This window comes from Poecilia reticulata, linkage group LG22 (genome assembly GCF_000633615.1).
Source record: "Poecilia reticulata strain Guanapo linkage group LG22, Guppy_female_1.0+MT, whole genome shotgun sequence".
Classification (NCBI taxonomy): domain Eukaryota; kingdom Metazoa; phylum Chordata; class Actinopteri; order Cyprinodontiformes; family Poeciliidae; genus Poecilia; species Poecilia reticulata.
This window is the reverse complement of record NC_024352.1, coordinates 6,436,793-6,495,616: the sequence shown is the minus strand read 5'-3', so window position 1 is coordinate 6,495,616 and position 58,824 is coordinate 6,436,793. Positions and strand designations below refer to the sequence as shown.

Below are 58,824 nucleotides of genomic sequence, written 5' to 3'. Positions count from 1 at the left end.
CTTCCTTCCTTCCTTCCTTCCTTCCTTCCTTCCTTCCTTCCTTCCTTCCTTCCTTCCTTCCTTCCTTCCTTCCTTCCTTCCGCTGTATAGGCAGATCGAAACGCCTCTTTGTGCCTCTCAAAGCAACTGCACTGTCTTGTTTTAGGTGATTCAGTTCTCGCGGCTCTGCCTCGAAGAGGAGATAATATATTTCAAGAGACTTCTTGGATAAGGTTGAATGGAAAATAAATCAATAAAACTCAAATGGGAATTAAGTGGCTGGCTTTTATCCTTGACAGTGCTGCAGTTTCTGTTTTTTCCTGCCCTGTTTCTCGTAATATGAGCAGCGCTGAGGCAAATGCCTCCGCAGCCACGTTACAAACTAGAGTCAGATTCAATAGAAAACAGTTGTTTTTAATTACAATCATTAAAAAGGCATAACTTATTGGGTATGCGTTGTCAGTTATGGGTTTGGACCCTTTCTTTCCCCTTTTTTTTTGCCTATATTAAAACTGTCCCAGTTCTTCATGGTACAGATTCAACACGGTGTCAGAAATATTCCTCAGGGATGTTGGCCCACACTGACATGATGGCATCAGACTGTTTCTGCAGATTTGGCAGCCGCACATCCTGTTGGTGCTCCGTTGGACTGAGATGTGTTGACAGTGGGGGCTCAGTGAGCTCATTGTTAGATTGAATAAGCCAGTTTTAAACATGACACGGACCACATAACCTGCTGGAAGCAGCCGTAATAAAATGGGTATGTTGTGATTAAGAGACCTAAAGGGTTCCAGTGAAATATCCCAAAATAAGCTGAGCTGTTGATACAAGACAGGATGAAGCCGTACTTTCATGATTGTTGCATGTTCTTTCACGTTCAAGCATATTTTACACACCTTGGTTGTGTCAGACTGTCATCTGAGCTGCTGCCATTTCTCATCTTGAACCAGCCAGGCCATTGCTCTGTGACCTTTGACATTAACATGGCGATTTTGTCCACAAAACCACTGCAGATCTCGCCCTGTAAACCAGTGACTGTGATGTTTGGTCTAGTTGTCAGAAAGTTGTCTGCAGCCCGATTCACACTCATGCCGTTTGTGGAAAATCGCAGAAATCGTCTCCGTCGTTAATCCTGTTGGAATCGGCCGTGTCAGTGAATTGTGAAGTAAAAATTTGAGGTCTTGTGAAGATACCAATCCAATGTGAATAGAAACCTGTCCGTGACCTGAGCAGAAACCGATGGGTTTCCTAAGCCAGTTTTGCTTTCCTGACACATTTTTATTAGCTTTTGGCTAACGACTCAAGCCGCAGCATTGGAGTGCGTTGAAAACCTTTTGGGTCCCGGGTTAGCAAAAATCTTATCGACCCATAAAGTACGCCATCAAAAAAACAAAACAAAACGAAAGAACAGAAGGACCAAAATCAGATGGAGTAGGGGGGAAACCACGGGTTAATCCATTCACTGTGTGAACCAGAAAGGTGTACCTAATAAAATGGCCAGTGAATGTATCATCACAATGAGAAAAAAACAAAACAACAAAAACGGAGGAAGTGCCCCGCACGCTGCCGTTGTTGTTGCTGCTATTATCTGTTGAGTAGAAGAACTGCAAACATTGTCAGTTCTGCCCTCAGGCTCAGGGCAGAAAATGGATTTTAATGAGGACCTCTGGCAGCCAGAACTTTATTTATTTCTTTTTCTAATGATGTCATTTATTCAGTCCCTTTGTGCCTCGAGGTGTCGAACTCATCGCACGTATGAAGGGGGACCGCCACACACACAACCCCTCCCCGTCCTCCAAAAGCACAGATCCCAGGAGCAGAGACGTGTGCGCCGTCATACCGGGCGAAGACGCCTGCTCGCTCGCGTTCGGGCAAAGCAATAGGCGCAGCACAACTTCTGCGATTTGGTCCGGTGCCAGCTCACCGAGACGCCTCCTGGCTCTCCAGCTGGCTGCGCGGTTGTTTGTGCTGCAGGAATGACCACGAGGATCCTGTTGGCCGAGCAACAAGCTCTCGGTCTCTTCCCAAACCGTGGGCTCCCAACGCGCCCACTGAGCCGCTTTAAATCATGGCCTCTGAGACTGGAGAGGTATCGGGGAATATAGTAACAGATTGACGCTGAGGCAGGCAGACAACGACAGAGGGAGGCAGATGGACACACACACACACACACTCGGATATTCACATAAATGCAGACGCACACTGAGAGTGCCCACGCTACTGTGACTGTGAGGGAAAGCGTGACTCTTTTGGTTGTGCTGTGGGGTTATCAGTGACCAACAGAGCATGCCCAGATCCACTCAAACACAAAACACACACACATGCACATTCCTAAGGTCTCCCCATTCAGTGTTGCATGCAGTAAGAGCCTGACGGGGCGCCGACCGTCTTTTTCTCGCCCGCCGTCAACTTCCCCACAGCATCTTTTATTCACCGACTCAAACCTCTTTGCCTCCCGCTTTTCCACACATCTGCCTTCTTATCTCACGCCTCCTCCACCTGCCAGCCATCATCCACCTCCAAACCCACCCCACCTTCTGAAACACCCAAGTCATTCTTCCATCATCTACGACTGTATTGCTGAGGTCACACACACACACACACCGGCACGCAGTCGGCGATGTATAGGTGCCCACACAGACGCTAGCAAGGCAAATGTCATCTTCTGAGAGATCATACTGCATGAGCAGGAGTGTCTGTCAGGCTGCCTCTATTAGATTTTTCTCTCTCACTCTCTCTGCCTGCAATAACAGTTTCACACTCCCTTCCCCTCTCCACTGGGAGACAAACATTAAAGGGCTTTCTCATAATGAGGGAAACTACAGAGAAAAGACTTGACTGCACACACACACACGCACAAACACGTGCGCGGGGCATGTTGAAATCCATGCACAGGTCCCTGGTTACGTAAAGGTTACGTAAAAAGGCATGAATATTAAAAGGAATGCTAATGATTAGCTGTCATTAAAAGTGTACATCTGCTGGTGTTTGTGTGCGTGGAGCCGCATGTGTTCGTGGATGCGATCGTCATCAAGTTGCCTAATATATTATAAAGGAGTTGGATGAAGGAGATCCCAGAGCTGTGAAATCGGAGCTGAAGAAGCGGGGATGGGAACTCCTCCTCAGCTGGTAAAGTTGCAGGGAGCGCCGTGACCGACTCTGATGCGCTCGGTAACGCTCCAGCAGAAACTGTTCTCCAAAAGTTTTATTCAAACATTATAAACTCGTATAATTCATTCATTTCTGCTCTTTTACGCCACTGTCCTCACCATACATATCTACTATTTGTGCATCTTCTGAATTTTAAACCACTAAAATGTCAGTTATGGTGAGTTTAAGTTTTCAACACGGGTGAATGAAAAAATGAATGGTTAGGGGAGCAATGTTTTCTTCTTTCTGTTTTAGTTTAGTGTTTTTTTTTTCAAATGTTTGTTAGCATGTGGCTGTGTCCTCTGTGGCAGCCATCTTGGAGGCCCGCGTCCAACCCAGGTCTTTAACGGGAAGTGAGGTGATAAGAGCTGGCGTTTGATTGGTTGAGAGTTAGAAGAAAGTTCAAGTGATTGAAATAATAAAATGACTTGTAAACTGTGCCAGAAAATGTTTGCTTGATGTTTCCTTTTGATAGATAATTGTCAATGTTTTTATTATTCATGTGAATTTTTCTTTTTCCGTTCTGTGATTGACCGATTTGAATTGAGAAGGCGGGGTCTGAAGTGGCCGGATGTAGCAAGAGACTGACGGTAGGGCGGCCATTTTGAAATCTGCTATGATTCCAGGAAATAAAGCAGCTTTGTAACTAAAGCCATAGAAAAAGGAAAGAGAAGAAAAAACACAAATCAGTGGACCCATGATGGTTTATAAATATCATTTTAAAAATAACTTTTAAATGATTAAAAAAAAAAACCTTGGTTGTACTTGAGGTTCAAGAGCAAACAACTGCAACAAATAGATGTAAATTGCACCACTTGAGCTGAATTCCTCCTACATGCATTTAGTGCAAACTGCTTTGTAAATCTACTGCAAAAAAAAAAGTATCAGGAGAAAAACCTTTTTTTTTTTTTTTTAAAGGGAGACTACTCTGCTTCACAAATACAGGTTTTTAATTACCCGAGTTTCCCTTTTTGAATAAACACCGAAATTAATTAATCTCTCAATGAGATTCAAATTCATCCGAGATGCATCTGCGATTTACCTAACCGAACAAAAGTGTTTATGTGGCTGTTTACTGAAGAATCAACAGCTCAGGTACACACAAACGCTCATCATCCTGCATTTACATCGAGTGACTGCGAGCTCATTGAATAGATGAAACATCCTGCAGCAGCAGCAGCGTCTGCATGCTGTTGATGTCAGACGCTGTGAAAAAAAGCACCTCAGTGGTTGTCAAACAAGACAAACGAGGGCAAACACAGGATCTCAGCTTGACTTTGGCTGTTCCGTTTTCTGTGTGGGTTGCTGCCTTTTGCGACAACCTGACAACTTGTGGGACAACACAAGCAGACACGGGGAGTGATGCTGATTCTTTTTGTTCTCGGGGTTTATTGTCCAGCAATGGCTGCCATTGTTGCAGTTACAGCGTGCCTACGGTGCCTTCGAGCTGCATTAGTTGGAGACCTAGTGGAGACACGAAAGTTGTAAAAAAAAAATGAAAAAAATCTCCTGTTTCAGTTGGCAGCTTGAGCTAAAATGCTTGGAATGACTCATAGTATTTTCCCCATTTATGCCACGTAAAAAAGAAAAAGGATAGCTTCACTCTTAAACTATCTGGTGCAGAATATACCCTCATCTAGGTGTGAGGAGTATGTTAATGCTGGAGTTATAATCATTTATTTCAATGTTTCCTTTTTAAGGGTTGGACTAACAAAACAACTTCAGTGATTAAAAAAAAAGATGCAACATTACATTTATAGACGTTAAGATTCCACATTTACAAATATATTGTTTTTTATAAATGACTCTCAGCAAATCGAAGAGAAGCAACACTGATTTGTTGCCATCAACAATCAGTTTGACAGAATACTTGACCTCTTCCTGGAACAATTCGTGGAACAGTTACTCAGATTGGCAGGTATTCTACCAAGAAACCAGATTTTCAGCAAAGTGCATGAATTTTTTATACGGCCGAGCTCTGAACCATTCCAGAAACATTTGAATCGTTTCCACTGAGCAGTGGGTCGATGCAGTGTTTTATGGTCTGGCACGTTCAGGAGAACATTTCCACTGCCAGCTGGCATCTTACTGGGAAGGCAGGATTAAACCCCCCCCATCCCCACATGCCAAACGCTGCGTCATGCTAGTGAGACGACAAAACCGATGCACCAGTGCCGTGTTTGTGTCGAGTCGTGACGTTTTTCTGTTCCCTAATCAACGAGATATTTTGCGTGACGCCAGATGCGTAAAGTTGTCCTGAAGATGAGGAGGGGTTTGGGGGGCAAGGATTGGTGCGGTTGTGCGAGCCGCTTCTACAACGGAAACAGACAAAGTAGCGTAGTGAATCGCAGCCACCCAGGCCTTACCGCTCAGTGGAAACGAGGCATCAGTCTAAGCCGTGTCCCTTTCCACAGTATTGTGAGTTTTATACCAGCTTGAACTGACAGTGTGTCAACCAAGAATGAAGCTTCTGCACTAAAATGGACCCTTTAAAGCTCACAGTGACAAGAAGCACGTTTGGTAGTTTGTTTTATGAAGATTTGGCAACTCCAATCCTTCGTTTGTATTGTCAAATGAAGGATTTTAGTTAATTAAAAGCAGTTAATATTTTGTGTTATACATTTCTGTCACTTTTGTTCATTTCTATCCTTGGTGGGGTTTTTTTTTTCTTGATCCATGTCTCTACTTGTAGCCAATATTTTCTTGAGTCTGCCTCCCATTTGCTTCAGCCTCTAATATTCCCCCTTAAGCCGGTGCGACAGTCGAGCTGAGTTGTATTTTTTATATATTTTTTTCTAAATCATGCAGTGCATGAAGGTTTCCGTCTCTGTCTCCTTTCCCTCTTCCTCCTCTCGCTGGTTTTTCCAGCAGACTCTAATAATGAGCACATAAACATCCACAACCTGCTGTCCATTTATTGATGGACCGATATGCCGGTTGGATCCGTCCGAGATAATTGCGCCGCAACAAATCGTGCTTTCTGGCATCATCATCCATCATCGCAGTGTGACATGTTCAAGTCCCGTACGATATTTGAAATTGCAAGCTGTAATTAGTTCTGCCCGGTTCCATAAAACAGTAATCCCTCCCCGCAGTATTTACACTATTTGTTTTTATTAGCTCCCTAAAAATGTCTCCATAGGCTCCACGTTTTCATCGTTTTTAATGCTTGATTCCTGTTAACTGCTGCTGTGTACGTTTTATGCTCTTACTTTCTTAATGGACTTCTTATTACCTGGATTATGCTTCCTGTCTCCAGTGAGGTTCTTTATGACTTCCACTCGTATAGATAAACTCTTAAAACCTAACAATACTTAGGTTCTGTTGGAAATATTAGTTTTATTAGGCTAGTTTTAATGCTAGCTTTAGCGCATGTTGAAATATTAGACTGATCCTGATTGTTTTGAGTAGGCCTCGATTTAGATTCATAGTTTAATCAATATATAACTTAATCACTAGAACATTTTTCTTAGGTATAATGATCCCGATTTGATTAAAATTAGTCTAATCAGTATTTTTTTTATATTAGATCACATTCTTAAGAGTCTATAAGTCATATATTCATCTGAAAAATGTTTTAGTTTGTTAAACCAAAGAAGTTGAAAACTAATCAGAAAATATTGAGAGTAACAGATGTTTTGGTATTGAAACTGCTCATGTCTGTTTTATAAGAGTTTGAAGATATTATATGAAAGGTGCTAATTTTTATAATCAAAATCTGCTGTTGGATGCACTGGGTCAGAGGAGAGGTCAGGAGAGCCAGTTTGAGGCAGTTTGAAATGAGAAACACAGATAGCGGATAAACTTTGGTCCCACTTTCTTGAGTAAAATGTTTCTGTATGAAAATTAACACATCCATTGTTCGTACCCTGGGAAAGTACGCAAGGAGGATAGCTTAGACCAGGGGTCCCCAAACGTTTTCCTGTGAGGGCCACATAACTTTTCCCTTCTCTGGTGAGGGGCCAGAGTCAGTTTGTAACAGAAAAAGTGTAACGATTGCAGGAGTGCCTAAATGTAAAAATTTATTGTTTTCCAGAAAGCACAATCAAATAACCCTCTCTGGGTTTTTCACAGAACAAGTCAGGAAATAAATAATAACACTATTAATGAAATAAATAATAACCAAACAACCTTCTCTGGGTTCTTCACAGAAAAAATCCAGGAAGGATTATAGTCCGTATTTTCCGAACTATAAGCCACACCGGACAATAAGCCTCAACCCCAAAGTTTTTTTTTTTTTTTTTTTTTTTTTAAACCAGTAAACATGCACATATAAGCCACAGATATCTCTGCCGCTCCAGGTTTTCCACAACGATGCAGCAGCAGCAGAGGGGGGCGGACACCTAAAATTTGAGTAATAAAAGGTCATTTGAACATCACAATTATTACGAATGAAAAAGAAAAAGTTGCCAAGTTTAAATTTAACTGAACTGATTACGGTAGTTTCCGAACAATAACTGCAACAGTAAAAGTGCTGATCGTTCGTGTTGCTACTAGCATGTGCTAAWTGAAAATAGGCGCCTTCTTCTTCTTCTTTAGATTTCAACGGCAGCTTGCATCCATTATTGTTGCACTACTGCCATCTACTGGATCCTAATATCTATACCTCAAATTCTCATAATGATCCCAGTATTTCCCCTCAATAGCATTGAGGGGAAAAACCTTCTTTTTCCCCTCAATGCTATTTAACTGATCAACAACATTCTCAAATTTCAATTCCGTTTTAATGGGTGCTTTCTTCTTTTATTTCCAATTTTAACTTCCAAGGATTCACTTCCTGCTAAAGAGCCCCCTGGTGGTTGAAGAAAAATCCACATATAAGCGGCTTATAGTCCGGAAAATACGGTATATGAAAAAAAAATAATCTGAATGCTCTCTGGTATTGTTCAGGGGGCCGGACCAAATGTGGAGGCGGGTTGGATCCGGCCCGCGGGCCATAGTTTGGGGACCACTGGGTTAGACAGTGGATAGATTCATCCTTTGACCTTGGTAACACCTGCATGGTCTCTGGCATGCAAACAGCAACACGTCATTACGGGCTGTTTGAGACCACCTCTAAACAATACGTTAGAACGCATCTGACAGTAGAAACACACCTTGATATAAAAGTAACTGAGCTAAAACATCTGGTCAGATCACTGGGGTGGAACTGTCTTAAGGCACATCTTTGTATTTTTGTATTTGTTCACAGGTAATTAATGTTTCTTTTCCGGCTTGGTATTTGATGGTCATGTTGAGCTGTTGGTGTGATTTTATGCACTTGATTGTTTGAATAAATTCTGGTTGATTGTGAAGTTGAACAGTAACTGTTGTCTTTATGGTTTTTACACACGACATTAACGGACCTGGGCAGACAAGACAACAATGAGCAACATTTAGAAAATATCTTGTTTCTCAGCAGTGCCTAAGTACCTGAGGTAGTGAAACAAATGCTGAATATTTGTTTCGCTACCAGTGGTTCTGATGGCTTCGTCAAACTGGACTAATGGAGTATTAATAGATGAAGCTCCACATTCTTCCACTTCTCCTCAAACCAACACCTCTGAAGAGGAAACTTGTACATAGCCGGCTGCTTCAATAGGTCAATAACCCTGAACACAAGTCACATCTGATTCCTCATAATTCAGGCTAGAAATTCAGTTTCCCTGAATCCTGTTGAAGATTTATGGACTTTGCTTAAAGGTCAGGTTTTGTGCCAGGAAAGCGACCGTCCGTTTCTAATAACTCAGTGTTTGGTTGGGGTTCATTTTGCATCAATTACTGCATCAATGTGTGAATTTTTCCTCCACTTTAGAGTTTGTTGTGCTGTATTTATGTGTAAGCCTGACACTTTAATAGAATGCTTTACATTATTTTAAATTAATTTGCTAGGTTGCATATTACTATTTCAGTCCATGCGTTAATGAAGTAACGGTTCAAATAAATTATGAAAAGCTAAAAATAAATTTGAAATTCAATCCCAAGCTACTTCTGACTGTAATAATAAAGAGTTTGGGATGAATTTTTATTTTTATTTTCATTTATTGGAGCAAACAAGCTGAAAACTGAATGTCAAGAGGTAAAACAAAACAAACAAATTCCCTTTGGTTCAGTAAAAAGACACTCCGGATTTTTTATTTTTATTTTTTTTAAAAGTACATGGATGAGTTACAGAAAAATAAAGCCGGGGTTTTTCAAATTACTCCTACCTCATTTCGGTGTTTACGATTACATGAATTTCCACCAGATGCCGTTATGAGGATCAGCTTCGTGCGAGCTGCAAGCGCCTTGTGTTTTCAATAAAACATAAGCTCATAGTGTTCTGAAAGGTATTATAATAAATTTCCAGTTATTACAGTGGTTGCTGCTCTGTTTGGCTCTGCAGAGAGAAGTCACAGGACAGGCCTGCCTTTGCCTTGTGGGAGCTTCGCCCTGTCACTGTAACACAAGCAGACACTCTTGCTGCAACACCGACATCAGCTAATGTTGGCCTTTGCCATTCACAGTGCCTTGCAGACGTATTTGCTCTCACGTTGACTTATGTTGGAGACTTTGTAGTTAGTTTGCTTGGATTTTGTGTTGCAGATCGCCGCACAGCGGCGCATAATTCTGAAGCGGAAGAGAAATTACGCACAGATCTCTCGACTGTTTTAATGAATGCAAATCTGAAACGTGTGGCATGTCTCCACATCTGAAAGTTTTGACAATTATTCTTTACAGAATTGATAAAGTTCAATCAGGTCGGACGGAGAGCATCTGAAACTTGACTTAAGTTCTTTTTTGGACGTAGGTCTGAACTTTGACTAAGCCGTTTTGGCATTTTGACACATTTATTATCACCCATTATTCTGTTTACTCACCATGTTTCTCAGTGGACATGTCGATCTTGACTCTTACAAGAGTCGCTGTCTTTGGTGAAGAAAAGCCTCCCCGCAGTATAACTCTGCCGCCACCATGCTTTACAATTGAAGGGGTGTGTTCAGGATGATTTGCAGCATTGGTTTTTTACAAAAGATCCCAAAAAATTACATTCCAATTCATCATGTTACCATGACAAAATAAGGAAAACAAGTTGAATGAGTATGAATACTTTTAACACTGAACATACATAGAGTTACTTGTCTGTTTTTCTTCTTTCTGCTCCAGTTCGGTCTCAGCAACAGTTCAAACCGGCCTGCGAAACAAAAGACCGAGCACTCAGTCCTATAAAAAAAAAGCTCTCAGAGCTCCAAAAGTTACTGAACAGATCGACTGTGGGGCGCAACCTCCTACGGTAGCAGCGGTTGCTTTTAGCCTTCATCTTCTGGTCATTTCTTTATGGACCTTGAATCTCCCTGCAGTCAAATTTAGCAGAGTGCATACTGGCATGAGGCGCACAGTTCACCAGAGGCTATTAAAAACATTATTTTTTCCTCTTTTGAGTTAGCAGCAAGGATAGAGATGGGCGTAGCGTTTCCTAACATTGATGGCAAAGGTTAGCCGCCTCCTGCAGGCTCGTCTCTCTACTATCGGTCCAGTTGATCCGGTTCGATAGGGATCGTGTCTCCACGGAAGAACAACAAACCTGCACAAACAGTAAGTCTGCCATCACATCATATATTTGCATGACTAAAAATAAAACTCTTAGATGTTACAACCAGTCAAATGTGAAACATTACAACACGTGCAATAAAAAAAAAAAATGCGTTGCTCGACTGTCAGATTGAGGAAAAATCTTTACTGAAAAGATGAGATCTAGATCCTCTCATTAGAGGCTTCTTCAAGTAAGTCTAATTGCGGCCTTTTGTTCACGTCTATAAATACAACCTTAATGCCACTTTCAAGGGGAAACAAATTTGCACGCCAATAATCGGAAACATGGCATCAGAGCTAAGAGAAGTCAACCGCTAAAGCGAGCAGGCGAGAAAAGGACTTTTGAAGAGTCAAGTGATGGAGCGGCAAGGCCTTGTGAAACAGTGGGAATCGGATCGGTTTCATTAAAAGTCAAATCAGGCAGACTAGCGATGATGACACCATCAAAGGATCAATACGCGCGGCTTTGCTCACAGGGATTTGAAAGAAAAACTTTATCACAGAGGCATTATTTGCTAAATAAAGAACACAAGGATCCAATCAGCAAAACTCCCATCAAAAGAAAGCTGCCTCACATCGCTCTCAGGGGGACGGGCAGCGTCTTTAATCTGTTTCCCACGAGGGGAGACGGAGCCAAGCGCCTGGGAAACAAAGTTCCAAAGAAACAATAACTTCAGCATAAAGAATCATAGGAACAACAAAAGAGTTTGTGGAAAGAAAAAAAAGGGGAGAGATTCGGTGTTCTAAAACCACAGTGAAACCGCAGATTGGAGGTATTTTTTGCTTTTCTGAAACTGGACATCAGGCCCAAATTACCCCGGCACCTTGACCAAGAGGGCAAACACTCCCTTTTCTCATGACATGATCCACCCTCTGGGTTCCCTTACAGCAGGATAACGAGCTCTCGCTCGCCTCAGAGTTGTGGGAAAATGCCTTAAAGACGGAAGAAGACCAAGAAGCTCAGATCGCCTCGGCGACGGACTCACTCAGTTCAAAAAGGTAATGAGGCTACTTGAGAAACCCAGGAAGCAAATGTACAGAATTAAACGCTAAAACGCAACGGTAACACCAAAATTTAGTCTTAGTTTTTTTTTTTTTTTTACATTTTTTTGTATCTGGTAAAACTTCAATGCAAAAAAAGTGACTGAAAAACGTGGATGGAAATGCTAATTTCCATCCACGTTTCGCCAGAGCAGCCAAATAGTTGCCAAACATCATCCACTTCCTTTTTTTCTCTCCATTTAATTAGCTCATTTTTAACAGAAGCCTGCCAAATAGGAGTTTTGCTTCCAAAAATATATATATTTTTAATTTGTTGCTTCTCGGAGCTTGGACTGATCAAATCTACCTTAGTTAGAAAGAAATTTATTGTAATATATTCTTTCAGGATCTAAAAAGTAGAACAAAAGTCAAAACTGTGGTATTTGTGCTCAAGGTTACCGGCCATGAGAATCTCACATCGCTTCATATTTTGTTATGTTGAGTATAAGAGAGAGAGAAAAAAAAAAAAAAAGGTTGAAACTTTGAAAGATTTTAAAATACCGCATCTACGGGTAAAACTATTGAGGAAAAAAATGTTATTTGTTTCTCCCACATTCTGAACATAGACATAGGTCTACGAGTCAAATGTCTTTCTGCACGTCTGTCCTGTTATGAACGAGGAAATATACTTGAGTCCTTTACAGGAAATACTACCAGAGTAAATTTGGCACGTTCAAAGACCAGCGGTCTTTATGCAGATGGCACAGAATAAAAAAAATACCGTCCACTGAAATCAGAGGTAATTTTAGGTAAAGAAAAAGAGTGAAACACGACACGCAGCAATGCTAGCTTTACAAAATGGTGGAGTTCTTCCTTTCATCTAGTGAGGACTGAGCGAGTGAGTGAGTGAGTGAGTGAGTGAGTGAGTGGGTGAATTAAGAGTTAATAGTGTGTTCACTAATGCAGCTTTATTTTTTGTTTTTTAAATATTGCAACAAATGGCTCCCATGCAGGCGTTAGGTGACTGCAGCCCCTCCAGGTTTGTTGCACTGATGATGAAACAAGAGACTCGAAGCGTTGGCGGGCTGCTATAAACTTTCTCCTACTTTGCTCCTCCGTTTTTAACATAATCACTGTGCTGGTATTTATCGCGATGTACTTTGCAAATCTATTGCAGCAGTAAAGCTAACAGAAGCTGCAAAGCAGTTACAAAATAGGGAGGAAATTGCAGTGGTGCATGAATCCTCCCACAACCCCCTCCTGAACCAAGATTCACTGAATTTACCTCGCTGTGCAAACATCCTCTGCAGATATTCCTTGCCTTGGGTTGTGTGTGGTGTGGTTTGCCGTTATTCACACAGATGAAATCCTCCTTCGCTCGCGTTGCACACAGTTGAACTGAGCCAAACAGAATCGTCTGGGGAGGAGCATCTGCATTCTGCAGGTGTTTCGGTCAAAAGCACTTAAATGGGCCAATTGGAGAATAGTGTGATAGTTGCTCAAAAAAAGAAATAGAAAACATTTTTTGATGTTTGCAAAAGTCATTAGTGGGTAATAAAAAAAATATGTGCGCAGCATTAAATCTATGGTTGGGGGGGGGGGACTTCCAGTGCTGAGGTCTTTCATTTAAAAAGATAAAATGTCAAAGCTGCAGCTCGAGGAGGAAGATGAATGAAGGCGGGGTGAAACGGGGAACTGAAGAAAAAAAAACTGCCTACTTGGCTCGTCCAATATGGAAGGTCATAATTCATCAATATTTCGTTTTCTTTATAAAAGTACTAACAAGCAAAAAAAGGATCTACCAAACAAACTGTTGTTCCCAAAGTTTTCTTTGAGGACTCGTCTTCGAGACGCATCTGCTGTCCGAAACGTTCCTTAAAAGTAAAAGAATCCAAACTTTCAACACGATACGTGGAAAATGTCAAATCTTTTTACTGTAACACAGTTTCTTGCCAGGCTCCCAAACTGCTATGATGTTTTTATTTTATTTTTTTATGTTTACTTGCCACCAATTAAGTTTGCCAAGTTTAGCTTTAACTGATCAAAGTGTTGCAAAGTTGTGATTTCTCATCATCTCTGCCATCTACCAGTTTCAGCTGAGATTGGCTGTGAAAGAGAAGCTTCACACAAATTAAAAAAAGAAGAAAAAAGAAGGACAATCCATACCAATGATTTTTGTGGCTGTGGAAATAAAGTTTAAGGAATTAAATATTTCACAGAGTCCTTTGATTTTGCTTCTTTCAGAGAGCAGGACCTCGTTTGTGAAATCAGGGTTTCTATGGATTTATCTCCCACAATCATCACCACAATTACCGAGTCTTGTCTCAGGAATATTCCAGCAGCCAGAAAAGAAAGAAAAGCTCTGATGTAGTGAAGCGTCGCAGAGCTTCACTGTGTTTCCCCCCCCCACCCCCCCAAAAGCAAATCTTCCCCCTTCTCCTCCTCCTCTCCTCCACCCTGTTTGAAAATATTAAGTTTATTAAATTTCGTTTAAGCTGAATTTGTTCCAGTTGTGGCTCCAATATAAGTGATTGTTAGTAGCTCATTTGTTTTCCACAAGGGATTTTCTACTCTAATTACCGCAAGGCCTGAACCACAGTGGGGGGGAGAAAGAGAGAGAGGATGGGGGGGGGGTAAAATACATTTCATATTTAACCGAATCATATTCACCCTCAAGAAAAAGAAGGGAAAAAAAAGGGTAAAGTCAGAAAATGTCAAACTTGTATGCGTTTTATTCATTGCTTTCCTCTGCAGTGAATGTATGCTTTTTGTTTGTTTGTCGGCTTGTTGCTGAATTGTGCGGCAGTGTTGGTGGTGGATGGACCCAAAATATACGTTCACAGCATTTGTAGTTTAAATCAAAACATATTCAAGTTTCATCAGACTCAGAGCCCCTAATTGCACAAAGCAGCTGGAGACGTGAAAAGACCCGCAGCAGTAAAGTGCCTTTAATGCACATGTCTCTTCTCGCAATTATTGCACTACTTTGTGTCGGCTTTACGCACGAAATCCAAATAAAACGCGCTTGTAGTAGCCCGGACCAAAATAAAACTCGACGCAACTGAACGAGAGAAGCGCGTCTAAAAATATATCCAAGTGCTTTGACCGCTATCACCGCAGGTGGGGGGGAAAAAAAAGAAGATGAGTCCAGTCCAATCCAGTGAAGCGTTCGCCCTCAGATAAACTGTAAACAGCGTCCAATTCAGCCTCTCTGATCCTCTGCTTGACTGTGAGTGAAAGAAAGTAAGAGAAAGAGTCTGAAAGAAAAACATTGTGAAATAGACTGAGGCAGATGGGGGTGGGGGAGAAAAAAGGAAAAGGTGAGTGCGCACGCTTCAGTGTTTCTATGAGGCTGAAATGAGAGAGAGAAAAAAAAGGAAGAGAGCTCGAAGGCAGTGAGGTGTATTAAAGTAATAAGGACTGAAAAGAATACTTGTTGAAAGGATGGAGCTGGGAGTAAAAAAAATAAAATAAAAAATGGAGCTTCCATTCAGACCAACTCTTGCACGACAACTGGTAAATCTCTGTGTGTGTGTGTGCAGGTGTGTGTGTGTGTGTGTGTGTGTGTGTGTGTGTGTGTGTGTGTGTGTGTGTGTGTGTGTGTGTGCGTGTGTGTGCGTGTGTGTGTGTGAGTTGGTCTTCAACAAAACCATTATTTGGGTAGCAGAAGGCGAAGACTTGGAGCTGTAGATGTGATAATGCTGCATTTATATTGCAATATTTAAAAACCTTTTTTGGTTTGCTGCTTTTTTTTTTTGCTGGGTGTTTATTTAATTCAGCATTTTACTATCTGCGGCATCCTACTCTAATCTGACCAAAATCTGCAGTTTGTAATGTTAAAAAAAAAACAAAAGAAAAGCAAAGCTGAAAATAGACCTGTGCATAATTTGGTTTGTCTGTTGGTGGCCTAATGTGGTCTGAAATGATTTGCAGCAGCGTCCTCTCAGCAGCTGCTGCAGCCGGCGACAGCTACGCCCCGGTCTCCCATCGGCTCTCATCATTGCCCGGGAATGAGTGAAATTTCTTCTGCCATCCACTGTCCACATGTGGCTGGAGCACACAAGAGCCGCCTCGACAAAGGCGCACGCGGCGAGGGGGGGAGAGAGGCAGAGGAAGAACGTCCTGCGGAGTGACAGAATGAAAGAGAGGGAGCAACAAACGAAGGCAAACAGCAGACTCCAAAAAAAGCATTTTTCAAACAAAGGATTCACACCTCCGAAAAGAGCCTACGGCAACACGCAAAATCCTCTTTTCTCATCAGAACAGCTCCGACTTTAAGAACTGCATAATTCGTTGCAGGTGTTGCAAATTCAATGGTGTTGAAACATCAAGATAGATAGATAGATAGATAGATAGATAGATAGATAGATAGATAGATAGATAGATAGATAGATAGATAGATAGATAGATAGATAGATAGATAGANATAGATAGATAGATAGATAGATAGATAGATAGATAGATAGATAGATAGATAGATAGATAGATAGATAGATAGATAGATAGATAGATAGATAGATATGACCTCATAAAACTCACCTAGAGACACAAAAATATTATTTTGTGAATATGTGATACATAAAATGTTTTGTTACAAAAGCTAGAAAAATTTAACCAAAATTTATTTCTATTTTTTGATTTGTGAACAAAATGAATACCCAGGAAACTCCCCCCAAAACACAAAAGCCAAAAGAATTGAATGAGGTGAACCTTTTCTATAAAAACGTGAAATGAAAACCGTTTCATTTTTTTTAGAGCTGTGGTGAGCCCAATGCAGACCTCCACCCTAAATAAAAAACCCAGCGGATCCCAAAAGCCTTTGGAGGTGGTCTGATTGACAAATTACCTGCAAACGTTTCACCGTACGCTTTGAAACACGGCGGTGGCAGAATCATGCCACGGGAATGCTTTCTTTTGACAGAAAGTCGGTGAATAGAGAGGAAACTACGAATCATTTCCCACAAGCTTCACAGTTGTGCGCCACATTGTGTCGCACAACTCGTTTCTTGAGGTTGTGTAAATAAATAGATGCAATCTTCTCCCTCTGCAACAGAGAGAGAGAGAGAGAGAGAAAGAGAGAGAGAGAGAGAAGGCGGGTTTTTCTCCAGCTCGTCTCTGTGGCTTTGCAGAACAAAGTGTTGCACAGTTTCCACTACAACAGACAACTTAAAATCTTCTGTGGGGATTTGATTTCTTTTTTTCTTTTACAAAAAGATTGCTTTTTGTAAACAAAACAAAACAGAAAAACAGGCAAACAACTGCTGTCCCCATAACAATCGTTAACCTTGTGATGTTTTGTACACCTGGCAGATGATAAACTATATTTAGAGGGAGCAATAACTACTTAATTCAGCAAGTTTTTTTTTTTTTGTTTTTTTTTTCTGGGGTCACTTCACATTTTCAGCCAATCTTTGTTGGCTGGATCGGCTTTTTAAATGGGAAGAAGTGCAAATAGAAGTTGACTTGTGTTGGCAGTAATAAACAGAAAGCAAAGAAAATGTATATTAATCCCCGGAGGATCGAATGATTTTTGTGCTTCATCCTTTCAAGACAACTAAATGCTGCCGCAGAGATTGCTAGTAAAAGACGACGTTTTTGACAAACACCTGAATTGAATTTAAATCTCACCACTCAACGTAATGATAAAGTTATGACTTACTCGCTGCTAGCCTCTGTTATTGTCTTTATCCTGGAGGTTCATCATTTTCAAGCCTGTAAGAGTCAAATATGGGTGAACATTGATTATGTTTTTGTTCATTATTATCTTATGTCTAAGGTTATGTTATGTGGAAACATTATGCAACAATCTATGTTGCTGTTATGAACTCCTTGCCTTACATGATGCATTTTGTGTAAATCCTCAATTTAGTTTAATTTTCTTGTTTGTTTTCTGAAAAAAGTGTTTGTTTTTTCCCCATCTCATATTAACAAAATTGACTTTACTTGTTTTGTTTTTTTTTGCTCAAAGTTGGTTAATGTGTGCATACATTTTTTATTTATTTTTTTTAAATGAAGCACAATTACAGTGGCAGGCTAACACATCAAATCAATTCAGCGCTGAATTATGAACACTGAATTATTTTTGCATAAACATACTCTCTCCCAAGGGCGACTTAGAGTGGTAAAGTGTATATTTTTGGGACATGGCGAGGAAGCCAGAATGATCCAGAAGAAAAGTTAAGACCCCACACCGAAAAGTCCAACTGCGCCACTTTTACAGCCCCGAGAAGCGAAATGAGTATCTGGTTCCGCATTTTATCGCCTCGTTTACGAGGATCATGTGGAGGCAAAATGGCCACATCCAAGTAGATGAGCAATTAATGTAATAAACACATAAATAAACACGCTGCGGTTTTACAAACCGGGGCTTTTCTGACGAGGACGTCTGCATGGCGGCATATGTTGCCACCAAACTTAACACACATATTGTTGAACAGCAACGGAGCCTCCGCAGATGTCTAAGTCACCGACGCCATATGCACGACTGCAGCCGCACCGTGACAGATGCTGGTTCTTAAATTTAGTGAGCATACAGTAACAAGCCATATGGCGCCTCTCCTTCTTAACCTGAAGGACGCGGCAGAGTCCATGACTTTGAAAACAAATTTAGATTTTGATGCTGTCTGACCACAGGGGCGCTCGTCCATTTCACCTCAGAGCTCCGGAAATGAGCTCGGACCGTCAGAAGGAAGCGACGTTTCTCAGTCTGCTTTTCCTTGTTTTTATCCTCTGTTTTTTTTGGGGGGGGTTGGGGGGTTTTGTATCTCTTTCTCTCTCCCTCTCAAGTTTTAACTTGTATTTGTGGACTGTGTTCGCTAACAATGGTTTTCAGAATTGATCCAGAACCCATGCGGGGATTTTCACCATCGAATCGTCTCTGTTTTGGAAAATTACAGCCATTCAGAGTTGGTTTGCAGCTTTGTTCTGCACCATGCAGTTATTTCTTTGGGCTCTCTATGCGTATATTTGGACACTTTGTACTGAGGACAACAAAGTCATTGGAATAGCTTTATTCATCCATGACTGCACCGTTTATCTACACACAAAGAGCAGCATATATCTCCTCTTTACTTGGAATGTTTTTATCTGGGTTTTTTTTTTTTTTTGCTGTTATGTCCAAAATTTGCATTATTTTACCTAATTTTCAGAAGCACTTCCAACTCTGAATGTCTCCAGTATCGGGGGGGACTTTTTATTTTTATTAATGGTGAGCCACTTCACTGTGACATATGAATCATTCAGGCACAAAAAGGCTTCTAAGCCTGAGAGAAGAACACGGATTGGTGCTCTGTCCACACACTACTAAGCAAATACACGATCTCAGACATGATCCCCCCCACCCCCCATCTCTTTTTTTGGACATGAAAAATTCCAGAGTTAATGGAGTTTCACAAATAAAACGACGTTTTAACGCGCAAGTGATTTCTAAAGCGTTGTTGGTTGGCAGACGAGGAATGACGCATCACTCAGGTGCTATATTAGGCCATTGCTGGAGGTTTTTTTTTTTTTTTCCAAAAGAAATGACTCAAAACTGTTCAGCTGAAGTTTTTTTAGGCCTTACATTTGTTCATGGGTTTTATGGTTATGATCAAATTTGACCAGCTTAGAAAACTGGACAGAAAAAGACTTTTAAGAGCCGTAAAAAACCACTTTCAGAAATAAAAGTCTGGAAAGAGTCGCACTGATTTGTATTTATCCCCTTCTATTCTGATGCCTCAAAGTAAATCCAGTGCAACCAACCAGCCTAAGATGTCACCTAAGGAGTGATTGGTCAGTTTTAATGTGATTTAATCTCAATACAAACACAGATTAGTGATCAAACTGCATGAAGTAACACAACGGGAAGATCAGGAATTAAGTGATGGAGGTGTTTAACTCAGGGTTATGTTATAAAACCTTTAAAGAGAACCCAACCCAACAGAAAATCTGGTCATTATGGAGGAGTGACAAAAAGCGCGCTGTCACTTTAAGGCAGCATGCTACTATCCAGGGTTTCCTCCAGTGTATTATAAGCCTGGTGGGCCACCAGGTTTAGCATTGCTTATTTATTTTAGTTTTCTTTTTTAATGTTTGCATTTTTTAAAAAGATTATAGTCAATATTCAAGCATTAATCTTCCAATAACACAAAATTATCAGGAGATATTTTCAAATTTCCTGTCAACTTTAAAACTTTTTAACTAAAAACACGACAGGCTGCTGGATGAATGACTGCCTTAGCGCCCCGACCACAAGGCTTAGCAAGCTTTCTGGGGGAAAGCCTGGATATGCCTTGATGCAGTGCAGGACAACATCTATTTATCCCAGAAAATGTGATGTAGATTATATATACCGGTACCTGCATGCTCCAAAAGATGTCTGAGTTAGACAGATTATTACCATCAAACTAAAACAAAACAAAAACCCACTTCAGGGGGATGTTAAATATGTCTGTTTAGAGCTTTATTTTGATTGATTTTTAAAAGCGCTGTACCTTGTGTAATTATTATTATCTGTTATTATTATTCTACCTTTAGCATAATGACTTCATCTGTCTTTAATGGCATTCCACTCTCAGACACTCTTCATGATGACAGCAGCAGCAGCACATGCAGGATCCTCATTAAACAAGAGGGCGGTCTGCTCCACTTCTGCAGACGCAATCAACTTCAAGAACAACTAACTGCGCGTGCAATTTGTTGTTTCTTTCCCTTTTCTCTTAAGCAATTAATTGGAATATGTAAATCTGGCCCTTTGTGTGTGTGGAAAATCTACGTCATCCCACATCAACTCCATTGTGAAACATGGTGGTGGCAGAAGCATGCTGTGGGAAGTGAGTCAGAGTAGAAAAACTTGAGTTATTTTTCAGGAAATAATGGGAAATAATGCCAATATAGACATTTGGCAAATAACAATTGAAGCAGAGCACTTCTACAAAAACAACAACAACAAAAAACAGATTTACACTGAATTAAATTAAGGAATCAAGGTAAAGGGGGGTGAAAATAAAAGACATGCTACTTTTCAAAGTTTTATTGTGGACAAAAAGTTTTGAAATTTTCCTTATTCTTCACAATTATGCATCATCTTATGTTACCCTGTTCCATAAAACGTGACAAAATCTCATGACGTTCAGGGGCACGGAAACGTTCGCCAGGCTTCGGCTAAAGACGTAACCTTTGACTTGAGACTTTTGCACACAGCCGCATGCACGACGCATTAAAACGCACAAAAAAGTCTTCAATTTCAGTAAAATCCTTTCTGTAGGAGGACTCAAAGGGAGTTAAGGAGAATTGCTTTCTCTTAGCCCTCAGAGAAAGCATTAAATAGATTTCACTGAACACTATAATTGGAAAAATAATTATCCTGACAAACAATGCTTGATTATTAAAAAAAGAAAAAGAAAAACTGTCTGACAAACACAACATTTAATGTCAGGGTTAAAAAAAAAAAAATCCTGGTGTAATGAAGTTATCAAATTAAATCAATGATGTTTGCGAGTTAATCGTCGGGGAAGCCTTATGGTAGCCCGAGGAGGAGAAGTGTCCCACCACAGCGGCGGCGGCGACGGCGAGTCGCATAACAACCGCCTGGTGAACTGTGAACACTCCCAGCCGCTGGGTTGTGTTTGCTGTTGCGGCCCCCTCTGATCCCACTGTCCCGGCGTTGTTAATGATAATGTCAGCAGTGATGGCAGCGCGCGGTGCGCTGTTTGCACAGCGCCGCGGCTCCTGTGTGTGTCTAAAGCTCGGAGCGGCCTCGGCGTGAGCGCGACCCACAGGTGACCCCTGCGGTGTCCCTACTGGTCCGGAGCGGGGATAACACCCACCGCAGGCAATGCTCATTAATCATCCCATTCAAACACACAAAACGCAATCCATCCTCCCATCTTCTCCTCCTCCCGCTCCTCCTTCTCTCGCCTCCTCTTTCTTCGCCGCTCGGCAGCACCGGCACCCTGTAATGGGGTCAGCACACCCATTTAACAGAGACAGACAGAGTAGAGAGAAAGGAAAAATGCGCGAGGGGATGGAGAGAGGATATATACGTGGAGGTAGCGGCGCGGTGGGCGAGGGTGGAGGGTTGGCAAAAAAAATGAAGATTAAATAAGAAGCAACAAAGGGGGGAGGACAGCGAAGGTGGAGAATATAATAAAACGAAGCGGAAGCTGGGGAAGGAAATAATTACACAGGGAGGTGTTTGAAAGTGTGAGCGATTATCAGAGGAGAGGGAGATGTAATAGCATCAGGGCGAGAGAGTAAAGATATGGTGGTGGGGGGGGGGCGGCGGGGCTCCTACATGATGTGCTGGAAAGTTGAAAATTTTAAAGCGTGCTCTTTGAAAACGTGGACAAGAATCAGTGGAAAATGTCGTTAATTACGTGACTCCGAGTGTGTGATTCACTCTGATGCTGCGGGACAAGCGCGTGTGTACGTAAGCTGTCACACACACAGAGAGAGGGAGAGAGAGAGAGGCCCCAAAAAGCTGGCAGCGACACTCAGCCGCTCTCAGACACGCACAGGCTGTGGCGAGCAATGCCAGGGGGACGGCGGCAGAACCGGGTTCCTCCTCCTGCTGCATTATTCTCTTTGGAATGTTGTTTTTATTTCCTGGTTTCAAACTGTGCCGCACCACCCCCACCGCCACCCCCGCTGGTTATCCAGCGATGCGCAATACACACACACATGCACACACACACACACACACACACACACACACGAGCTGCAGCACTCATCGTTGTCCCACTACCACTTTCGAGAAAACAGTCTGTGACAAGATGCCCTATAACCCAAATCAGACGAAGAAGAAGAAAAATCTGACAAAAAGTGTTGCTTTTATTGGCTTTGCGTGTCGATGAAATGTGTTGTGTTGTTGGAGGATGAACGCCTCTGGAAGAGCTGAACTTGAAATACATTTTTGACTGTTGGGGGGAAAAACGGTTTGCTGCTTTGTGCTCCAAATGCAAAGCATCGAGCGATGCGGCAGCAAACAAACAGCATCGTGACGTTGAGTCGGGAGGAGCTGCAGAGATTAAGGTGGAGAATCAGTGGACGGGAAAACGACTGGTTCACAAATCCAAAAGGCCACCTTTTTCAAATCGGACAAAATTGGTGTTAAATGTTTGTGCAGAGAACATTTTCATACGTGCTGCTCAGAAATGTTTCCTAAGGTCATGAAAGGTCATAAACCTCCATCCCCCTCATCTTCTTCTGAGATAAAAATTGGTGACAATCAACTCGACTATGTTTGTGCTGCAAAATGTTTTGTTTGTGCTGCTTCGGCTTTAAGGATATTAATGAAAGTTTAAAGGTCAAAAGGTCAACCAGCCCCCAACACACACACACACACACACACGCACACACACACTTTTACTAAATAAAGCAACCTTTAAACTTTCATTAATATCTTCAAAGCCAAGGCAGAACAAACAAAACATTGCTGCACAAAGAAAGTCAAGTTGATTGACACCAATTTTATCTGACTTGAAATAGGTTGGGAGAGGCTGGAGGGGGTGGTTGACCTTTCATGACCTCTGGAAACATTTCTCAACATCTTTAAAATGAGAGCAGCACAAAAGGAAATTTTGTAGCACAAACGCTTGACAAAGAATATTCGTTTGTTGGAATGACACAACAAACTTTTCTGAAGCAAAACTTGGAAACTGATGTCCACAGAAAAGTCACTGCTTTTTCTACATTGTCGAGTGGAAGAAGAAGAAGAGGAAGAAGAAAAAACTGGTTCTTCTTGCTTCAGACTTTGCTTAATCTGCCTAGCAACTCCTCCTAAAACTCAACACCTGAACCTGCGATTCTTTGTGAGCTTCGGTGAAGCACTGGAGAAAGTGAAGAGAGAGAGAGAGAGAGAGAGAGAGAGAGAGAGAAATGGAGATGCGAGATGCGGCGTGAGGTGGAAGGGACAGATGCATGTCGGTGCACTGATAACAGTTTGAAATTATTATGGCTTGGCCTGCTGATTTGGCCTGCTTATCGACACAGAGAGCAGCTGGAGCGGAAGCAGAGGCTGTGACACACAGCTCACAGCAGCAACAGAAGTAGCCTATTTTAAAACCTTTTGCGCAGCACCTGCTTTACAAGGTTTTATCAGTGGAACCTGCTTTCACAGGGTTGCACTGTACATCAGTCCCATATTTGATATCCCTCCACCCAGATTAAATACCACCTTTTTGTTGCAAAAAAAAAATAAAAAAAAACTACATACAGCCAAATCTGAATATGATAGATTCCACCCCTCATTGTGAACGTCTGGGGAAAAAAAGAATAGAGCTTAAAAAAGTTACATGTAAACAACTTTAAAGACTTTATATATACACTTGGATAAACTTGTAGCAAATTAGCTCTATCTTTTTATGTTGAATCACCTGTTTTCTTCTTTTTCTGCAGCGGCCTTTGGGCCAAAGACTGATTATCACCGTCACCATGGATGTTCATGCATTTCGTCAAGTCAGAATAACTGAAACTCAGACATGTGAACGTTTCTGTCGGCGCCCGTGGCGTAGACGTCTTAAAGAGCCCATAAATAAAAGTACTTTTTACTGCCGTAGTTTCATGACAAAGTGAGACATGTAGAAAATGAAACCTTTAGAAAACCTCTAGGTTAGGAAATAATTGTTCACTACAGGCGAGACTGGAGCGAAGCGGAGAATGAAATGTGTGGGAGAGCGCCTCGTCCTGTACCTGCGTAATCTGCTGGACTCCACCAGAAACCCATGTTTCAACAGAGTGATTATTCAAAACACACACAAAATTGGTTCAGCAGACAGTAAATCAGTCTTCTATGACCGTTTCAGCTCTCATGTCTAAATCCTGTAGAGTCTCATGAGGCGAGTTCAAAGGAAGAGAGAATAAGAGATGACCAGCAACTCTGGAAGATCTAGATCTAGACAGGTTATCTTCTCTGTATGCACCAAGTCTACGTGCTGTCTCGTTGGCACAAGTCGTGCAGAGAATAAACCGTATTTATCATGTTTCATTGGGGCAACACTGACCCACCATTGGAGGTCCACTAAGTTGTCTGTGTTTTTGTCTTAAAGGAAGAAAAGTCTCCTCATAAAATCCACATTAAGACGAACACAAAGGTACGCGAAGCATAAAAATGGAGTGATGTTTTCACCGTCTCTTTCTCAATAAAAACTTGTTCTAGTTTCGAAGGAGAAAGGAGTGAATTGTTTTCCGTTTCTTGCTTGTTATATTGTTTGCTTCATAACTGTCAGCTGCAGTTTAACATAACGCCCGCTCCGCTCACAGAGCCTCGCTGTTGTAGTTTGGATAAAATGTTTTTTTTTAAATATAAAATACAAAGGATTTTTAATCGTCACTCGATGAGACCGGCATTAGAAGATTTAAGTTGATTTCTTTGATGCTGACGCGTCTTTTCCCCTACACACAGAAGAAGTTTCTGCACATCAACAATCAGTTTCAGCCTTACGGTGGCGAAGCGCCCCATCAGGATTGTTTTCAGTTCATTATCAGCACTAAAGCGTGATGCTCAGGTTGTTTTCTGTGCATCCTGTCTTAGATCCTCACCTCCTCCTCCTCCTCAGGATCATGAAATACAGCGACAGGGTGATAGCTACATCCCATAACTTTATTCCGTGTTTGCTGTTTCACCCCTGTAAATGTTCATCTTATCTGACCACGGCGCTGAAATCATCGGCATGGAGCTTGTGGATATCTCCTTTCAGTCGCTTGATGAGATCCTTGATTGCCATCAAAGCCCTGTTGAGACATCCAGACTCCCTGGTTCCCAACATATCGACACCATCATAATAAAACACCACTATCCCATTACCAAAGTCTTTCTCGGCGCGTGGGGAGCTCTTGCAGTTAAAAGCAAACGATGATGATGACGATGACGATGCCTGAGTTCCTGATGCACCCCAGAGGATCTCTTCAAGGCCTTGCATTGATCAGCCAGGTCCTGGTTGATTTTTCAATGCTTCGGTGTGAAAGAAGTCTTGCACATGTTCCTTTTTTCTGTTAGTAATTAGCGGATATCTAATATTCAGTGTTATGTCTCTTTTATAAATATTTAAAAGCCCATGAGGTTTCTATTAAGATTCATCTATCCTCTGTTTATAGATTTCTCCGGACTCCCTGAGCATTGCAATTGTGTTGTGTCCTTCAGAAGACGAACAATTGAAGACGAAGAACAAAAAAGGATTTCTCATTATTTCTGAAATGAGATCAGGCACGACGAAGTGAAACATTCAATCCTAATCCAATCCTCGCGGAGGAGTCGAAGTGATTCCATCTTTTCCCGGTGTTTTGAGTCGGCCAAAGATAGCGTTACAGGCGGCCAGAACTGGCATCCATCTTCTCAGCGGAGAATAAGTGTAGGTCCTTTGTTTTTCAGCGGGCCAAAGAGAAGATCACGGCTGTTTCTTGTAATGGTAGTGATTTCCCCCAACCGAGTGCAGAGAGGTCTGGGCAGCTGGTGTCGAAACAGAGAGCTCTGTCTGCCAGAGACGAGGAAGCTAATTTATATAAGAATGGGATGAAGATTAAGACCTCTGAGGATATTATGGATTTGGGGAATTAAGCATAATGGATTTCATGTCGGGCTTTCTTTTACGAGTCTCCCGTTGGAGAGAGGTACCAAGTCTTGTTGAGAGCAGATCTGATTCATTTTACGACTGCAGCACTGGCATCGAGTGCAACGCATGTACACCCACACATAAACACGCATTCATTCGCTACGGCCACATTCATTCAACCAGCAGCAGCCCATAATGAAATATGGCTCATAAAGTGAATTAAAATGCCTTTTGTCATCCCCAAGTGCATATTTATGAGATACGTTTTTTTTTTTTTTTTTGCACTTCAGCTTTTAAAATTCCCAAAACCACAAACACACCCACTGCAGGATGTGGCAAATGTGTTATGTGAGACTCAGTGATGCAGCTAGACACAAAAGCAGGCAACAGTGGCATCAAGCAGTCTAAATATTGGCACCAGCGTTAATATTTCCCCAGCCGACTTTTAAAATACTGCAAACGGACGGATTAAACACAGCTCAATCATCAGAGAAAAGGAAAAAAACCCGCTGATTTCATAATATCAATAGCCTCAATAGTCAATAAGGAAATAAATTAACTGCAGGTTAACTGAAATGCAGGACTAGCATATTAACAAGTAAACTTTGAATGCTTCAATTAATTATTGCTTTCGGTTATATTAAAGTTGCAGCGACACATATTGATGCATACTAATGAATGTTCTGAGGTTCCACCTTGCTTCATCTCATGCACCCAAATCCTGAATAAAGAAAAGCATCCCATATATTTATGGCCTAATTAAACTCTTAAGTTTGTTTTTATTATTTATTTATTTATGTATTTATTTATTTATTTTCAGTTTTAATTGTTTTTGCTTGAATTTCCTTTGAGGTTTAAAACCGCTTTGATTTCTTTCTCTTTTTTTCCATTTTAATTTTTTTTTTTTTGGCCTCTGGGGGTTTCGGGCTAACATCCACATCTATTACACTGACATGCAGAATAATCGCCTGCAGGGCTCGGTTTGGGTTTGAGAATTTGTGCTTCGTGGCTGATCCATTTCTCAATACACCTGCAATGATATGATACGAGAAAAAATGGGAATACAAATGTCTGAAAACCACAAGACCACACGCCGATTGTTCAACTTCGGATGAAGTACGTTGGAACCTTTAGCCACTAAACATTCTGGTTTAGGGCTTCCTCTCAAAGCTGGAGTAGGATCTACTTCTCACTTCCAAAGCCATTGCATCGTTTTTACAGGAATCTGCACACAGCTGTTCAAATTGAAAAATATATTAGAGTGGTAAATTCGTAACTCAGTAACTTTAAAACACAGTTTGGGGTTCATGGTTTACTTTTTAGCAACCGTTTAGATGTTTTTGGTGGTTTTGCGCATGAGAACACCTTTTGAATTAGCCAAACAACCAGTACACATACACCATTCAAACCTTGAATACACAAATCAAATATGAGATGTTGAGCTTGATCTGCTAGTTACAGAGAAATGACCTAATGCTATCTGGAAACATTTCCTGCTCCCAACTCTTGTGTGAACAGTTTGTGGACGACCACTTCCCGTTCCAGCATGATAAAACAAACAACGCATAGAGAAAGGTCCACAGAGACACGGACAAAGAAGAAGAAATTCCCTACAGGAATTCATAAACCAACATAAATTTGTCTTCCATTTAAATAACTCAGATTTTATAGACGTAAACATTTTAAAGACGATACATCCATCACTAGCACAACTGGTTATCTTCCAACCCTGCCTTATCCATTTCCGGCATGAATTTATTGACTGTTGGGTCTTTAAAAACACATTTATGAATCCGATGTCTTCTTAACTACCGCTGGATGAGGGCGTCGCACCTCGTCCCAGACTCTACTGCAACAATACGATGAATAGGTTGACCAAACTGCAGTGTTATTGCTGCTCTACTGCCATGAATGCCTTTGAGTCATCTGAGTTCCCACTGCGCGGATTTCAGTTTATATATTCAAGGATGAGAGGATTAAAGTGTTTGCCAATGAATGGATGAGTTGAGGGCATTACAGTGCGCTTTGAATTTGCAAGCTCTGCTTAACTATATTTGCTGTCACCTGCTTTGCTGACAAACTAGGAAAATAAATGCGAAGTACCAACTCAAGAGAAAGTAACTTTGGACCCAGAGGGATAAAACAGAGACTTTGTGACCTTGCTTTGATGAAAACGTTGTTCCTCATTTGTTAAATCTCGCCATGCTGTAAAAAGAAAAGTGGAATTTTTTTTTTATTCTGCCTCTGCTCTCATTAGCTCTGCATCATGAGGACTCCTCCGACGCAAGTATTTTATTTTAATTAACAAAGAAATACGAATGTACAAACTGCACTGTGGCTGCGAGAATTGAAATGCTCGATGCCACAACTGCATTGGCGGAAAGAAAAATTTAAAGGCCCTGTTCCTGAATCTTGCCCAGCACACAGGGTTAATAAATCTCTGTTACGGCCCTGCGCCCAGACACATGACTGTAGCCGTGCTCCCCGGTTTAAAGCGGCACTTGGAGGGAGAGGGAGATATTCCGAGTTATCTTTGTAAACGGGCGCCTTCCCCTGGCTCGCGCTCCGCTCTCAGCTTCCCTGCCAGATAAACATGTTGTTCCAAACACTGGTTCTACACACGGCGTCGGGCGGAGATTAAGACCGACTTAAGTTTATCATAAATGAATTGCAAAGTCGACAGTTGTGTGGCCCACTGCCTCTCAGTTCTAAAGCCACCAGCTGTGGTATTTCGGAGGTGACGGGAGCCGCGCTAAAGGAGCCACGAGGCATTCCAGTGCTGAGGTGGGCTGTAATCCTCTGCTCCTGGCTCGTTCCTGACAGAGAAGAAAGCAGCGGGGAGACACATTCGCAAATCAGAATTTATGGTGCCCTCGGTGCCGCCTCGGAGCTGTTTCAGGGAGACAGCGATGCTCGGGGTACGTAGGGAGGTTTTCCACACGTCTCAATCTGGCATGAGAAAGCATGCAGTCTGAAGACGGCGTGAGCAGCTCTAATGTTAAACTGGCCGTCTTTAATTATTAATCCGCGTGTTTATGTAGACGGCGCACACCCACCAAGACGGAGGCATCAGGAAGAGACTCCAAAGTTTAGGTGGGAGAATGTGTTTATAGGACAACTAATGGTTGTTGTGCACTCACTCCTCAAAAATCTGGCGCGGCAAGAAGAAAGCCATTAGACACTCGGTTTCCCTGAAACCATGCAGCGGTTGAGAACGTGGGCTGCTGAGAGATGAGGCTTCAAATCGAACATTTCCGCCAACGAGCAAAACCGAGAGGACAATCCATACAGTGAAACACGGTGGCGGCAGCAGCATCGTGTTCTGGGAACTGCTTTTTTTTTTTTTTCCAGAAACAAGGAAGCCAGTCATAGTTGGTTGGTAAATGAATAGATCTGATGCCTGGAAGACAAACTGTTATAGACTTTAAGAAAAATAAATAAATCTGAGATTGAGGACGAGATTTGTGTTCTAACGCTTAAGAACAGTGGTTTAGATCCATGTTGACCCAGTCAAAGTCAAGATCCAAATCAATTCGGAGTGTTTGGGGAGATTAAAATTAGCCAATCACAGACCACCTGTGTGAGGATTTGGTTTTTTCTGTGTGTTTATTTGGTTGTCCCCAGCTGTCCCTCGTTTCCCTGATTACCTTCCCTGTGTATTTAATCCCACCTGTGTCAGTTTCCTCATCTGACCTTGCCTAAGTTGTCATTGTTTTCGCCAGTGCTACGTGTGTTGAGTTCACCAGTGCTGCCTGGATTTCTGTTTTTCTGTCAAGAGTTTTGATTAAATCATCTTTTTTTTCCCTCCACAACCTGGGTCCTCCGCATTCGTCCTCACCACCGACTTCATGGCAACCTGATCCAACAAGGCCGAGATTGAGGCTATTTTGCAGAAGAATGGGAAAAGAAAATCAGTCTCCACATGTGTAAAGTTGGCAAAGACATGCCCCAAAAGACTTGGCGGTCATAATTGCAACAAAGTCTGTTTTTCCAATATAATGGCTCCGGAGGGCTGAATACAAATGTACTCTAAATGTCATAACAGACACAAGAAACAGAAAGACGTACGATTGTTGGTCAAAAGCTTTGACCTTTCCAGCTTACAGGCAAACATAATGTGTTGCAGAGTATTAAATACGTTGCCATCCTTTAGATTGTTTTGGTTCAAAGATTGTTTAGGGTTCATGAAGCATGTTTATGTTTTAGTGGTGTCAGCATTTCCTGGTTTGGGAAGGAATCCTGAAATGTTTGGAGCAGAAAACTCGGATTTAAAAGCCACATGCGGAGAGGGTGTTTTCATGTTTTTCTGTCTGTCACAAAAACGCAGAAAAACCTTAAGACCTATAGACATGTGCAAGAACACATCAACAGAGCCTTCTTCATCACAGCGTATATAAAACCTCATGCGACGTTTTCCCAGCGTCAACCAGGCTCGTCCCTGCCATCTTAGCGTCTCTTCACCCAGCTTACTGCGGCAGTAGACTGACAAGGTAACAGACACGTATCAGCTTACTATAATAACACCTAACCAACACGCCAAGACATCTGCCATTTTGACTCGGCGCCCCATAAATAACTATTGTCGTGCTGCTCTCGCAAAGGCTCCCAAATCTCCCATCTTTTGACTGGAACCGTTTGGCGGGCGTCGAGCTCGAGCTCCGACTCTTGGCAAAGATCACGCGGGGTGACGTCGCGTGTCTTTTGAGAGCGGAGACGAAATACACACACGCTGACTCCATTCACACACTCCCCAATGAACGAATAAAGTCCTCCAGCAGCCTTAAGCCTGGAATCACCCGCTTGCTGATCTCTCGCACCTTCTTTTCATCTCCTCCCATCCGCTTCTAAATCTCCCCCCTGTCCTCTTTAGGCCCTCTCTCCCTCCCCGTACCTTCTCATCTTGCTCGACTGGTGTCTCTCTTTTAATGCACTTCAAGTCTCTTTGCTCTCCTGCTAAGTATTTCCCATGCTGATGTAGTCCATTGAGAGCCAGTGATTGTGTGTGTGTGTGTGAAAGCAGGAAAAAAAAAAAGAAAAGAAAGAAGAGGAGCAGGGCAGATCACTGCAATGCAGAGCAACATTACACAGCAGCGTTGCTCTGCGTGCCTGTTGTGTGTACAGTTTGTGTACATATTATTTAGCCGGACTTTGTTTGCTCTCGAACTTTTGTGTTTGCACGTGGGGGAAGCGTGCGTGCGTGCGTGCGTCCGTCCGTTCGTTTACGCCGTTAACGCGTCGCCCTGTGTGTATTTGTGAAGGATGACCGGGCGCAGCCGCAACTATTTGTCATGGCCGAACACCAAAGCCTCTGCAAGCTATGCACCATGACTTTTAAACAGATCTCTTTTCACTCACATCAAACCATGCCCGACTGTGCATTTCTTTTTTTTTTTTTTTTTTTTTTTTAAATATGCCGGCATGTTTATGCCTGCGAGACAAGAATATGGGTTTTTATGCCTTCACATAAACGCTCAGGAGGGACCCGCCCGGCTAGATCCATCATGCGAAGCGCCATTGTTCTAATCAGGCTAATTGTCCCGATCCTCGACACGTGCCTGCCGTCTCCACTTAACTGACGCCGCAGCCTCTCTTATTTTATTTCTTTCTTTCCAGAGGAATAAACGACACGGCGGTGGAGAAAGAGCGAGAGGCAATCTGAGCCGCAGAGGCCCACCGGCGTTTGAAGCCTAAAGACTCTTTCATCCTTGACTCTGGGAAATGAATGATTTCTTCTTTTTTTTTTTTCTCCTTCTTCACGCAGCGATGGGACAGTTCTGACAGGACACAAGCACATGAACCATGGCAAAGCTGTTAGCCTGGCAAAACACGCATGCTTTGTACAGTACGAAATAAGAATGATAATAAAAATAAAAAAATAGGATAGTGAAGAAAACATCCACCTCGCTGGAGTCGGTCCAGAGAGAGACAGTACTGTAAAAATTAGATGCCACGGGCGAGGAAGTGAGACGGGAAGCTTTAAACGTGAGGGTGGGGGTAGGGGTAAGAAATGGTGTGAAAAGGATGGAAAACTGTGCTTTAATTAGTCGTTTGTTGCTTTAACTGGCATTTAGTTTTAACCGTGCTTCTTTTGTCTGAGGACACAATGGGGCTGATGTGGTATGACTGAACTGCACAGTTTAGAGGATTAAGGCTGGACTGAGGCTCACAAACAGGAGACTGCACAAACTTCACACACTCTCCTTAAACACACACCCTCACACCTACAAAGAAACACCAACCCGCCCCTTTAATGCACACACACACGCACACACAGAGTCCCCAGTGTGTGTTACACACACACACCCACTTGGGGATTATCTGTGCAACAGAGTTCTGAACACAGAGTGAGGAGGAGGTGTCTGAAGAGCTCAAAGAAACACACACACACAGACTCTCTCTCCCACACACACACACACACGCACACACACACATATTTTCAGTGGGTGCTGCTACCTGTGTGCTGGGCAGCATATAGAGCAGCATCTCTCTGTGTCCGCCCTGTGAGGCTAAGATGACAGCCGGAGTGTTGAGAGAGAGAGAGAAGGGGAAATGGAGGAGAGGGGAAAGAACAAAAGCAAAAGGTGAGCCGGAGAGCGGCGGAATAAAGAGGCGAGGAAATGGGGAGAGCGAGGGAGGGGAGCGAATCAGACGGAGAGATGAAAGAAGAGGGGAGACCACTGCGCGAGACACGCAGGCTGGGGAAGGGGATGGTGCAGTGTGCAACCTTGGCCCCGGGGCCAGCGGCCTTACATGTCCTCATTTCACAAATAGATTGTATTGATTTCATACAGTTAATGTGGAAGATTGCCTCTATTAGCTTCTTTCCCCAGCCTTCAATGTGTGAGGAACGCTGCAGGCCATCAGCTTCGCCCGGCTTTCATCTGATCTCTCCAGCACTCTGCATGGACAAGCTCAGCGCACCTCCGGCCACTTTGTTCATGCGCTATTAAGAAAAGGAACATTCTGGATTTTTCCAAGTGAATATTTTTAAAACGTGTAAAGCAGTAGACCGCTTTCATGTCCTCCTCATTTGGTATCAATCCAAGAAAGTTAGTACTGGAGGCTAGAGCTTGCGGCTAGTCCTAAAGGGGCCCAGACCAAAGCAGAGTCACCAGCTGCTTGTTGTTTAATTGCTTGATTTGTGGTTGAGTTTATTTCAAAAACTGTTTTGTGTTTGGCTTTGCAGTTTGAAGGATTTCTACTGATAATGTAAATGTGTTCATGATATAATGCCTCATCTGTTTTTTGTTCTTGTTCCCGGTAAAGGCCGTACCACAGAGTATTGTTGAAATTTTGAGGCTGTTTTCATTCGGGAAGAGTGAAAACAGACATTGAAGATGGTACATGTACCAGAAGATGAGTATTTTTTTGGTAAAGAAATATAAGCAGATTGCACATTTTTTGTTTCGTTACTTTTTTAAATTGTGAAAATAAGTTTCACGGAGACCATCCCGCCACTTTGGATGAATAAAAGATGAATTAAAATGCAATTATTAGCATTTTCATATCTAATAAATGAAATGGCAGAACATTTCTGAAAGATGGGTTGCTTGAACACTTTGTGGACATATTTAAATCTTTGACTAAATATTTATTTATTTATTTTTAATTTTGGATTTCTCTAAGCTGTTTTACAGGGTTTAAAGTGAACTGAGGGCCATAAGCTGTAGCTGTCTTAATATTTATCCAACACATTGGATCTTGGAGATATTTGAAATCTATAGTTGCTTTGAGGTGGAAATCTCTGATTAAGATTAAAGATCAGCTAATAGTTACATTTTGCTAACATATATAGTTCTTCTGCCTTTAAACACCTTCCATCTAAAAAAATCCCATAGTAAATACTATTTTGAGTATTTTAACCATCATCAAATGTGGTTATTTACAAAAGAGATGATGATTTTGTTTAGAATTATGCAGGAAATGGAAGTTGGAGCTTGTACACCAACATAAATCTTCCCGAGTGAAAACGGATATTGAAGAAGGTACATTAAAAGCATTTCCAATGAGAAATCTAATATTTGTTTTGTATTAGATGTTTAAACGTTAAATTTGAGTTTTACACCAACTTTCTATTTTCCATTATGTGGTTACCTTGACCTGAAATGATTTACAAGTTCACCAAGCAGTTTCCAATATGGCTGCCACATACATGAAACATAGTGGAAGTCAAAGGTATAGACTATTTTACCCTTTCCTATTGATTACATTTCCCTAAACCAGTGTAAACAAAGAGTATGTTTGGTCAAAGCATTGAGAGAAATATGTTATTGACTTGAATTGAAATTAGTAGTTGGCAACAAAACACAGATAAACCTACCAACTCCACCCTAATCCTTGATTTGCAACAAAATGAAGACACCAGGAAAGTTACCTACAAAATTATGAACTATCCCTTTAAGGGAATGAAGATGGAGAACGTGAGAGTGCATGTTATTTGGGTCAGGTTGTGTGTAAGTGTGTGTGAATCTGTCACACAATAGCTACCAGGGAAAGTCTCTTTTTTTCTTTTTTTTTTTAATGTAGCACCCTTTATTGTACTTCGTGGGTCGGCGGTAAGAAGGCTGAACCAGATGCAGAATCATCCTATACATTAATATAACATGATCCCTTACAGGAGAGCTTCAACACGCAAAAACTAAGAATAAATATATTCACAACTGCCTCTACTATTGTTTGGAGATGAAAGCATAAAAAGTATCTCCATAAAAGATATTAACCAGTAGTTGATAGAAGTGTCTTTTTTTTTGAACAACAGAAAAAAAAATGCCTCTACACCTGCTTTTTTTTTGTCCTTTGTCTTTGTTGTCATTCAATATTTCCTCTGAGAAATACTTTAAAGAAAAAGAATACAATAACCTCTGTGCCTTTGTCGGGTGGAATAAAACATAAAGCAGAGGTCCTTGTGGCCCGGCTAAGTCTGAGAGATAAAGAAATCCAAAATGCATCCATTGGCTCGGTGTTCTTCTGTGGTCCTGCCTTCCTCGCTTTTGTTTCCCATTGAAACGATAGTAACAATAATAAGAACTTCCAAAATCTTTCCAGAATCTCGCTCTGCGACAATCCCGAATTAGTCCCCGTCATAGCCCTGTAAAGAAATCCAGATAAGCAAACTAAGTTTGACCGGATGAGATGAAGAAAAGTCAACAGAACTGCATACAAACAACTCCAATATTGACTGGGTAGGTTATTATTTTTGGCTCATCCAGGGAATGCAATTACTCTTCAGGTCCTTGATTAGTCTCAGTTGTCCATCAGCGTCCCGTCCGTTGGTAGTCAAACCTCTTTGTTTAGATAAATAGATCTGTATTTATAGAAAAATAAGCATTGACCATACTGCTGGCTGTTCATTGCTAAGGCACTTGGCTATATTCGGTTATTTTTCTTCTTCTTCTTGGGTTGTCTCGGCCGCTCCTCTGTCTCAACGTGCATGCCCAGCTCGCTCCAGGCCTTCGGGCTGTCGAGGTTCATGACTCTTGTTTTTGATGTTGTTAAGAGCTGTGTTTTTTTTTTTTTCACCTCCACGCAGGTCCTTTGAGAGTGATATTATGAGCATTAACGCCCACAGCCGTGCTGCAGCCTGCTAATTGTGGCGTTTGGTGGAAAAACGAAGCCTTTTTATCGCAATGTAGGACTGTGGAGGAAAAATAAAAAGCAGCGGTATCTGCAGCTGAAGTTTTGCCCAGAGGCAGAGATCCTGGTTCAGCTAATCCTTGCCAAATACCAACCCATGTGCCAGTAGTGGGGGAAAAATACAAAACCTGACCTCAGGTCCTGGAATAAAACACGGCGTTGTAGTGTAGTCCCACTCCCCCACAGGCTCCTCTGAAAACCAACCTCTGTACAGGAGGAGTCAATGTTACTGGGTGATTCATCAGCAGAAAGGGAGATGATGAGCAGACAAGAGAAAAAAATGGTAGCAGGAAGGAGGGAGGAGAGGAATTAAAGGGAGGAGGAGTGTTAAAACTGATAGGACCGGTCCAGAACTTCCATGTAGTCTGGTTTGGTCCTCAGTCTGGGTCTCTGCTCTCCATCTCCCTGCTCACTCTGGCTGCCGTGGCCACTTCCGGCTGACGAGCTGGCAGTGGTGACCACGAATGTCTGGTCAGGTCTCACTTCCTGTTTGGAGTCCTGGGTGCGGGGGTAGCAGGGCGGGGGCCTCCCGTACCTGTCGGGCAGATCTCTGAACTCAGGGGTGGGGAGTTGGAAGAGACAGTCCACAAGCTCCACCTTAGGAGTGGGACCCTGGCTGTCGATGACCGTGGGACACAGGATGCCATTCCCGTGGAGGCCAGCAAGTGCGCCCATTGCCCCTGTGATGGTGTTGATGGGGGATGAAGACACCTCCAGGGTCCACTCCTTCTCCTTCTCCGGCGTAGGGCAGTATCCTCCCTTGCACTCCTTCGAAGCCGTAAACGCCTGCTGCTGCTGCGCCTGCTGCTGCTGCTGCAGTTGCTGGTTCACATCTGCGTCCTGTTGGTCTTTGAACATCGGGTTGCTACACATGTGTGAGGCGGCGGCGGGGTCGGCTCCTTTCGCTGCCGCCTCTCGGGGCAAGATGGTGTCGTAGACGTGGTTGTGTTCGGCCAGAGGCAACGGGGGCTTTTCAGGCAGGTCGTGGTGAAGGTGGTGGTGGTGGTGGTGGTGGTGCGTCTGCTCTGTGAAGATCCCGCACTCCATCTGTATGCCGGCCAAGTCTACCTCTCCCTGGCGACGGAACGGCAGCTTTTCCCTAACCCTCAGGGCGTAGGCGATTAGTGCCGCCGCTGCGAAGAAAGCCGAGACGAACAACACCAGCAGGCTGAGCACCAACACCGACAGAGGGATCGAATCTATCCACGGAGGGGCGAGGGGTCCCAGCCCAGGCGTAGGGTACACGGATACATTTCCTCCTGCATCTGTGGAGTTTGCCATCTGCTCCTCCAGCTCGCGGCCCTCCTGGGGCTCCAGCTCAGGACAGAGCAGCTCCATGGACAGGGAGCGCAGGGCCACGCCTTGAGTCTTTTCGGGCGACTTGCAGACCGCCTCCCCCATAAGAATCATAGTGCTGAGCCCCTCGAGCCAACGCTTCAGTGGAGCCGCTTCACAGTTGCACTCCCATGGGTTCTGCTGCAGGTCCACCTGGAGAAATACATCACACCACAGCACACTGTCATTGCATAATAGTGGGATAATTACTGATCTGCCATGCAATGCAGATTCATGAATCATTCTGTTAACTGTTCACAAAAATAACTAATTTTGCAGTAGCCCTTGCGATGTATATTATTAATTTAAAAACATCTCCAAATAAGCTGAGTGCATGCATTAGTGAGGCAACAAGGAAGAAGAATGATGTTTACTAAATTCAAAAATCTTACAAGCACACTGAGCTTGTAAGATTTTTATTTGTGAAGGAAATCCTAAATAGCATGTGTCGTTTTTCTCTGCTTGTACTGCAGCTTTCCATGTAGCGCAAGCTTCTAAATTAAGGTAAAAATGTATTATGAGTAGCATAAATAAAAAAAAATACTGTCATTAAGTGTGGTGGAGAAAGTGAATGACCTGTTTTTTTATTGTTTGAATGGCAGAGCGCAGTATTTAGTTTTGAACCCGCTTGCGAAGGCTCTCAAAACAGATTCCTGCTATGCTCCAGCTGGTTATGGACAACCCAGGGTTTACATAAGTACTTTCTCAAAAAACAACTCCCAGGCAGGCGAACATGCGGGAGTACCGCAGCGCCGAGTCCTTAACAACAGGCAGGATGTGATGCAACTCTCCCCTGTGCCATAATCCAATAGGTATGCCCACAAATCCATTTTCTGCCTCCCAGCTATTGACTGCAGGTCCTAAAACAAACTCAAATATTCTCTTTGAAACACTTTGAAAAAGCTAAAGCAGATTATGCACAAAGGGAATCACATCAAGTTGTATTGTCTGCAGGACTGATCTGTTCCGAGTCTTTAGCGGCGACACTGGCAGTGAAAGCAGATATTCTCTCTGTCGCACTTCCAAGGCGCTGGCGCAAATGTTGTCATGCTAATTTGGTTAGGCCATCTCCTTGGCTTGCAGAGATAGATGGATGATTTTAATTTATTTATTTTTTTTAAAGAAGGAGATGATTCAGCATTGCTGTTGCGGGAGCCGCTCCTTTCCCGGTCATCTCGCGCTCAACAGCCGGATGCTTTTTTTTTTTTTTTCTTCCTTTATTGGCATCAGTCCACTGTGGGCTTTCACAATCATAGCTAGAACTGATGGGTGACTAGAAACAACGCACAGCTGCAGTTCTAAATTAGTTTCAACACTGCTGCTAAATACAAATTTTCATGCAAAAAAATAATATTTTCCAGTGTCTGCATTCTTGCAAGACGCGATTTAGCGTGAAGGAGCCAAATGACACACAAATATGTGGCCAAACTGTCAGCTTAGTTTTTTGTTGTTGTTTTCTTTTTCCCTTTCCGTCATAACTTTCACGGTGATGATCGTACATCTGTCTGAAATTCTCGAAGCATTTTATTGCACGCTTTCATTCAAATCCCTTAAACTCTGTCACCCTGTCTATCATTTAAGAAACTGTCCGACGTAACCAGGAGTGTTTACAGTTTACAAGCCTGGTCACCAAGTGTGCGATTTGCTGTCAAATTGTCAATCAAAGCACTACTTTGGTAAGAAATTACAGACCCTTGCTTACCCCCGACAGGTGTTACTATTATGTCAGCCCATGCTGTGTGCTTTTGTGAAAATGGAGGCCTGTGGTTTAGTACTTGAAAGAAATGCCTTTTAAAAACAGTCTAAAGCATTTTGTTACCAACCAGAACTACTGCAACGTGCTACACTTACATGCTGCATATGGGTTTTGACTTTTATCATTAATTTTTAAACTTATGGATCTGACATTGATAGTCATTCTCAGTAAGCTGATATTTGGTTTGTAAATTGATCGGGGCGCTAAGTAACAGGTTTCATTTGTCCAATAACCAAAATCTGGATTCTGAACAAAAGACCCAAGTTCACTGGAAAGCAGGTCAATAATAAATTTTTCCATCCAGAAGTAGCAATCGTTGCTCTCTGTCCATCACCTCTGTGTGTCGTCTCATGTACACAGTACCAGGATTCAAAGTCAGGAAAGGGTACACACACATCTGCGTTTCAGTCGAGGGAATTTTTTTATTCCTGATTTGCTGTTTTTGAATAAAACCCAAGAAAGCCAAGAAGATATAATACGTATTTTTAATAAGTTACAATGAAGCCCAACGTGTTCAGCCTGAAATGAAGGATTCCATTTATTTGCTGTTCTGGGCTCCCTCATTAACATGAAGATCAAAGATCAAGCAATTATTGTCCAAGATTTATTAGAGAGCTATAAAAATTCCCACCAGGGGAGAAATTCAAAATGTTCTCAGCAAGTCCCGTGTCTTCTAATTGATCTCTTTGCTCAAACAGTGATTTTCCTTCAGTCGTTAGGTTTGCTCTGGGTGGCTCCCAGAAATCAAGTCGATATGAAGCATGTGTTAGAGTTTCTGGCACAAGGATTTTAGCTGAAGTCTCTGGTGATGAGACGCCCCCTGAGCTTTAGCTTGCCAAGCCTTCACTCTTCTGATGAATGTCTTCCATTGTTTTATGAATAATAAGACTCGGAGTGAGCCTGAAGAGAGCGAGTTTGACAAACAATCAGAAGTGTTGGAAGAAATGTCTTTATGGGAAATATTTATTCTGTAGATGATATGCGGGTGGAGGGGGTGGAGGGTGGGCAAATTCAAACACTGTCAATATACAATTTCAATCACTTGTAGAACATCTTTAGCAGCCATAATTTAATAACACTTGCATTTATCGTTCTCTCGCGTCACTGCTGGTGAGGACATTTTGGCCAGTTCTTCTTTACCGGTGTGTATAAATGTACAGCTCACAAAAACTCCCATTAGACTTTGACTGAACCACAGCATACACTTTGATTTTTTCCAGTTTCTGCTATTCTGTTGTCGATATAAGCTGCAAGCTTTGGGCTCATCTACTTGCCTGAGCCCATATTAAGCTGCCATTCAGATGTTTGGCTCTAAAACACTCGATAGACACATAAGATCAAACAGCCCCTTTACACATTTATTCAGTTTATTTTCCTTTAATCCCACTTAAAGGTTTCAGATAACCAGCTTTTAATATCAGGCTGCTTGATTACACTCGAAATGCGGTTTTCAAGCGATGACTTTGTTTAGGAAAAAGCCATCCAGACAAGCTGACCACATTCTTTGAAGGCCGAGTTTAATTTCACCAGCCACACACAGGCCTCATTAACGTCTGTCTCATAAAATGAAGAGATCCTGTCTGACATAAAGCGGGCTACAAAATCGCAAAATGTAAAATATCTACAGAAATGTGGGAACAGATGAAAAACACTAATGGCATTTTTATTAAAGCTTCAGAGACCAGCATGAGGGTCATTATCCACAAACACAACAGCGTTTAAACTTCACCAGCCGACCAAAATTATTTCAAGAATCCATCAACAACTCATCCAGGAAGTCACAAAAGAGCCTGGAGCAACACTGAGGGAACTGTACTTGTCTCAATTATGTGTCCATTGTTCAACAGCAGGAAGAGACAGGAAAAGAAAAAAAATGACATTCCTGGGTGAATTCAAAGCTGAAAGTACTAAAAAAACAACAACAGGCTGACCCACTTACGCTAAAAACCCAACTTAAAGATTTAAGAATTTTAGACTGAGGGGGATTATTTTATTATTTCTTGGACTGTTTCTCAATTATCTGGATTATTTGTCCTAATGGGTGGTAGTAGTAATCCTGCTAGCAGAAAAATCATGTATAAAACATCCATTTATCAGTTTGTGTAGCAGGACAATGATCTGAAGAGCACTAGCTCTTGTAACCCTGAAAAGCTAAACTAAAGTTAGGTGTTGGGAATGGTCCAGTCAAAGTCTGGACTTAAATCTGGTTGAGATTCTGTGGCATGCCTTTACACAGTCAGAGAAAGCGTGAAATCCCTCTAGTGGGGCTAAATTAAAACAAGTGGGCGAAAATTCATTCATAATGATGTAAAAGACTCATTACTAGTTATTCACAAACTCTTGATGGCAGTTGTTGCTGCTGAGAGTGAAACAGCCTGATATTATTAGGCTGAGAAGGCAATTCACACAGGGCCAAGTTGCTTTGGACGGGATTTCCACTCCAGAATGAATAATATTATCATCTGAAAACTGCGGTTTGTTTCCACTCAAGTTATTTTTTTCTGTTCTGAAACATTTAACGATGACTAAAAAGCAAATGTAGAAGAAATTTGTAATGGCTACAAATACTCTGGCAGCGTCATCCAAAAGACGTCGTTCCAGATATGCTGCGTTTCATTCATCGGAAACTTTTACTTCTTGTCATTGTCCAGATTTTATGTAGCAAAAATATCTGCAGATGAGACACAAAGTCAAAGAACCATATCAAATCAATTTGCTCGTTGAAAATCTGCACTCATGCTGTTCGATTTTATGAGCTTGTGATGTTTTGGCACTTTCCAGGGAATGTTCTTCTTTTCCGTGGTGTTGTTATCAACTTTCATATTTACGCTCGCTTCGCCTGCAACATGCACTTTGCGTATTTTCCCGAGCGACTTCACCGACATCCCCCAGAGGAAAGCCGTGAACTTGTTCTGTACGGCGGTTTGCCTCTTCTTGTATATGGCGCACGGGGCGGATGTAGTAATAGCAAAGAGCGAAAGCATCTGGTCCACTGAGGCCGCTGTTGGTAGAGAAGCAGGCGCCTGTGTCTCTGTGTGATCGCTAAACATCCCTGCAACATGCTGAGTTTGGAAAGAAACCTCTGATCTTCTATTCTGAGGGAAAACAAATACAGACTGCAGAAGTTCAGATCGGCTTGGATGTTTGAGATTGGAACGTGTAGCTAGCTGTTCAGTGGAGTAATCACATGAAGATGTGAACTCGTTCTCGCAGTTCTGGCAAAACAAACGCGAGCAAGATCACCACCATGTGCATATGAAGTCATTTTGATGCTAAAATAATATTAAGATAATTAGTCTTTCACTAATTATGTCCTGGCGTATCATCCACCCCTACACATAATTAAATACCGACGGTTATTAACAGTAAATTACTCTTATCTGAATGGTTAGAACATTCTGTCTTTATTTAATAAGTGAAAAAAAAAAATCATCACTGAAGTTGAAAAGGCTTTATTGGCATGTAATGTAAAATCCAAATTACCGAGTCAGACAGCCAGTGAGCCTGAGACCTATCTTGTCTCTGTAAATAGCAAAGTGGTGTGGTCAAACTTCCCAGCTCATAAAAACCCATAATGACAGAAGCTTTTTTGCTGAGCAAGTCTATTTCGGTTTAAAACACCTATAGTGGTTTTGTTTTATGCTGTGCTGCGCACTTTAAAATAAAGAAAACTGGTTCATGTTACAGAAGGATCTAACTTGTTTTCCTCCACTTTTATTGTGCTGGTGAAATTGGATACACAGGATGTGCAGCCAAATAAAAGATGGTAGCAATTGCTATGAGTATGGACTGTGTATTGATTGACGTGTCTCACCATCAGCTCCCTTATCATCCAGACATTTTCCGTCATAATCTCATGCACAGTCATGGGATGTGGTACATCACCAAATCATGACAATGGGAACACAGAAGACAAATAAGTTCACACATACTATTACCAAAGAATAGTCACCAACTGACTGCACAACCATGCCTTGGACAATAGTAGGAAAGCTTAGTTCCTGTTCTGACACTAAAAAGACCAACTGAATCTACTTTGCTAGCTTCACTGGGCTTTGTAAGTCTGCATCTCACAAACTACAAGGTATTTTATAGAATTTTAATGTGACAAACCAACACAAAGTCTTTTTCTTTTTTGACAAATACAAATCGGAAGACTGCACGTATATGCATCCAGTCCCATCTACTCTACTACCACTGAAACCTGCAGCAGAGGTGTTCCACTACCAGCAGGACAACAACCTCAAATCTACAGATATAGCTACAGGGAACTGGTTTAGGTTAAACCATGTTTATGTGTTTGGATGGCCCAGTCAAAGTCCAGTTCTGCAACCAACTGACTTGAGAACTGTTGTTCAAAGTCACCCTTCACTTGTTTTGACCAGGCTTGCTCTTTTTTACTCAAAAAATTAAAACATCTCTCTTCACTTCACAATCATGCACTTTATCACATACTGTATGTTTGTAATTGTGAAGGGCAAATTACCCAATTTTAAATTAACCAATTTAAATTTCCTTTAAAGTAACTTTACTTGTATGTGAATGTCTTTCTTTCTTCTAAGCAGAAGTGGCTTTTAGCTGATGGCGCTAACCGTCAGCTAATGCTAAATGAACTAATGATTCAAACCATACAAACTAGCAGCTGTAACTTTCACAAGCCTAACAGTCTCATAAAACTCTTCATTTTCAAAAACTAGTTGCATTTAAATTTTATTTTGTCACATCATAACAGAGTAGAAAAAAGTGTTGTTTCCAGTCACTAACTTGCTTGCTAACTGCTAGCTTAGCCACATAATTTGATGGATCTGTATCATTTTGACTAGTAAGTTCTAGTAACTTTGCTGCTGGCTGTTTTGGCTTACATTTATAACATTACATAAAAGTACATCTATAGTTTTGCTCATGTGTTTTCACTTAACGTTTTATATATCACGTTGCGTTGTGTTTACTTGTAGGCTACTTGCATTTATCATTTTTGCATATTCTTCATAATTTTGTTTTAGTAGTTCGTGGTTAGTTTTGAGAACTCATTGCCCTCTCTTAAAAAATCTTCATGATGATTTTCATTTTACTATCAAGAATTAATTTCACAGTTTGCACAGCCTGCTCATTTTTACGGCATCCATAATGTGCTACTGCTAAGAACTTTGGTAATTGCCGTGCCGGTTACTGCTTACTTTATGCTGTGTTAAGAAGAGGTGCTCGCCCACACTGGGAAAGAGCCTGAAGGGTCATTTTTCCTGTAAAGATCAGCTGCTGGCAGTTTTTTTTTTTTTTCTCCAGCCAGCACAAAAGAGAGAATCCACTCATCATGTGGAGACCTCATCGTTGTCTCAGCCGTTGTGTCCTTGGGCAAGACACCTCACCCGTCTTGGCTGCTGGTGGTGGTCAGAGGGTTCAGTGGCCCCAGTGCATGGCTGCCTTCCACCAGTCTGCCCCAGGACAGCTGTGGCTACAATGTAGCAGCTAACCACCATCAGTCTGTGGATGTGTAAAGCACTTCAGGGTCTTCTGGACTAGATAAAGTGCAATAAAACACAGAGTACCATTTATGTTTTATTATTCGCTGTTTAATAGGTAGTAATTGCATAGATAGCAATGTGCTACACTTAGTTTATTTGGCTGTTTTGGGTCACTTATACTTAATTAAGTTCTGAGTCATCCTAAATTAACCTTTCATTAATTTTCAAACTCAGCTTAGGGATGCTATTTGTATTCATTCTCAGTAAAATGATATTTAGTTTGTCAGCTCCTCTGGACACTAAGCAAGTCATAGATATGTCATGGGGAGAAAAACAGCTTTGTTCACTTCAACAGAGTTTACCCTGAGAGAAAATTGGTTTTCAAAAATATTTTCCTAGTATCAAGGAACATCTGGGCTCTGAACAAAAGGCCATGCTCACTGGAGAGCCGCTCAATCGTAAATGTTTTCTATCGGGCACCATAATAATAGCCCTGGTTCTCTGTGCGTGATCTCAGGTGCACAATACCAAGATTTGACATCAGTAGAGGGTATAAATGTCTGCCTCTCATTCCAGGGATTGGATTTTTTTTTTTTTTTTTTTTTTTACAGATCTACTGTTACACTCTGTTAGAGTGATGGCTAAAAGGTTATCATCTGTTTGTATGGTCTCTGGGGTTTTTTCAATACCAGTGACATAAAATCCCAACAATTCCAGGCTTTCTGAAAAGCTCAACACTTGACTTGATTTAAATTCAGACACAATGGATATTTATTACCCTTGTACCACATACACACACACACACACACACACACACACACACGCACACGTGCACAAAAAAACCTCAAGTTTTGACTGAGAGTGAGATTTTTAGCAGGGACATGGGCGCTGATAACACTGGTGCCAGGACATATCTGAATAATTCAACAGTGATTACAGTGGATACCTTCCCTCTAATCAGTCAGAAATCCTCCCAAAATGCTCCACTGTCTGCCTCCGTCTCAGCTTTCCACACCGGACCATAATTGGTTATTTCTACACATTGTGTCAGTTGCATCAGGTTTTTTTTTTTAGACAGAATTGCTCCCCACTAAACGCCAAACCTGGCCACGGGCACTTTCTTGATTAATGCTGGCAATGACAAGGAAGTGTCTGCCTGAAACCCAACATGTTCTTAGCACGTACCGACAAAGACATATGTGTTCCTGGGCTGTACATATTTTTGGCCTCCTTTCAGATGCTCCTTCACTTAAGTTGATTTTATTACACATATATATATATATATCTCCCTGTGCTTTAAGGCTCGGTTGCTCTTGTACTGGCATTAATTTTCCAGTTGAGAAATCACACGCACCACAATGATTTTAATTTTCTCTTTAACGTCAGACTAATTTTTTTTTATCATTTTCTAACAGTGCGCTAAGGGAAATATTTTCCGTATCAGTTAAGTGGGTGTGACTGCATAATCTTGTTCTTGACGGCAGAGCTGACTGTAAGCTGTGTATGCTGCTGCTTTATCAGAATTGTGCGTTTCTTTTTGTTTTTCCCCAGCAGCTGGGAGCTAAATCCCGCTTCCATCAGTGTTAGCCTTTGATTTTACAGTGCAAACGCTGGCTCAGAAACACACAGCGGCGCCCACAAAAGCCCACGCCCCGAGCTTCAAACAGCCCACTAGTAAGCCAACAGGTGATATCGCTGTCATGTTGTTCTCTGCAGCCGACGGGTAGCGCTAATATGGCTTTGTTAGGGAAATAACGACCCCGATAAATGAACGGATTCAGTTACTGTGGCAGAGATTTCCAGCTCCATAATGGCGATGCAGCTGGGTTCCATGAATACGGCCCACTGGGTGCATCCAATTTGCGAAAGCTTAAATTCTCTTGAACATAAGAGCAATGCACAATAGGCATAATGCATTTATTTGTACGTGTACGCTTCCTCCAGCAAACATTTAGAAACTGCCGCTAAACTGCCAGTCTCACCCACACAAACCCGGAATTGGGGGTTTTGGGATTTTTATTTATTTTTTTCTTCCATCAAGCTAAATCAGAACAGAAATTCACAATGACATTCAGGCTAATCTACACCCACTTTACCTCATTCTGCTCTGGCTGTCTAAGAAAAGCTTACATTAAATTTGCTGAAGTCTTGGTTGAAAGGACTTAATATGTGTCCTTATCTGCGCGCTGCGTGCCGCAACCAGTCACTTAAAGGCTGTGGTGAGATGTGAGAAAAACCAAAAAAAAAAAAAAAAAAGAACATATGCTGTATTTTATACAGTCTATTTACTCTACGTTGCATTAATTAAAACCATGCTTAAACACTTAAAGGCTTCTGCTTTCTCCAGTCTGACTCCTGATTTATTAAGACCACTTATGCAAATGGAGTCTATTGCAATTTTCCAATTGGAATACCTGAGGCACAAACAGAGTCCCACATGCTGCAGCGGCGCTCTCAAAACAACAGATGATGGGAGAAAGCTCCAGCTGTTTCAAAGGCCAGCAGATCAGGGCCTGCCAGAAGTTTAAAAATACAGCTGGGGCCTGTCAGCACTTGATTCATTAAGATGTAATATCGCCATTTGCGGTTTCTTCGCGGCATGTTAGACTTTTGTATTTTTGTTGTATTTGAGAGAGATTAAACACATTTTTGCGAAGTGAAACAAAGGGTCCATCACCTCAGTTTTACACATGACAACAAAAAAGCAGAATATAACTACAGATACACTCCTGAACTCCAATCCTTAATGTCTTTTGCTGTAATTGTATGTATTAGAACAACACAAAGTAGCACAATTAGATGAAGAATTATGCTAAAATTAGCTCAAAAAAAGAAAACCTGGAAAGGTCAGAAAGTATTTTTTTAACCCCACAAGTTCATAGTTTTGCCACAGTTGCCTTCATTTGTCTCTACCAGGTTTGCACGTCCACAGACTGAAACTTTGCTCATTCATCTTCGCGAAAACAGCCACAAATAACTGAAATCAGTTCAACTAATTCCAGACTTTCTAATGTTGTCATGATTCGATTTAAATCTGCAAGAAGATGAACTTCTTTGTGTAGTGAAGTATATTAACTCAGAGTGCTGCATCAGTATAAAGATAACATATCTTTTTTACTTATCATTTTTTCATATACATTGCCTGTTTTCGGTTTAAAGATGCCTCCATAGGCTGACTGGTACTTAGTTGCTTATGGCTTAGTGAAATAACATTTAAGAGAAAGGGTAAACTATACAAGATTTTGTTTTTTCTTCCAACTAGTCCTTGTCATTCAAAACAAGGAGTAGGTTTTGTTTATATCAACATGTAACATGTTCATTTTAAACTGAAAATGAATGAAAGAAACAACTAAATACCTTTTTTGCCACCTCTGACATTTTCCTTCCAGGCTGCTGGAGAAAAACTCCTTCATATAATGACACTGCCATGACCATGTTTTACTGTAAGGATTGTTGTGTTAGATGCACAGTGCAGATTTTTTTACCTGACATAGCGATTTGCAAACCAGGTAAAACAGTTTAAATGTTATTTTACATAACGGCAGCATGTTCTTCTACATGTTTACTGCGTCTCCTACGTGGCTTGTTGAAAACTGCAAACAAGACTAGTTCTTCTCAACATTCTCCTAGAAAGGTCACACTTCTGAAACAAATATCCTCTGATATTGTGCAACAACCCTCTGAGGCCTTCACTTGTATTCTTACTGAGATTAAATTGGGAGGACTTAATTAATTAGCTCACTGAGTTGCACTAGATTTTTATTTAAGGGCAGAAAAAAGGGGGCAGAAAAGCATGTAAATAATTTTCTGGGTTTTCTTTTGTAAAAAGCAATTGAAACTAAAGCATCCATTTCCTCACCATCATGCCTGCATTTTTATCATATTAAATCTCATTAAATTACATTCCATTTTGTGACTGCAGTATGACGACGTGTGAAAAAGTTCACCCAATACTTTTGCAAGGCTCCAGTAATCAATGGTTAGAATAAGTAAAACATGGATTTCCACCAACCTGCACCAGTCCTCTAAGGTGTTCCAGCACACCCTCCACCGGCAGATGCTGGAAGACGTTGTTTCTCAGGTTGAGGCGAGACAGCTTGACTCCAGAGAATACACCGACAGGGAGGCTCCGCAAAGCGTTGTAGTTGAGAAACAGCAACTCAAGGGACGGCATAGAGTCAAAGGTGTCGGGATCTACCACACTGATCTTGTTGTTCTCCAAGTAAAGGAACCTAAGGTCAGGAAACAGAAGCAGATAATATCGGTTTACAGCAAGCAAAAAAAAAAAAGAAAAGACAAATGGGCCATGCTGCTACAGTATAATAAAACGGTCTATGCGCACAGTAGCCTAGTCCTCCTTTATCCCAATCTCGACAAATACGCAGCTGATTATTCGTGTTTCAAATTCATAGCAGAAATTTGATTTAATCTCCTCTCTGCCTCTTCGCAAACCGATCAGTATCAAATTATGTCAAATTTCACACAGATGCCTGATTACCACATTGGATTTTTTCTTCTTCTTTTAATTAGTAGAAGTGAGTGTGATATACTTTTCGATGACTGCAACAGATTCTGCATGTTTCTGAGAAACACGAAAGAAAAGAATATCTTCTTCGACTTCACTGTGATGTACAGCCTGTATCACTTAGCTGAATACAAAAAGATCTTCTTTGAGAAAATAAAGGTACAACATGAAAAAGCAGCAACTGTCATTTTGAATTATTGCGCACACCCTTCAACTACCACCTTTTGGCTCAATTCTAGCATTCAGTCTCAGGTTGATGCCTGCTATTCGTTATCGAGCCTCCGATTACCCATTATTGAAGTTCAGCCAATACGTAAAGCTGAAGGGATAGCAGGACTTTTGGAGTTAGTTCTGGTCTCCTCTGGGGCTGAACGACAAAAAAAATGTCCAGACTTGCCTAAACTATTCCCAATCATACTGTTAGAATAGGTTTTCTGATGGACGTCACTCCACAGACTTTCATAAAGAGTTATAAGGATTAGAAAATTTTGACCGAAAGCTTTTTGTTTTTGCTTTCTGCACTGAGTCCAGGCATTCATCGAAATCAATAATAGTACGGCTCCACCAGAGTTCGGGCCTCAGTTGGACAGGAAGTCAGTGACAAAGGCTGTGGAGAGGAGATTCTGGAAACTTCTTCAAGGTAGATGTGGGATGTTTAGAGACGGCAAACAAAGACTGAATGCTGGAATTACATCAAAAAAATATGATTCAACAACAGGTTTAGTTAAAAGTTTCAAAACTTGTGCAACCAGGTTGTTGCAACATTTTTGTTCTACTTTTCTGCTCAGATTGATTTGTTTGTTTTTCATTGTTAGTTGTGTTGGATAAATCTCACATTAACAGTTAAAAAAAGGTTAAAATAACTTATAATTGTTTCATATTTAAAAACAAGCAGTTTAACCAGGGTGTGTATACTTTTTACATCCACTGCAGGTCCAGTTCATGTTGCTCAGAGTGCTCTGTCACCATTTAGCATTTAACAAAGGCTAACGAGAGGTTAAGAGGAAGACATTTTCCATGTCCGCCGAGGATCTTTATTATTGATTAATAGTCAGATTAATGGCTGCAGATTTTCTTAAACCTGTCTGGAAATATAAAGACGGTGCGGCTGAAATCTGACACCTAGGTGACTTATCATTCTTTAGCTAGAATGGCATGAATTTTGATCTGTTGTCTTCATTAATGTTTAATGCACTTGCTGAAGGAAGATATGCATTATGTACAGATGAATCATCTTTCTGAGCTTAATCTGACAATTACATACATATGCATCGCTCTGACGAGCCTTTTCCCAAACACAAAATCCTGCCATCGTCCTGACACCTCGCCGTCTTATCAACACCTCTGTATGCAAATACCAGAAAACATTAATTTTCACATTGTCACTCAAAACCAGGCTTACAACTCAACTGGAGCATTGCATCAGACAGCGTGACTAAGTAATGACAAACATGGAAGAGAATGGGAAACCTTCATTTCAATCAAACTCCAGCATAATGGTAATCAACGTTTTCAGCGCTATCCGGTGCCAGGATTATACTGAAATTAATTCAACTTCTTTTTTTTTTTTTAACAAACAAATCTCTAAGTACCTTAAGCTGACATGTGGCTTCGGTTTAAAAAGAGAAAATGTGTTTGAAATGCTAAGAGGGGAGGATGTGCGTGAAACGCAGAGCGATGCAAACGCTCCTCACCTCAGGTTCTGAAGTCCCAGGAACATGTGGGGGCTCAACCTGTCCAGCTCGTTCTCATTCAGGTGGAGGGTCCTCAGGTTCACTAGGCTGGAGAAGGCCCCCTCCTGGATGAAACTGATGCGGTTGTTCCCGAAGTGAATCAGGTCGAGGCTGGAGAAGTTCCAGAAGTCGGAGCGGACGAGCTTTTGGATGAAGTTCCCTCCCAGGAAGAGCTTTCGGCCGTTGAGGGGCCGCGGTATGAGCTGGGACATGTTGCGGAAACCGTTCTCTTTGCAGTTGAGGGTTTGGCCCAGGTCGGCGATGTGCAGATTGCAGGTGCAACGGATGGGGCAGATGATGGGTATGGGCGGCCGCGTCTGGTAGCCCGCCACAGGGGGGTTCTGGTTGGGCATCAGGCTGCGAGCGGTGGGCGGTGTTCGGTTGGAGGATCGAGGCCTTTTAGTTGGCTTCAGCTGCTTCTCCCTCTCTTTACGCTCCGCTGAAGTGTAGGGGGACAAAGTGGAGGATGCGAGAGTGTTCTGTCGGGAGCCATGCACCATAGACGATGGCCTCGTCGGCCTGGCTCTCCCGGGATGGGAGTTGTGTTTAGAGTTTGGGGGCAGAGGCTGGGGCTGGGATCCCGCTGATGGAGCGCCTCTCTCTCCCTGGTGCTCTTTATCCGGCAGGTCAGCACACAGCTCTTTGCGGGGGATTTCCCTCAAGTCCTTTCCGTGAAGATGAAACGGGTATTCGCAGGTAACGTCCCCGACGACAGCCGTGTAGGGGATCTGACCCAGCCACTGCAGGAGCTCCACCGCCTCGCAACTGCAGTTCCAGGGATTCTCCTCCAGCTGCAGCTCCATCAGGGAGCGGCCGATGTACTGCAGCGTCCCGTCTTTTGCTAGGCTCTTCAGACGGTTTCCCCGTAGGTCCAAATGAGTCAGAGACACAGATCTGGAGCAAGAGGGGGAAGGAGAGGCAATGGAGTTAGATGAAAGGACAAAATTTAATTTATTTTTTTTCATATTCGATTATTAGTTCATCTTCTATGACATGCGGCGCTTTGCAAAAACATTTAAAAATCCCTGAGCTTTTTCATCATTTTGTCGCATCGCAATTAAAAGAAATAGTGTATTTTATTATGATTTAATTTGAAAAACCACACAAACTAAAATATGACTATGAGATGAAAGGGATGATACAAGGTTTGTGTGTGTGTGTGTGTGTGGGTGTGCGTGTGTGTGTGCGTTTTAAATTTTTTCTTTTTTGCAATTAATCTGATAATGGCGTGCATTTGTTCTCAACCACCTTCACCTTCTGGTGTGATTACAGCTGCAAAGACCTCGGCGTTTGTTTCTAACAAATTTCTTCTCATTCTTCTTTCCAACACCAGATTGAATGGAGAGAAGATCAATTTTTAGGTCTGGCCATTGATTCTCAAGTTAATTTCTGCACTGCATATTGAATTTCAGTCACCATCTCAGAAGCAATGTATGCTGGGTCACAATCACTAAGGGTTATTAGGAGATAATATTTAGCTTACAGTCACGAGGTCAACCTCTTGCCAGGATTGCCCTGTATTTAGCCCTGTCGCAATAAGCAATAAATCGATTAATCAATTAATCGCAGGATAAATTAAAATGAGCTCAATAATTTACATTTGCATGATTTTATTTTTCTGTCTTCTCTCTCTTTCTGCCAAAAACTGGATGACAAAAGTCTTCACTCTGGGTGTTTTGGTCTCAACTATCCCCCTTTTTTTGAAGGACATTTTGTTTATCGAGACTTCATAGTTCAATTTATTTGTTGTTTCCGTTGTTTTGTTTATTTTGGATATTTAAACAGTCTCTGAGTTTCAGAGGAAAATGTTCGTTAAAAAAACTTTAAGTCTATTGATCTTTGAGAATGTGTTCATACCAGTACTATTATAAAGTTAAAAATGGTGTCAAAACAACGATATTATTGATTATTACGATAACTTCTGGGACAATTTATCGCCTAGCAACATTTGTTATCGTGACTGGCCTTAGATTGGCTGATCTAAATCCAGCTGGACTAAGTCCAGCTTAGATCAGCTCTGACCAGCTTTCTTGTCCCTGCTAAAGAAACGTAATCCCACAACTTTATGCTGAAACCACCTTGCTTGACAGCAGTGGCAGGGTGATTGGGGTGATTGGGGTGATTATGTAGTGTTAGTTTCCTTGCCAAAAAAAAAACAATTTTGGGCTCATTTCATTAGAGCCCTTTCTTCCATATTCTTTCTGTGTCCTATGAATTTCTTCTTGCCACTCTTCATAAAGTCAGAGTGAAGATGATCCATCCACCTGATTTAGCTTAAAATGCCTCCACGACTTTCTCCTTTACCCGCCTTGGTCTTCATGCTATTTGACCTATAATGTTCTCTAACAAACCCCAGAGGCCTTCACATAACTCACTTGGACTCTATTGTACTTATTAGATGATTTCTGCAGCCGTCAGTAAAAAGATCTGAACACAAATGCGTAACAAACTTTTTAGATTTTCCTTTCTAAAAATGTTGAAAACTTTTCCTTCTACTTTAATTATGAACCTCTCGATCGATGTTGGTCTATCTATCACATAGCTTTTCCAGTATAGCACGTCAAGCTTCATGGGTTTAACGTGACTAATTGCGAAAAAGTTCAAGGGATATGAATGCTTGTGCGAGGCGCTGTGTGTGCGCTACAATAACCCTACCTCAGCAGAACACTGTGACTAACCGTGCCTGGCAGTGATATTTCTACAGATCAGTCCTGGCATAATTAAAAAGCTTTGGAGTAAAATAATCAGGATGTAACCTGAACAGATGAGCGGGCAGGACGGGGATCAGATTGTCATTCAGTATGAGAACCCGAAGCTTGTAGAGAAACCTCAGAGCGCCGCTGTCGATCCGTTTGATCACATTGTAGTCGGCCTGCGGGACAGAAAAATGCAATATGGACAAAGGCGTCAAAGCTCAAAATAAAAACGCGGCCACTCTCTGGTTCAAAAACAAACCCTAAAACTCTTCTACCCCGTTTCACCCAGACCAGCTGCCACTCCACCACTGTTTCTGGCATGGAAACGAATTGTACTCTCGCACTGATTCATCAATAATAAAGTCAATCATGGATAATTAGGACTGATTATGTCCTCGAGCTTACCTGGAGGTATTCCAGGGCCTCTAAACCGGCGAACGTGTCGTTTCTGAAGACCTCCAGCTTGTTCTCGTGGAGGTACAGGCGCTTGAGTTTGGCCAGCCCGTTAAAGGCCCCCACTCGGATGTCCTGGAGTGCATTGTTGCCAAGGTTCATCGATACCGCGTTGCCAAGGTGCTGAAACCCGTTGCTATAGAGACGTCTGAAAGAGTTCCTCTGGAGGTTGAGTTTGAAAGGGCGGATCCATGACTGTGACACCTGGATGATTAATTACAGCTCGGATTACTTAGTTTATTAATTAGGGGACGTGAACAATAAGAATGAGCCACGAGCCGATGTATTAGCATTGGAGATTCGGCTTTTTAAACGAGGTGACATTGTTGCTAAGGCCCGTGATGAACGAGGAGGTGAGGGGGAGGTTTACCTGGCTGGCGTTGGTGAAGCCCCGCCCGTCGCAGTGCACGTGCAGCACGCCCTCTTTGACCTCGCACGTGCACGGCTCAAAGCACGGCTCGTCCACTTCCTCCTCCGAGTTGTCCACCAGAGGGGTGTGTGTGGAGGTGGGTGTGGGAGTGGGGCCACGCGACGCCTGGGACAGGCGGGCGCACCCCAGGGCCACCACCAGAGTGACCCACTGCATCCTGCTGCTTCTCCCCTTTCAGCTCAGCAGCCTGGGGCTACGGTGCGACATCGGGCCTTTATCTCACTGCCAGGCGAGGCAAAGACGCATACGTTCAAACGCACACACACGCACGCAGGATCCGTGAGGACAAACAGACAGGGCAGGAGAAGGAGAAGTCATTTCAGGATGAATCAGTTTGGTGATACATCATAAGCATATTCAAGCAGCCTGGAAATAAATGTTAAATCACACAGACTGTTGAGCCATGGGGAAAGCATTTCATTATACGGAAATAATGATGTATAGGCCAGCTGGAGGCAATAGTTCGCCATGATATGAGTCAAAAAACCATGACAAACATACGGTGCCATGCAAAAATATTCACACTCCGTGAACATTTCTACGCCTTCTCCCATTACGACCGTAAAATTCAGATTTTATATGAGACACCTATGCAAAATACTCCATAATTGTGAAATGGAAGAACACTAATTCATGGTTTCCAAAATATTTTACACATACCCGTCTAAAATACCTCTAGCATGCATAATGAGTACCCGGGAAGCAATATTTTCTAACACTGCTGTTCTGCCGCTGGCTGTGTCAACACAGCTAAGCAGGTAGATAACGCCTCGGCAAAATGACAAGTTGCCATCATAACCGACAGAATGAAGCTGAAGCACGTCAGTCCACATGCACGGTAAAACATTCATCTTGTATATTTTTATGACTAAATGAAGACGCAAAAAAAAAAAAGCTAAAGAAGAATAATAAATGCAATCGAAACATTTTCATTACCCCACAATAGCAGAACGTTCAAAAAATGAATACAGTCTCTGTGTGGCTTCACCAAACCCTATGTAGTAGCGCCTGTACTCATCAAGTTTGCTGTAAAAATATGTAAATAATGAGTTACTCAAAAGGTAGAACGTCTCATAGAAATTAGTTCAACACAAATAATTCAAATGCAATGATTTCAATGATGCAACTGTAGTGTCTGCCGCTTACATAAATGATATGTACGTATATTAGTGGTAGAAAGAAAGAAAATGGATGTGCAGTAGGCTTTCAGGAGACATATTCCATCACCATAACATAACACAATAAATCGTGAGGCCCACTTTTGACAAGTTACTGTCCGACCAAGGTTAAGCATTGTTCTTGCTATAGCATACGCATCCTGATATCCCCTAATTACACACAAGAACACAACAAACTAAGGACGGGCTGTGGGGTTGTTCAGCAGTAATTCTTTAGTCTCCCCTACAGTAGCAAAGGTCAAAAGCTTCCTGATTTGGTCTTTCACTGGCTGTTGCTAAACATAAACTATGGAGCACATAAAAAAAATAAATTAATTAAAAAAAAAATCTACTCCTTCTGCTGGTGAGTTGTACATGCCAGAGCAACTGCCTGGCACGTTCAGACTCAAATACTAAATGCTTGCTTGCTTTTCTGTGCAAAAATGCTGCAGGTAGAGTCCAGTGAGATTGCAAAGAGGGAAAATAGTCAGTTTCAAGTCTTGCCTCAGATTATTTTTCTTGGTTTTGGAGCTAGACTTTGTCTTGGTAATTCCAACACAGGAATAAGCTCTGAGGTAAAGTATGCCATAACATCTTGGATGTATTTTTCATGTCCTTCACTTAAATCTGCCCACAGAACTGTCCTTTATTTACCTGCTTCTGTCTGTAAACCAAACCCCCACCATGATGCTGCTGCCACCACTATGCTTCATCTCTGAGGTTTTCACAGAACAGCTGTATTTATGTTTTTATTAAAATACACTGTTTGCTAATTGGGTGACTTGTAGAGGCACTGGGTTTAATTTAGAGGCATGTCATAGTGTCTTCAGTCAGAGGCTTTGCGCAAATGTGCTGTAACACAGACTGCTGCAAGAGATCTCTCCTGTTCTCTATCCACTGTAACTCTTTGAAGAATCTTGAATTAACCTGTTCATTTCCCTTTTTGATCAATAACATATTTTTGAATCGAATCAGAGTAAATACAAATGCTCGCCATGTTGTATTTTTCTTACACTTCAGAGTATTGTGCTAGTTTGTGTGGGTCTGAAGAATGTAGACGCCACAAAACATGTACATTTTGTGGTGGTAAAGCGGCAACGTGTGGAAACGTTTGAGCAGTGTGAATATTTTTTGCAAGTTAAGCTGAATCCAGCACTGGAAAACAATGCTTTATATATAAAGTGGGGCAAACGCTTTATGAAGGGAAGCCGAACAGTCTCTTAGCTGAGGCAGCAAACGCTTTTATATTGCAAATTCAAATAGTCACATTGTAAATGCAAAACAAAGACATAAACACGTGGGCCACCTCACCTGTGAATCACATTTCACCGAGTTCATAGTGGCTTTTCGGACAAGTAGGGGACGAAAAAATAAATAAATAACAGCTGGGATGAATATATTCATCTGTATTCTCAAATGGCCGGCAAAGCTGAAATGTCACGCGTGTGTTGTTTTAATGTATGCGATATGAATATGAGTAAATGCAAATCAGATTCATAATGCCTCTGTCTAATGAACTGCTCCATTTAATGGGATGAATGGCAATCAGGGAACACAGAGGGGGTGTGGGGGGGGGGCGAGGCGCAAACTACCCGAGATTATCAATCAGCAAAAATATGTTGGGTTATCAACAGCCATCAAGGCCTGTCACAGTCATTATTGTGATAATGACAGTGGAGCTGAAGTACCGCTGCAAATCAAAACTCTTGGAAATTATTTATTTTTTTCTTTTCTCAAAAGCGAGTTGATGTAGAGGCGTCGCGGTGACAGGCAGGAGCACGAGCTGATGCTGATAGCGCTGCTGATGTAATAAGAGCAGGATTACCACACGTCTTTCACGTCCAAATTCTGCACTGTTTTGGCCAGACTCAGAGCAGCAGAGATCATTTCCGAAGGAATAAATTCAATTCTACTGAATTCGGTTCGTTTGCATGTTGCCAAATGACAACAAATGTCGTCTTGAGACGTTTTACAACAAGAAACACACAAAAAAAATGCAATCGATCACCATGTGGACGGATGGACTGAATCAACGTTCAAATTTAATGCTCTATTTTCTTATTCCATCTATATCCACACCTTGAAAACACTCCCAGGCCCTCCCAGTCTGCATGGGATCACTGCGAGGAGGGAAAACGAACAATTTCGCAGAAGTTAGACAGAAAGCAACAACAAAACAGAGACGGAAAACAGCTGAGAACGCAGAGTCTAGCACTGGAATATTTCCTCTCAAGCCTTAATGAGATCTAAATTGGATAAAGCATCTCGATCTGCTCATACAGTGTTGAACACTGGCACTCGGAATGCAATAATGATCATGATGGTATGGTAGCTGTAATCATCCAGCAATAATCTGGCATCGGCGGGTTAGAAAAGAAGGCAGCAGTGAAAACATCACCGCCTGGGAGAGGAAGAGCAATCACAGAGGTGATTATAACAGGAGGGGGGGGAGGAGGAGAGAGATGAAGGGATGAGTGAAAACCAGAGGAGGAGGAGGATTCAAGATGGGAGGAAAAAGGTGAAGGAATGGAGAATTAGAGGAAGACCAGACAGATAAGGGGGGAGAGTAATGGGTTATAGAGTGGGTGCAAAAGGAGGAGGAAGGGAGTGGGATTGCATAAGCAGTAAGAAGTCAGTCAAGTCTGCCACTCAGGATGAGAGCCTCGCAGTGAAACAGCTGAAATCTGATATTGATTACATCAAAGCCCTCCTCCTGCTCTGCACACAATGTACGCCCGCCTTCGGAGAGAAGCGGCTCCCGAGCCAAGTTTCTCACATGCGCGCGTTAGCGTGCGCCGAGAAACAATGCGAGAAAGGTCAAACCATATCCAAAAAGTATGCTTTTAAAGCCTGCCAGGGAACAGAAACAGGTGGCGGACGCACGTGTGGATGGATGGTAGGCTCGGGGTGGGAGGGGGGTGAGCTTTCGTAACGCTGCAAGACGCTGCTGGACGGCCTCGGGAAGGAGGAAGCTCACCAATCTGGGCTAAAGTGCTCACTGACAAACTGGAACAAGACACAATAGAGTCCCAGTCATCTTTTTTTTTTTTTCCTTATCCGAAGGGGGGGGGTGCACTGTTTATCTCTGAGCAAAAAACAACAACAACAAACAAAAAGCCCCTCCCCCTATTTGAAGAAGATCAATACTCAGCCCAGATAGACCAGTGGGATCCCTCCTGTTAGACTCTGCCTTGATGGGAAGCAACACAGTCAACACTCAAGCCTCCTTCTCAGATCAGCCAAGTGAAGTAGTCAGCAGTCAGCATAGCTCTGCATCATTATGGGAGCAGGAAAGGACTCTGGCTGAATGTGATTGTGCATATGTCTCTTGCTGCTTTATTTATAAGACAGGCCTGGCACAGGTGTGGCTTTCCTCCTTGTCTCTCTTGAGTTTTTTCTATCCTCTTCCCCTTTCTACCCCCCCACCCTATGTGCACACACACACACACACACAC

General features: G+C 42.0%; 1 protein-coding gene across 1 annotated transcript; it reads right to left on the bottom strand.

Moving 5' to 3' along the window:
• Positions 1–34,680: 34,680 nt before the first annotated feature.
• On the bottom strand, positions 34,681–55,049 carry LOC103458460 (SLIT and NTRK-like protein 3). The gene is made up of 6 exons (XM_008399285.2): positions 54,153–55,049; positions 53,735–53,986; positions 53,390–53,505; positions 50,595–51,527; positions 48,388–48,607; positions 34,681–37,310 (listed from the first exon to the last, which is right to left on the bottom strand). Exons 1-6 carry the CDS (start codon positions 54,366–54,368, stop codon positions 36,150–36,152), a joined length of 2,898 nt encoding a protein of 965 aa, XP_008397507.1. The 5' UTR covers positions 54,369–55,049; the 3' UTR covers positions 34,681–36,149.
• Between the last annotated feature and the right edge of the window lie 3,775 nt (positions 55,050–58,824).

What these genes read in the sequence shown, in the direction of transcription:
- LOC103458460 (XM_008399285.2), bottom strand. Translation starts at nt 54,368, where the DNA reads ATGCAGTGGGTCACTCTGGTGGTGGCCCTGGGGTGCGCCCGCCTGTCC. An exon ending in CTGGGACTTCAGAACCTGAG is followed by an intron (nt 48,608 to 50,594) that starts GTGAGGAGCGTT and finishes TCCTGACCTTAG; the next exon opens with GTTCCTTTACTTGGAGAACA. An exon ending in ACCTTAGAGGACTGGTGCAG is followed by an intron (nt 37,311 to 48,387) that starts GTTGGTGGAAAT and finishes GTATTTCTCCAG; the next exon opens with GTGGACCTGCAGCAGAACCC.